This window comes from Homo sapiens, chromosome 11, assembly GCF_000001405.40.
Source record: "Homo sapiens chromosome 11, GRCh38.p14 Primary Assembly".
NCBI lineage: Eukaryota > Metazoa > Chordata > Mammalia > Primates > Hominidae > Homo > Homo sapiens.
Window position 1 is genome coordinate 114351779 of NC_000011.10, and position 71393 is coordinate 114423171.

General features: G+C 39.1%; 2 protein-coding genes and 2 long non-coding RNA genes across 9 annotated transcripts, besides 4 other annotated features; 2 read left to right on the forward strand and 2 right to left on the reverse strand.

Annotated features, from left to right (window-relative positions):
* Nucleotides 1–8856: 8856 nt before the first annotated feature.
* LOC101928940 (uncharacterized) lies at nt 8857–28261 on the reverse strand. The gene is made up of 3 exons (NR_120567.1): nt 28215–28261; nt 26962–27212; nt 8857–12389 (listed from the first exon to the last, which is right to left on the reverse strand). It is a non-coding gene; the product is annotated as an uncharacterized LOC101928940 (long non-coding RNA).
* LOC107984391 (uncharacterized) lies at nt 20969–29494 on the forward strand. The gene is made up of 3 exons (XR_001748393.1): nt 20969–23778; nt 24460–28576; nt 28665–29494. It is a non-coding gene; the product is annotated as an uncharacterized LOC107984391 (long non-coding RNA).
* Nucleotides 29495–39664: 10170 nt separating this feature from the next.
* C11orf71 (chromosome 11 open reading frame 71) lies at nt 39665–48733 on the reverse strand. 2 transcript variants are annotated; one of them, NM_019021.4, is made up of 2 exons: nt 48211–48733; nt 39665–39887 (listed from the first exon to the last, which is right to left on the reverse strand). In NM_019021.4, exons 1-2 carry the CDS (start codon nt 48551–48553, stop codon nt 39787–39789), a joined length of 444 nt encoding a protein of 147 aa, NP_061894.2. In that variant the 5' UTR covers nt 48554–48733; the 3' UTR covers nt 39665–39786. The 2 variants fall into 2 exon arrangements, with proteins under 2 accessions (NP_061894.2, NP_001258491.1); NM_001271562.2 differs by lacking the exon at nt 39665–39887 and having other exon boundaries at nt 46754–48733.
* Nucleotides 47975–48517: an enhancer, noted in NCBI's record as "NANOG-H3K27ac-H3K4me1 hESC enhancer chr11:114270475-114271017 (GRCh37/hg19 assembly coordinates)". NCBI's record gives its function as "activates a minimal SCP1, AML or CMV promoter by ChIP-STARR-seq in primed H9 embryonic stem cells {active_cell/tissue: H9 hESC(primed)}" and the evidence as "EXISTENCE:reporter gene assay evidence [ECO:0000049][PMID:30033119]".
* Nucleotides 47975–49060: a biological region, named in NCBI's record as "NANOG-H3K27ac-H3K4me1 hESC enhancers GRCh37_chr11:114270475-114271017 and GRCh37_chr11:114271018-114271560".
* Nucleotides 48231–48620: an enhancer, noted in NCBI's record as "active region_5544". NCBI's record gives its function as "activates an Ori minimal core promoter by ATAC-STARR-seq in GM12878 lymphoblastoid cells {active_cell/tissue: GM12878}" and the evidence as "EXISTENCE:reporter gene assay evidence [ECO:0000049][PMID:35858748]".
* Nucleotides 48518–49060: an enhancer, noted in NCBI's record as "NANOG-H3K27ac-H3K4me1 hESC enhancer chr11:114271018-114271560 (GRCh37/hg19 assembly coordinates)". NCBI's record gives its function as "activates a minimal SCP1, AML or CMV promoter by ChIP-STARR-seq in primed H9 embryonic stem cells {active_cell/tissue: H9 hESC(primed)}" and the evidence as "EXISTENCE:reporter gene assay evidence [ECO:0000049][PMID:30033119]".
* Nucleotides 48888–58829, forward strand: RBM7 (RNA binding motif protein 7). Of its 5 annotated transcripts, none has more exons than NM_001286045.2 (5): nt 48888–48989; nt 49920–50082; nt 51050–51137; nt 53928–54021; nt 55667–58829. In NM_001286045.2, exons 1-5 carry the CDS (start codon nt 48894–48896, stop codon nt 56027–56029), a joined length of 804 nt encoding a protein of 267 aa, NP_001272974.1. In that variant the 5' UTR covers nt 48888–48893; the 3' UTR covers nt 56030–58829. The 5 variants fall into 5 exon arrangements, with proteins under 5 accessions (NP_001272974.1, NP_057174.1, NP_001272975.1 ...); NM_016090.4 differs by having other exon boundaries at nt 53931–54021; NM_001286046.2 differs by having other exon boundaries at nt 51054–51137.
* The last annotated feature ends 12564 nt before the right edge of the window (nt 58830–71393 follow it).

A 71393-nucleotide genomic window follows, 5' to 3' on the forward strand; every position in this document is an offset into this window, starting at 1 on the left:
CCTTTTGCAGCCAGGCTCCAGGCCTCTTAACACCTTTTCCCAACTTTCTGCTACTCTAATCCTCTCAAAGCCAATGACTTTCCCGTTGTAGACCTCCTCAAGTAGAATCCCACTTGCCCATGTTCCCTTTGTATGCAACCCACACAAGGAGCCTCTGGTGGGCCGGGCATGGTGGCTCATGCCTGTAATCCCAGCACTTTGGGAGGCCAAGGTGGGCAGATCATGAGGTCAAGAGATCGAGACCATCCTGGCCCATATGGTGAAACCCTGTCTCTACTAAAAATACAAAAATTGGCTGGGCATGGTGGTGTGCACCTGTAATCCCAGCTACTCAAGAGGCTGAGGCAGGAGAATCGCTTGAACCCAGGAGAAGGAGGTTGCAGTGAGCCGAGATTGTGCCATTGCACTCCAGCCTGGCAACAGAGTGAGACTCTGTCTCAAAAAAAAAAAAAAAAAAAAAAAAAAAAGAAGAAGCCTCTGGTGTCGTCCCAGATTTACAGGAGATTGCAGTGCACATTTACCACACACCTCAGTCTAGAGCCATAGCTCCATGGAAGCATTGAAAGATGTAGGTGTTCTATAGAGGCTGCACTTGAAAAACAGGGCACACTGGGGCAAGTCAACTCTGGGAAAATAGCCACCTTAGTAAATAATTCGCAGAAGTGAGGACAGAGCCATTGCAAAGACACGCTCTGCTCCTTGGATCATCTGTGGAGGCTTCAGGATAATCTTAACTCCCAAAACATTTTAAGATAATTTAGAACAATTTCTTAGCCTCCTCCTCATATAGCTATAAATTATCAATATTTGTATGGGAGGGATGAAGAAATGCATTATTTCATGTTTGAGATGTGGCAAGCCCCTGTCTATGGATTGCATAGAACTTCTGAATTTCACCTGGTCTGAGGGTCCCACAGAGAACTTAATTAACTTGTCACTCAGCAGCTCACTCAGGGATGGGTCCAGGTAACTAGAGCCACCAGAGTGGGGCTGCTGTCCCAGCTACCATCTTGGAAAGTACCACCAGTCTGATTCAGATACAAGTGGATTCTGAGAGTTCTTGGGGATGAAGTTCACAACCCTGAACATATCAGCACCCATCTAATTAGCACTACAAGCCGGCCATCTCAGGCCTTCCCAGCAAAGTTAGAGATGTAGGCATTCACATGATGTTTTCTATATACCACAGAATGCCATCATATTAACTTATAGTAGTGGCTATACTTTTCTGGTGGCTGAAAGTGACTTATTTCCAGGAAACCTATGTATTGTATTGAGTATTTGGACATCCAGATCAGTAGTCAAAAGGCTGCTTTGTGGGCAAATAATCAGAGTTTACAGCTTAGATAGTCTTCAAGGATTTCATTTATCCTGTGAAAGCCTACTGAAGCCATCCCTACTATGTAGAAAAAAGAATGAGGAGAATGTTTGTGCTCACTAAATGTAGTGTTTCTCTCTCTCTCTCTCCCTCTCTCTCTTTCCCCCTGTACACCCCCATCTTTGGAATGTATTGGATTGGATAAATACTAACACATTGTTACTATTCATTTGCCTTTCCTATATGGTAGAATAATTCCAATAATAATGAAATATTAATTGATTGAAATTAATAATGCTTATGTTATTAATGGTTTCATTCCATTTATATTAATTTATTCATTCTTGTAGCAAGTATTAATGAACTTTTTCTATGTGTCAGGTACTATTCTAGGCACTGGGGATATGGTATGGAAAAAGTAAGAAAGATTTCTGCACCCTTGAGGGCTTACAACCTGTCTCCTATATTTTCCAGAATGCACGCTGTTCACTTTAATTGAATCTGGGTTTTTGCCAGCACATCACAGAATGAGGTTAGATATCATTCTTTGAGAATGACTATCCTGGGTTTGAGATCATCTATATATGGACCATGACCATGAAAATGAAATATAGCTTATTTTGGCAATGACCACTATTATCTCGCATTAATACAGCATTTTCTACTTAAAGAAACATTTCGCTTTGGCAGCAAACAGCAATCAATAAACAAGAGATTATCAGTAACATGTAGGCAAATGTGGCAGAATTCATATCAGGCTAGGTTTTGTTTTTGTTTTTGTTTTTCAGTGACACGTAAGAAGCACAGCACTTAAATGTAAGGGAATACTGGATTTTTAAATGTGATCCGATGGCATTTGGAAATTCTTCCCTGAAAATACATATTCTTGAAATAAACGTACACCTCCCATTGTATATGCATTTTATGAGCATGAATAAAAAGAAAATAATGATTCCATAATTTCATGCAAGACCCAGAATTTTTCTTCACTGTAAACAAGATGTGCACGTTAAACAAGCAGTACATGTTACCTGAGCACTATTCTGTTAACACGTGCGCTGTCTTTGTAATAATATCATATCTGCATCAGGATTGTGACTGATGCTGTTGGCTCCCTTCCCAACAACATTCCTTGCATCATTCCTTGCAAGCAGAATCTTATTTTCTTTGAGTGGTTTAAGGAGAAAGACCTCCTTCTGAACCCAGAAGATGAATCATGATTAGTCTATGACCTCATCTTCCTTGCCAGTGATTGGCAGGCATAAATATTTGATGTATTCTGGCCAATGAGGGATGAGGAGGAATCCTCCTGGGGGCTTATGGGAAGGGTTTTTTCACTCATAAAAAGAGACAAAGAGAAAGCAACTTTTTTCCTGCCTTTGAATATTATGGATTGAGGATGGGATGCTTGAAGTTGCTGTCTTGCAACTGTGAGGGGACAGACCTGACCTGAGAACAAAATCTAAAACCATACAGATGGTTTTAGATTTATAATAATAAAATAAGTTCATATTATTATATTGTGTGTGATATATATTATATTTATATAATAAAATTATATTACATATTTACATAATAAAACCCTTATAATTTAAGCCAGTGATCTCCAAAATGGAAGAAAGAAAACAATAGAAAATCAATTTCTTTCTATGTGTTAACACCTCATTTTTTAAAAGCATATTTAAAATACAAATTGAAATCAGTAGCTCCACTTCGTCTATTATTTGTCAGAAAGCTGTGTCTCCAGACAGAGCCAGGAGACAGGAGTGGGAGTTTCATAAGCATAATGCGACTTTTGACGTATTATAATTTACCTATGCCCAATTAAGTGGACTCAAAGATTATATTTTCTTAAATAATATAATTTTCAAAATTTAGACAGAGTATTTTTTAAAGGATGTTTGGAAATGTTTTCATTACTATGTATTTTGTTGCTAAAAGTATGTCATTGTGTCATCATGCGTAAGACCACAAATTTATCCGACTTTTCAAAAATCTTTCTAACAGAGTATTTCAGTGAGTTTTGAGCAAATTTATTAAAAATAAAAGCTAACCTTCCAATAATAATTTTCAAGATCAATGTTTTTCATTTGGGGAGTTGGTAATGTACTGACCAGTTTCACAATTTGGGGATGGGACTGACATACTCATTCTACCCTCCCTTCAACCCCTGGTCATCACTAATCTCTTTACTGTCTCCATAGTTTTGCCTCATCCGGAATGTCATGTAGTTGGAATCATACAGTATGTAGGCTTTTAAGATTGACTTTTTTCACTTAGCAATACGCATTTAAGCTTCTCTATGTTTTTTTGTGGCTTGGTGGTTCATTTCTTTTTAGCTCATTTCCTTTTTTTTTTTCCGAGACAATCTCACTCTGTCGCCCAGGCTGGAGTGCAGTGGTGCGATCCTGGCTGACGGCAAGCTCCGCCTCCCGGGTTCATGCCATTCTCCTGCCTCAGCCTCCCAAGTAACTGGGACTACAGGCGCCCGCCACCATACCTGGCTAGTTTTTTGTATTTTTAGTAGAGACGGGGTTTCACCATGTTAGCCAGGCTGGTCTCGATATCCTGACCTCGCAATCCACCCCTAGCTCATTTCTTTTTATCGTTGAATAATATTCCATTTATTCATTCACCTATTGAAATACATTTTGGTTACTTCCAAGATTTACTTCCAGCAATTATTAATAAAGCCGTCATAAACATTTTATGTGTTTTTATTACCATTTGGTAAAATACCATTCTTAAGAAATGACAGCCAGTTATGAACTTCTTTCATTTAGATCTATGAACATTTGCAAAGGATTTTTTCTATTCTGACAGCCACCAAAACCTAGTACAAAAACAAATTTAGACTCTCAGATGTTTAATTTTGAAATATTTTTCAAGTTTCAAAAATAATAAAGCAGAGTACCCCCGCTAAAAATGTCAGTAGTAAGTATAAAACCTGGAACTGTTTCTAAAGTTTATTTATATTTATTATATTGTTAAAATTGTATTTTTATATACATTTATAAAATGTATAAAATTGTATTTTTATGTATGTTTATAAAATGTACATAACATTGATACAGGTAATGTGTATACTTTATATATAAATGAATACATACTTTTATATAAATTGTTGAGTGCATTCTCAAACAATTTTTCTTTTACTGTTAGGTGTGCACAATCAAGAAAACATATAGGCCAGCCACAGTGGTGCCCAGCATTTTGAAAGACCAAGTGGGAGGATCACTTGAGGCCAGGAATTCAAAATCAGCCCTGGCAACATAGCAAGAACCCATCTCTACGAAACCATTTAAAAATAGCTGGGTATGGTGATGTGGGCCTGTAGTTCCAGCTATTGGGGAGACTGAGGTGGGAGGATCCCTTGAGCCCAGGAGTTCGAGGTTGCCGTAATCTATGATCGTATCACTGCACACTCCAGCCTGGGGGACAGAGGGAGTCCCTGTCTTGAAAAACAAACAAAAAACCACACATATATTTTAACTGAGTTTTCTATTACTTGTAGCCAAAATATCCTTCTTTAGTGCTTTACTTAGAAATGGCTTTCACATACACTTTTAAAAAATAATAGACTGTTTTTGATAATAGTTTTAGGTTTATAGGAAATTGAACAGAAAATATAGTTTCCATATACACTTCCCACCCAACCCCCATTTTCCTTTATTATTAATGTTTTGCATTAGTGTGGCACATTTGTTACAACTGATGAACCAGTATGAACTAAAACCTGAAATTTATTAGAATTAGAATTTACTCTTGTACATTCACGGGTTTTGACAAATGTGTCCACCCACCCTTACAGTACATCCTTACAGCACAGTTTCACTGCCTAAAAATCCTCTCTGCTCCATCTACTCATTTTACCCTCCCTTCAACCCCTGGCCATCACTAATCTTTTTGCTGTCTCCGTAGTTTTGCGTCTTCCAGAATGTCATATAGTTGGAATCATACAGTATGTAGCACTATAAGACTGTTCACTTAGCAATATGCATTGAAGTTTCTCCACGTCTTTTCATGGCTTGATAGTTCATTTCTTTTTATCATTGAACAATATTCCATTTATTCATTCACCTATTGAAAGACATCTTGGTTACTTCCAAGTTTTGGCAATTATTAATAAAGCTGCTATAAACATTTGTAAGCAGGTTTGTGTTTTCAACTCATTTGGGTTGAAATATTTTCTCTCAGTTTGAGGCTCATCTGTCATTCTCTTAACAGTGTCTTTCACAGAGCAAAACTTTTTAAGTTGAATGTGTTGGGAAAAAGCTGAATGTTGGGAGGGAAACTGAGGCAGGGCCTGCCTAATGTCCTCTGGAATGTGTCTCGACTTGCTGGCTCCTTGCTTCTAGCCCTCCTAGGCTCCTAGTCTCCTATTCCCATTATCTCAAGTAGCAGAACATGTTCCATATAAATGTTGAACCATCACAGCTGTAAATCATGTGCTTAATGCAATGTGCCCTTTTGACCTCCAAATTCTCACCACCTGTTTCTTTCTTGGATTACCAATAAATAGCGTGGGCTCCCAGAGCTTGGGGCCTTCGCAGCCTCTGTAAACTAGATGGTGTCCCACCTGTCTCTCTCGAACTGTCTTTTTCTCCATCCTTTGGCTCCGCCGGACTTTGTCACCCCCACGACCTGGTGTTGGGTCTGATCACCCCAACAGAATGAAGTTTCTCTTGCCAATATTTTCCTTCATTGATCATCCTTTGGTGTTGTATCTAAAAAGTCATCCCCAAAGCAGAGATCATCTAGATTTTACCTGTGATATCTCCTAGGGGTCTTATAGTTTTATATTTTACAGGTAAGCCTATGATCCATTTTGAGTCAATTTTTGTGAAAGATATAAGGCCTATGTCAGGATTCATATTTTTACATGTTGATGTACATGTGTTCCAGCACTATTTGTTAAGAAACAACTATCCTTTCTCCATTGAATTGCCTTTGCTCCTTTGCCAAAGATCAGTTAACTGTATTTGTATGGGTTTATTTCTGACCTCTCTCTTGTGTTCTATTGATCTATTTGCCTCTTCTTTTGCCAATACCACACTGTCTTGATAACTGTAGTTTTATAGTATGTCTTGAAGCTGGGTACTTTCAGTCCTCCAAGTTTGTTTCTCAATATTGTATTGGCTATTCTGTGAGGGTTTTGTTGTTGTTGTTGTTGTTTGTTTTGCCTTCCCCTATAAACTTTAATTGTCATTTTTATTTTTATTTATTTTTTTGACGGAATCTTGCTGTCTCACCCAAACTGGAGTGCAGTGGTGCAGTGGTGCGATCTCAGCTCACTGCAACCTCCTCCTCCCAGGTTCAAGCAGTTCTCCTGCCTCAGCCTCTGAGTAGCTGGGATTACAGGCACCTGTGACCTCGTCTGGCTAATTTTTGTATTTTTAGTAGAGATAGGGTTTTGCCATGTTGGCCAGGCTGATCTTGAACTCCTGACCTCAGGTGGTCCACCCACCTTGGCCTCCCAAACTGCTGGGATTACAGGCGTGAGCCACCACACATGGCCCCTATAAACTTTAGAATCAAGTTATAGATAACACGTATGCACTCTTTGAAATTCACAACTCTGACACAGTGGTATGGCAAAGGTCATTTAATTTACCCATTCAGGGTGAGCTGAGGCCCAAGGCAGTTAAGAACTTGTCCAATGTCATAAACAGACTCAAATTCAGGTCTCCACTGCCAAACCCCCAGCATTTTTCTCTCTACTGTATCTCCAGACAGAACAATGAAACATGTCCATGTACTGGCTCCAGCTGATTGCCTCATATACCTGGCCTGGATGCAAAACAGAACCCAGTATTTATCAGAAACACAGATCTACTGCACAGCAACCTGCCTGTAAAGCTACCAACAGTTCAGAGTGACTGGGAAACTGACAGCTTGTGGTGTTAAGAGGGCAGGGAATGAGGAAGTTGGCACCTCCACATGCCAGAAATGAGAGCGGTCAAGCTGTTAGGATGTGGCTCCCTGAACTGTCCTTCAAAAACCAAATGGCTCACTGGAACTATCATTAAGATACTAAGATACCAAGTAAATTATCTGTGCTAAAATACAGCTATTTCACAAGTACATCTCTAAAGCTGAGTGGGAAATTAGTCTCTTGTATCATGTATGACATGTGACACTTCTTCCCAAACTGACATCTAAAAAAATCTATTTTTCTATATATTTTTTTCTTGTTAGAGAAATAATACCAGTTTTAGGAAAAAAATTTAAAAATGCAGAAAACTATAAGAATAAAACCAAAATCATTTATTTGTATCACACTAAGGTAACCACCATTACAAATTTAGTGTTTTCCTTTTAGTTTTTGTTCTATGTTTATACCTAGTATCTGAGGATTGTTCTTTTTAATTAATTTTAATTAATTATTTCACTTGGCCCACTGTATTGGGATGTGTGTATGTCTGAATTTCTTGTTACAGTATCATAGGCATTTCCTATGACATTGCATATTTTCATGATGACTTTCAATGGTTGCATTATATTCTATCATATGGCTCAATAATTATTCATTTAATTATGTTAGAAAATTTGCTACTCAAAGCACAGTCTTGTACATGTCTTCATTTATATCTCTGATCTCAAAATTGTCCTTAAGTAAGGACAAGGATGCTTTTTGTCTTAGGAGGCAGCTCTCTTCAAAGATTTTGTTGTCAGTTTTGTCAAAATGTGTGTGTTTTTAACACATTAATGCCATATTTTTCCCACTGTCTTCACATCTGAAAACAATGTAAGACGCTTAACTTGTCTCTTTTCCATCAGTTTGTTTGTTTTTACCCTTCTGGTAGCTCTCAGCCAGATACAAATGTCTTTTTTTAAAGTTAAGATAGAGATGTGGGACAGTGACCTTTAAAATGGAGATCCTCAAATGAAAACTAAACCAAGTAACTGTCAAAAAAACAAAAAACAAAAAACAAAAAAAAACCCATACAGACTTGTCATTAATAAGGACCTGCCAGACAGAGCTTGCCAATGGTTTCAATGCTTCTGTGCATAAGAATTACTGAGATGGCCTGAAAAACTTTTTCTTCCAATTTCAATGAGTTGAATTTTCTCACTTTTGAAATGTGCAAATATAAACATAATAAAATGATAATGAAATGGGAAAAAATCCAACTTATTTTTCTCTTCTTCCCTCTTCTGAGAATATATAAGGCTGATGGCTGAACTCTTTCTTTTGCCATCTTAATTACCTTTTTCTGTCCAGTTTATCAAATCTGTGCAGTCATTTGCATTGAGTGATTGAAATCATCTAAGGCACTACACTAACTATATTTTTAAAGCAATGTTTAAACTGTATATATAAAGTGTCTTAAGGTGGAGTGGGTAATTGATTGACTACTGGTATAATTTTAGAGTCACCAAAGAGCACATCAACCTTAATATACTTTCCCACAACCCCAGTCACTTCCATATTATGTGACCTTTATTACAAGAAAGGAATACTATAGGCTAAAATTTCTTGTAGATACATGCAAAAATGCTCAGCAAAATATTAACAAATGAAGCCAGCAACATACATAAAGAATGACAAAATGGAGTGTATTCTAGGAATACAATAATAGTTTAGCATTTGAAATCAAAAAGTGTAATTCATTATATTAACAGAATAAAGAAGCAGTGCAATATGAACATCTCAGTAGTTGAAGGAAAAGCAATTAGCAAAATTCAATATCCACTTATGATAAAAAAAATCAGCAAACTGGAAATAGAAGGAAACTTCCTCAATCTGATGAAAGGCATCTATTAAAAAATCTATAGTTAACATTAAATTAGCTAAACTCTGAACATTCTCCCACTAAGATTGGGAATAGGGAAAGATGTCTGTTCTCATCATTTCTACTTAACATTATGCCAAAAGTCCTAACCAGTGCAAGAAGGCAAGAAGAAAGAAAGGACATAAAGATTGGAAAAGAAGAAGTAAAACATTATTTGAAGACCATATTATTTTTTATGTAGAAAGTTCTAAGAAATTGAAACAAAAATTAATAGAACTAAAACATAAGTTTAGCAAGATCTCAGGATATGAGGTCAACATGCAAAAATCAATTGTACAGTATTTCTATATACTAACAGCAAGCAATCGGAAACATTTTTATCCATTTGTAATAGTGTCAAAAATAAAATGCTCAGGAATAAATTTGACAAAAGACATGCAAAATATGTTGAAAACTACAAAACATGGGCTGGGTGTGGTGGCTCACACCTGTAATCCCAGCACTTTGGGAGGCTGAGGCAGGAGGATCGTTTGAACTCAGGAGTTGTAGACCAGCCTGGGCAACATGGTGAAACCCTGTGTCTTGCAAACATACAAAAAAAAAATCAGCCAGGCATGGTGGTGTGCACCTGTGGTCCCAGCTACTAGGGAGGCTGAGTTGGGAGGACCACTTGAGTCTGGGAGGTGGAGGTTACAGTGAGCTGAGATCACACCACTGCACCCCAGCCTGGGTGACAGGGTGAGACCCTGACAAAAAAAAAAAAAAGAAAAAACATTACTGAGTAAACATTTAAAAGACCTAAATAAATGCAGAGATATACCATTTTCATGGAACAGAAGGCTCAATATTGCTAAGATGTCAGTTCTTCCCCTGTTGATTTATGGAGCCAATGCAACCCCAGTGATAATACCTGTATCTATAAGGTATACCTCACACCTGTATAAGTATAGGTCAATTGATTTTTTTTTTTTTTTTAGATGGAGTCTTGCTCTGTTCCCCAGGCTGGAGTGCAGTGGTGCAATCTTGGCTCACTGCAACCTCCACCTCCTGTGTTCAAGAGATTCTCCCACCTCAGCCTCCCAGTAGCTGGGATTACAGGCATGTGCCACCACGCCCAGCTAATTTTCTGTATTGGTCAATTGATTTTAAACAAAGATGCCCAATAAATTCAATGAAAAAAGGGAAGTTTGTTCAACAAATGATGCTGGAACAATTGAACACACACATACAAATATATATTTGAGTATGTGAACATATATGTGTGTGTATATAAATATATATATATGTAAAGATAAAGCTTGGCCCCATCTTATACCCTACCTACAAAAAAATTAATTTGAGGTAAGTTATATACCCTAATATAAGAGCTAAAATGATTACACTTTTAGTAGAAAACAGAGTAATATTATAAGCTAAAAAAATCCTAAGCTCCCTAACTGAACAGACCCCCTCTTAGCCAAGGGGACTCCAGTGAAACCCACAAATCTGAGTTCTTTGTTATGATGAGAAGCGAAGTCAGTCACGCCTCATCATGGAGCGTAGGCACAAGTGACCAACATTAATGTTAAAATAGAAGTCATAAGACTGACAAAACAGGCTTTTTGTGGTAATAGAATACCAAATTACAAAAAAACCTAAGTCTATGCAAGGCCAGGGTTAAGTCACACACCATAAAATCCCGTTAATGTGTCTCTGTGTGTGTGTGTGTGTGTGTGTGTGTGTGTGTCTGTTTTAAGTAACCTGGTATAATGTGGCTTACCTTCCAACCAGACTCTAGTGTAGCATCACATGACAGATAGCAGACTGTGTATCTTAAGCTTTTTTTTTTTCTACTGACTTCAAGTATTTAGATAAAGCTTCACTGCTTCAAACCAATTGCTAACTAAAGAACACCTAAAACCCACCTATGACTTTAAGCCCCTACTTTGAGATGTCCCACCTTTTCAGGCCAAACCAATATATACATTCCATTGATTTATGATTTTACCTGCAATTTCTGTCTCCCTGAAATATATAAAGCCAAACTATAACCCGATTGCCTTGGGCTCACTTTTTCAGGACCTCTTGAGACTGTGTATCCCTGAGCTGCAGTCACTCATATTGGCTCAGAACAAACCCTCTTTAAAACGTTTTATAGAGTTTAAACTATATTCTGTTAATATCTTGTGAGATTATAAAAATACATATATATGGCCTCTGCCCTGGTTTCCTGGCACACCTCTCTGAAAACACTTGGAATCTCCAAAGTGAAGTTTTTTCAAGATATGCTAATAAAATGACTGATGGGTGGGGACTCCTGAAGAGATGGGGACTGATTGCCAGAGGAACCAATCACGTGATTAGGGGTTGGAACTTTCAGCACCACCCCCAGTCTCCAGGATGGAGGGGCTGAAGATTGAGTTAATCACCAATGGCCAATAATTTAATCAATCGTGTCTCTGTAGTGAAGTCATTATAAAACCCTAAAGGACAGGGTTCAGACAGCTTCTAGGTTGCTGAATACATGCAGGGAGGGTGGTGTACCACAACTCCTGGAGGAAAGAAAAAGCTGAAGAAAAAAGTTTTTAAAAATGGCATCCCAAGGTGGCTGCAGGCAGGATATACAGTTAATAACTGTGAACAATTAATATAAACTAGGCCTATGAACAAAAGCTGAAATCTCAGCCTGCAAGCCTAGAATATGTCAAATATTCCACTGACCTGTGTTGATGACAACCTTGCCTATAGATGAAGAATAAAGGCAAGATAAAATCAATCATCCCTCCCCAGACCCCGAGATGCCTACATACATGTTAATCTTTTACTCTATATACCTGAACCACATATTTGCTTTATCTTATTTATAACAACACTGAGCACCATTTAGAGTTGTAAGAATGTCACCTTTCCTTCTCGGCCACCTTCTCATTTTCTGTGAAAGAGAATGTATAAGTACTGTGCTTCGGGTAGTCCACTCCAGGACACATTCTTGGTTTGCCCTGAGACTCTGTTTCCAGGGTACAGTTAAGAAATTCTGACATTCTGGGATGGGCCATTTGGAGGTGTATTTGCATAAGGACCAATGTAAACTTGGGAGAAGTTATCTAGAGGACTTTTAGACAAATGGTCAGATCTTAAGGCTCCTCAATTAGGACTCTCAACCAAAAGGAAGATCATTGTCCACCTCTAGGAGAGCCCAAGATAGCAAAGAACTTACCCAGAGGTAAGAAGGCCCCAGGACACTGGTTGATTGGAGGGGGAGAAAGATGCTTTTGAATGTGACACTGTGTTGGTCCTTATAGACGTCCTCTGATCAGATCAAATGGAGTTGGTCTTAAGTTTCCTGATGGAGGGAGCTATAAAAAAATGAGAAAACAAAATCACATGTTAGTGAATCCTCGTAAGTGACAGCAACACTGCTGAGAGAGCCCTTCCCCATCTCAGGAGGTGTGATACTGACAAGGTGAAGCTCCAATGGCAATACCAAGGTCAATCCATGAGGCAGGCATAGTAACATTTTTAGGAAACTGAGCAAGCCAATAAGTTGCATTCTTTTCTTCCAACAAATTCCTGAATGAATTGAAAAAGAAGATACAGGGATGAGGTGGATGAAGAGGAAATGATTATTTTTATTACTATTGAAGTTGATGTAGAAGAATGTGAGTTTTATCTGGAGGCAGATGGAATTCCCAAGGCTAAACTCCAGAACTAGACAGACTTACCTACTCAGCCACAGGTAGTTCCAGACCCAAACCAGTTTTTATTATTCAATTTCCCCGGTTATCCTTGCATTGCTATGGTCTGAGAAAGCAAGAATTGTACCTTTTTTATTTTTTAATTATGGAAAGTATAACACATTACAAGAGTATAATAAACCTCAACGTAACTGTGAACCAAAAGGTTAAATAACGGGGCCTCCAAATAACCCACCCTAGAAGGTCAGAATTTCTTAACTGACTCTGCAGATGAGGCTTTCTCCTGTCGGAGTTGTAGATTTATAAGAAATGGATCTCTGAGGATCTCTCCTCAGCCAGAAGACTAGGTCAGAGAGGTTGGGTGACTATCAAGGATTCCCAACTAGGAAATAGCATAGGTTAAGTAGAATTGAGATACTCTAATTCCCAATCCAGAATTAAAAGTCTTATCTATAAAGATACGCTCTTAAGGAATTTTTTGTTTGAATGAAAGGAAAGAAACCCAATGCAAACTAGTTTAAACTCAAAATGGAATTTATTGGAAGGAGACTGAGGTAGTTCACAGAATCAGAAAAAATACTAGAAACAAGGATACACTGAAAATTTCAGGGAATAGAAGTGTGGACACAAATACCGTTAATACTCTGTCTCTCTTCTCATCTTTTTCTTTTCTTATAGATAGTTCCTCAGAAATTTCATACCAATAATAAAGTCCTTGGGATTACAGATGTGTTTTAAAACCAAATTAGCGCAAATTATGGTTATTCTTATAAATGCATTAGAATTATATTTATATTGAAGTGCACAGAATGTTTTTTCCTCTTTTGTCCTGGTATTACATTTAGAAAATTTACTATTAAAAAATTTTAAAAGGCGATACCTTGATACTTCATTGTTCATCTTTCCTGGGACAAGTTATCACACTTATCTCAGTCTGCCTTAACATTGGCTTATTTCAGTATCAGACTCCTCCACTAGATAGTCTCCTTTCCAGCTTTAGGTTTGCCACTCCCCTTGAGTATCACTGCATTTCATTTGCACCCTCACCAGTCAGGAAGATTAAGTTAAAATTCACTTTCTGTTGTTTATATTACAAAAACAATAAGTATTTTTTCACACACATCCTGTCCCACCAACCTACCACTCTTTGGTGTGTGGGATGTTAGGAAAGGCAGTCATGGGCAGTTCGTTGGACCCTTGCAAGCTGTGTAAGAATGTACATTGGGCCTGGCACACTTCCTTTCATGCTGATAAGGACCCTTTATGGCCTGTGCTGGGCTTATTGTCTTCTTTGGGAGGATTTCTCCCTATTCCGGGCTTGATGTGTACTTCAGTGTTCTGCTTAAAGTATATGGGTTATATGGCCCCTGGCCAACCACACTGCTATGGAGGAAACGGGTCCTTTACTTGCAGCACAAGAAGGGTGCATGCAGACCATCTCCCTGCGTCATCTGCAAGGTGAGACCTGCTGGCCATGGGGGACCCATGCTTACTATTAAGCCTGATCTTGTCTCTTCGCTATGTGAGTAAAGCCTTGTTCCCTCCAGTGCCTGTGACTTGATTCTTTGAGTCTTTCCCGGTGATCCCGATGCCTGCAAACCATGCAATGGGTTGACATCTGGGGCCTCTTCCTCCTGGTGGCAGGCATTGTTATGCTCTTTCCTATCCTCCCCACAGTGGGACTTTCCTAGAAAGAGTGACAGGGGTCACTTGCTCAGCAGAGGGGGATGTTGGGAGCATGTGGGATATGCCCTTCCTGCATATCACTTGAGAAACACTATCTGTAGAACATACTTATTTTAATTCCTTGCCATTCCTACCTTTTCATAGATGCCCAATACATGGTACTTGAAGTACATTGGCCTGTAATAAATACCACCTCAAAGATCCCGCTGGGCAACTCGGAGAGCCGCAGCCCCACTCCTAGAGCCATTTCTGCGGCATCTTCTCTGTGGAAGAGGAGGATGCTCCTTCACCTCAGCCCTGACCCCCCAGGGACAAAGGTGGCTTGCCTGAGGCAACCAGCCCACAATCTGATTACCGCAGCTTCCCCTGGAGATGGAGTCACTGACCCAAAAAGAACAAGGGCTGAGGTTCCCAAACCCTCACCTCAACTGCAGGTCTGATCTAGTAGCACATCCAGACATTTAGCTGGGCTAAGTATCTGTAGTTAAGACTGTAACAAAATCGATCAATGACCTGCAGTCCTTCCTTGCTTGTCCAGTAGATTAAAATGAGGTGGGGTGAAAACATATGATGGTATCAGGGAGCTGGCATTATTGGTAGTTCCAGACTGTCCTGTACTTGACATGCAAATGAAGAGGGAAGACGAATGCCTTAGGTTTTGTTCTATACACACAGCTATGGTTATGGCCATAAAGCCCTTGCTTTCTAACTCAAAGCTGTCTCCTTGTTCCTACAACAAATGCATGACTTACTCACTGAAACAAATCACAGAGTCCGTATATAAATGCATCGCTAGAGATTTCGACAAGAAGAAGACCCAAAAAAAGACTGTTTTTCCCTGCTCAGTGAAGATGTCAGTCAGCGCCCAAGCATTCCGGGAATGTGACGGAAATTGCATATACAGAAAAGTATGCTGTTAGTGTATTAGTAAGGGTGACCTATTCTTTTAGGCTATTCAGAGAAATAACTGTCATTTGCAGTGATTTTAGTCAACTGTTCTCTCTATCATTTTGTGTAATTAGGGACAGCCATTTTCTCAAGGGTAGCAAAACATGCAGAGATTCAGTTTTCCCCCCGCCCTGTAGAACAGCTCCATTTCTGTAAGCCTCAGAACGTTAATGGTCTTTGAGCAAAACAAGTCACTGAGGCAGCCGTGGCATCAACATGGAACATGAGGGTAACCAGGCAGAGAGGCACAGCTGACATGTGTAATCAGCTCCGTGGGCAGAGGAGGGATGAGTGACGGAGCTGTTTGCGGAATGTCCTACCTGTCCATCACTGGTGCCAAAATGCCCTCTTGGATATTCGGCCTCTTATTTTTCTCTCTGGAGATCAGAGCCCCTAAGGACATCAAAGCTTTATGTATTTTAACATGTCAGAGGAGAAAGTGATAAAATTTTCCTGCCACACAGGGTAAAGGGAATTTAAATATGTAATTGTTTTCAGAAGTTGCTTTGTTCTAGCACTACCCTTTTATCTACTGCTCTGAGAAATGACTTCATTTAGCCAAACTCTTCCCCTCCTGCCTCTACCACAGGCTTTTTCAAAGCATAAGCCACATGGCTTCGCTTCATTAGCGTCTTTGTTTGTATACCAGCATCATTGATGATATCAGTTATAGTTCTGGGAGTATGGTTTGTTCATACATTAACCATCATTAGGAACAAATAGCAAACAGCTTTTCTCAGGAGCAAAGCCCATTCCCTGAGCTGACACTTAGAGCCTAAGAAATGAAGCTCCATCTAGGTACTGTTTATGCCTGATTCTTAAGCTTTGTTTTACATTAGCTCTGGTGTAGTCTCCTGAGTTTAGACAACTAACCCCCTATGCCAGTGTAGAAAGAGCTGCTGTTGTTGTTTTATGAGATTCACAAACAGTGTCCTTGTCACTGACAGCACCTAGAAGTCCCAGAGTCTTCGTTTTTTATGCTTTTTAGCTGTTTCAGGTTGTCATTAAGTCATGGATGATCTTACCTGTGGCATCCAGAGACTAAGTGAAGTCTTGGCTCTCAACACTTCAATTTACACAGCTAAATACTTTAAAAAAGAAGAACATATATATTAAGAAACAATCCTTTGATTGTAGATTTGGTATCTAATAAGTGATAGGGTTTGGCAATAAAAATCAAACAATTGTATTACTAGCATTGGAAGAATATGATTAAGAACTCTTCCAGGCTGGGCATGGTGGCTCACGCCTGCAATCCCAGCACTTTGGGAGGCCAAGGTGTGTGGATCACCTGAGGTTAGGAGTTCGAGACCAGGCTGACCAACATGGTGAGACCCCCCCCGCCCCCCCCGCCACCCCACCGTCTCTACTAAAAATACAAAATTAGCCAGGCGTGGTGGCAGATGCCTGTAATCTCAGCTACTCAGGAGGCTTAGGCAGGAGAATCCCTTGAAACCGGGAGGCAGAGGTTGCAGTGAGCCGAGATGGTGCCATTGCACTCCAACCTCAGTGACAAGAGCTAAACTCCGTCTCAAAAAAATAAAAAAAAGAACACTTCCAATAGGAGTTACTTTCTCCAGTGCATTTCCTGTGACTTGATTTATCTGAGTGGTGAAAGACCTACTTCTGAAGAGTGGTAGATGATAGATACGGTGTAACTGAATCAAATCCTTCAGCTGATGCATTTTCCCAGTCATCTAAAATCCACAGTGCAAAGCAATCCATTGATTACTAAATTTTCAATACTTTTTACAACTAACTCTCATATTCGCTTTATGTTTGATTGATTTCTTGGGCCAAGGCTATTAATGAAACAAAAACGAGTCTAAAACAGTAGATTCCTTGAAACACACACAGACATGGCCAAAAACCTTGCTTCCTCTCTTTCCAGCATAACTTGATTATCTGTAAATGGTGACAGACACTTTATCTGTGATCTGAACTGTCCTATTATTAAGTGACCAAAAAGATTAGCCATATGTTTTTAGTCTGATGCCTCAGGTCAAATGTATTGTGGACAAAAGAGATAGGAACAAACCTTCCCTGTGCTAACAGACCATATCTGCTTGAATTCTTCCTTACCTGTGATGCAGGCAGAAAATTTCTGTACTGTGGCTGACAGTCTGCGGGTCAATGTGAGAGGGGGTCCTTAGGGAGGATGTTCCATGCCCCAGGGAGAAGCCTAGGACTGTGTAGAATTCTCTCTGCAGTTTACGTGTTGCTGGAATACCCCTGCTCCCCAAGGAGAAGCTGGTAGTTGGCAACGAGCAATGTTTGTGTACTTAGCCACAATGTCACAGACTTAACCTGTGGCAGGTATGATGTCTGCCAAAAACAGACAGGTCTGTCCTTGCAAAGCTTGATATTCTGAGGTTATATGACTCACTTTAGATATAATTTTGCAATTCAGCTAAGCTACCATGGATAATGAATGGTATAAACCAGGGGTTTAGCAAACTTTTTCTGTCAGCTCTGTGGGACATATAGTTTTTGTTGCAACTGCTCAGTTCTCTTATTATAGCACAGAAGCGCCTATCCACAATATGTAAAAGAATGAACACGGCTGTGTTGCAATTGATTTCATTTTGAGACAGGGTGCGACTCTGTCTCCCAGGCTGGAGTGCAGTGGTGCATTCTTGGCTCCCTGCAACTTCTGGCTCCCAAGCTCAAGCGATCCTCCCACCTCAGCCTCCCCAGTAGCTGGGACTACAGGTGTGCGCCACTATGCTCAGCTAATTTTTTTGTATTTTTTGTAGAGACAGAGTTTTGCCATGTTGCTTAGGCTGGTCTCCAACTCCTGAGCTCAAGCGATTCCCCCACCTCAGCCTCACAGAGTTTTGGGATTACAGGTGTAAGCCACCATGCCCGGCCACAATTAATTTTATTTACAAAAGCAGGCAGTGGGCTGGATTTGGCCTGTGGCCCATAGTCTGCCAACCCTTGCTCTAGAGAAGTTGCCTTCAATTCTTTTGATTTTGCATGCTATCAGTTTAAATAAAACAAAACACTCACATACATACAAACCCACAATGCCTTAAATATGAACCCCCAATACTGTATACTGTATATTTTTATTTATGTATAAATTATATACAAGTACGAATGTGCTAATATATTGTCTTCATAATAAAACATTTAAGAAAATTTTTTAAAATGAGATATAGATGCATAATGCTTTTGAATGTAAATTTAATTGTGACGACTTCATACTATCATTTCCTAAGAGCTGAAAGTACAATATATACTGAGGGCTAGGTTCACAGTTTATGTCAGAAGATTTAAATCCATAATTCCAATAGTTTTCTTGGTAATTGAAAAAAATTTGGCTAACTTTCTATTAGATCTAAATAGGTCCTTGTTTTTGTCTTGTGAAGTCACTGGCAAAAAACTGAAACCATTTTTTATTATAACAACATATTATTTGCTCTACACTAGAGACTGCCCTAAGAGTTTCAAAAATATTAGCTTATTTAATTATCATAACAGCCCTGTGTGATGGGTACTATTAGTAACCCCTTTTTAAACATTTGAAACCCGTAGCACACAGAGGTTAGGTAACTTGCCTGAAGTCACAGCTGCTAGGTGGCTGGCTCCAGAATCCTTGCTCTTATCTACTGAATTAAGCTGCCCAAGCAGGCATAGGGGAAGCATTAGCTCTTCCACTTTCTTGCCCTCCCTTACACTTTCACTATTAGAATTCAACTTCGGTCCACACTTTCAGGAATATCACTTGTCTATTTGGTGTATGGTGACTTTAAGTCAAACTGGATAATGTAGTCCAAAAATCCACTTAACCAGGCACATGTAAACCGCAATGTACATTGCAATATAATGAATGGAAGTGAATGAATGAGGGCTCCACTGTCAAACCCTCAACCTTATGGAATTCCCTCTTCCCCTTTAGGAAAACCAGAGAAACGTGTCCATCTGATAGATGGACTAACTGAGGGTGCCAGGGTCAATTTGAATATTAAAAATTATTTAGCCTTAAATTTTTCTTATATTTTTGAAATATAGAAATCCTAACATATTCTTTGAATCCCCTGGTCATCTTGGGTACCTCTTGAGATATTCCATCCACAATCATCTACAGGAGTGATCTTATGTCCCAATTATATTATACTGTGTCCCCAATAAAATGTTGACCTTGTGTACAGTAATAAACATAATAAAGACTAATCTACACCATGATTAGCATTACATTCAAATAATTGCAATGGTACAGTCAGATGTCATTGCACTAATCTTCAGCTATTATTAATCATTTTGTTAACTTAAAACCCTGCTCCTCTCTTCTGGACTTAGAAAATAATCTGCAAAGGGACTTGAGCACTGGGCAGCAGCTTGTTGTGAAATATCTCACCCAGCAGTATTCCTTCTACTTCCAATTTCTCAGTCTGTGGACTGGTGCTTAACACTCTCGACTGGTTCTCACACTTACCTGCATACCACAATCACCTGGAGGGCTTGTTATAACACAGATTACCCTGGACTGGAGTTTCTCATTGGGTAGATCTGGAATGGGCACCAAGAATTTGCATATCTAACGCGTTCACAGGTGATGGTGATGCTGCTGCTCCAGGTGCCACACTTTGAGAATCACTGCTCTAGATAACTATCTGGTCCAGCTCTCCCCAGGAAGGAGAAATTGGCTTTCAGTTGTCTATGTAAGTTTTCTATTCCAATAACCTTGTTTTCAGCCATCAATCTTGATCTCACATCAACCGCATATCCCAGGTGAACCACTTAGAGCTATTCCTGCTGTCAGCCCGTATTCCACGCCAATTCCGGCTCAGCCCTTGCTCAGCAACAACCCACTACCAGGCCTATCCTCAGCAGTAATTCCTGGCCTGTGGTGGAGCAGAAGCTGGCATAATCATGAGAAGAACTGTACAAGGTTGTATGCTTTTCCTTCTTTGCACTCTCTATTCTTATTCCGTTCAGTTTCATATGGTCACACCCATGTTTCAACTATCACCTCAAGGTACGACTCCTAAACTGTACATGTACAGCTCTTACCTCTCTCCTGAGCCCCAGACCTACACATCTCAGTTTCCCACTGGACATCTCTACATTGATGGGCCCTAAGCATCTGAAACTCAATATTATGGGTTGAACTGAGTTTCCCAAAAAGATATGTTGAAGCCCTAACCCCCACTACCTATGAATGTGTCCTTATTTGGAAATAGAGTTGTTGCAGATACAATTTACTTAAGATGAGGTCATACTGGAGTAGGGTGGGCCCTTAATCTAATCTGACTAGTGTCCTTATAAAAGAAGAGACACAGACATGTGGAGAAGAGGTCATGTGATGACAGAGGCGAAGATTGGAGTAATACGCTGGGCACGGTGGCTCACACCTGTAATCCTAGCATTTTGGGAGGCTGAGGCAGGCGGATCATGAGGTCAGGAGTTCAAGACCAGCCTGGCCAACATGGTGAAACCCCGTCTCTACTAAAGATACAAAAAATTAGCCGGGCACAGTGGCACATGCCTGTAATCCCAGCTACTGGGCAGGCTGAGGCAGGAGAATCGCTTGAACCTGGCAGGCAGAGGTTGCAATGAGCCAAGATTGTGCCACTGCACTCCAGCCTGGTGACAGAACGAGATTCCATCTAAAAAAAAAAAAAAATGGAGTAATAAAGCTAGAAGCCCAGGAACACCAAGGACTGCCAGCAAACAGCAGAAGGTAGAAGAGGCGAGGAAAGATTCTCCCCTACAGGTCTCAGAGGGAGTACAGCCCTGCTGCCTTTTTGATTTTAGACTTTAGCTTCCAGGACTACCAGACAATAAGTGTTGGTGGTTTTAATCTACCTAGTTTGTGTGATTTGTTATAGCATCCCTAGGAAATGAATATACTCATCATGTCCAAAACCGAACAGAACAACACCTTTCCTCACCAATAACCCTAACTTGTTTTTCTCCAAAGTTCTTTTTTCAAATAATAGCAACACAGTCTACAGTCCTCTCAACTATATAAACTAGAAACTTAGATTCATTTTATACTTTTTTTTACACTTCACATCTTATAAGCCACTAAATTTTGTTACCTCTATTCCCTATCCAACTTTCTCTTTAACATTGCAACAATTTCCAAGGCACCTCTTTCTTTTTTTCCTTCCTTGTATTTCCAGTAAATTCTTAGTATCTCCTACAGTATTCTATTTACAAGATTAAAATACTTACAGTAATAATAGCTACCCTTTTCTGAGAGTTTACTTTGTGCCTGGAGATGTGCTAAGCTCTTTCACAGATATTTGATCTTCACAATTTGAGGCGGTAACTACAATTATTATCTTCATTTTATGGATTAAAAAACTGGTGCCCACGTTCACAAAGCTATCAAATGTCAGAGTTGGGATTTGAAGTCTTACTCACTCTGTTATACTGTTTGTGGTACATCATGTCACCTCCACAAAGTACAAAGTACTGGCATGGCACTCAGGCCAAGCCTAAGCTATGTTTCCAGCCTGTTACCCTACACATTCCTCTACAACCCTCAGCTCCAGGCACATGAGACTGCCCATCAGTCCCTGAACATGTGATTCACTTTCGTGCCTTTATGGCTTAGGTTGTACGGTTCCCGCAATCTAGAAAGCCAACAAGTTTTCATTGCCTAAAAACCTTCAGATACTTCAGTGCCAAGCTTACCTATTATCTCTTTCACCAACACCCCAAATTAGAATTACCCGTTCCTTCCTCAGGGTTGCCTACTTAGAACTTAGGCCATTCCACCTTGCTTTATAGCTAGTCGTTTGCATGTTTATTTCTCCTACTGTCTTGCTGGCTTCTTAATTCAAGGGCTATGTCATTTAATTTTGTCATTTAGTTTCTTTCCGTCTTTTATAACAGTGCCTCAATCAATGTTTGTTGATTTGAATTGCTAATAACAGCAATAGTAATTACGATAATAATGTCAGCAAGCCTGTGCTAGGCATTCATACTCAACAATTTCAGTAAGATTTGAAAAATAAAGTTTTTTTTTTATTTAGAAACGTTGTATCAGTTTTTCTTTGTCCACAACTGAAAAGAAATTTCTTGATCTATTTACCTATTTTGATATCATACAAGAAGTTTCATTTGAAATGCCTATTCATTTCTATTCGATTTGATGTTTCTGTGAGATGTAGACATTTATTGTGTGGTAACATCCAAATCTGTTCATCATCCTTTAGAAATAAAACACTCATAAAGGGAAGGAGAGGGGAATCCACTTCTTTGCCTGCACCCCAGAACATATTTCCTTTACCCCTGGATCTTGAAGCAGGTCTTGTCCTTGTGAGGTTATGTCACAGCTAGTTTGGACCTAAGCTGGTACTCTGTTACATTTCATGAGAGGAGGTCAGGCTGAATTGAAGATAGTATGTTCACCTCACCACCCTTATGGTTCTGGCAGCTTAAACCTAGCCTTCATTTATTTTGGCGTCCCTGAGAACTGACATAGGATCAAATTCCACACTTTTGAGCAAATGGAAGGAACCCAAAGAAGAAAATAGAGAAGAAGCTAAATGAGCCTTGTGGGAAATCAAGCCAGAGTGGACATTCTGGCAAAGTGGCAGAATAACTTTCTGCTTAAATGAGAAACTATTTAGAAGTCAGTCATGTGCAAATAATTAAACAAAATGGTTATAAATGTGGGTGCCTTAATAAGGAACAGACTGAAGAACATGATTAGGAAATAATTAAAAGGAAAACAGTATTTTCCACAAAGCAGAGAAACGTGGTGAAAAATAAGATAATCACTCTGCCCCCTTGGGCTTTATTTTTTCCCAGCTGGAAAAATATCCCTATTTCTACCCATGATTTGAAATATCTAGAACATTGAATTTATTGACGGGAAATGTATTTACCATCTAATCAGACAAATCCTAAAAGGAAAAGAGTGCTGTACACATCAGAGGTACCCTAGAGACTCAGCTGTTCATAACTCTGCATGAATAGGGCGGAAAGTGCCATATTCCCATTAAAGAGCAACACAGTTGGTTAAAGAATGAACAAAAGGCAGCATTTCTTCATTAGTGTCATTGCAGGAAGCTGATGCTGTGAAAACTGGAGGCCATCAAATGGGTTATTGCAGCAATAAAACAGAATGAAAAAATGAAATGCTCCATTCTCTTGTCAATCCCATATCCTTATCTCTTTCTTTTTAATATACTAGGCACTACCCTGGTAAGCTAATGCATATTTGCGGTTTCGTTTTGTGTTTGGTAATTGTGCTATGGGCAATTATTCATTTGACAGAATTTGCTTTAAATGAAGGAAACTGGCAGGTTGGAAGAAGAAAAACCCAATGTTGCCTAATCACCAATTAAGGAAACTGCCAGAGGTAAGACTGGACCTGGGACTGGTATCAGTAAAAATGATATAATGATGCTGCACTTCAAAAGACATTTTGAAGAGACACTTAATGAAGGAGGTAAGAGAGGAGGATTACAGGGTGGCTAATATATATGACTGCCAAATTTAGACCATGAAGATAGACACAATGGGGTACAGCCATTTTTGCAAAGTTTTGGACATCTAAACAACAAACGTATCCAATTGTGCTGCAGTTGACAGAAAGGCTGATTATCTTCCTGTAAATGGAGAAAGTCGGCCTCATAATCAATTTGTTGAAAACTCCTTATTGTGAAGGGATGTCACCCTGGTAGGCACCAGGGATACCAAAATAAGTAAGCCATAGTCCTGGCCCACTCTCATGAATCTCCTAATCTAGCAAAGAAACAGGCAGGCACGAAGGCTAATTGTATGCAGCTACAAAGGACGAAGCAGGCTGTTCCTCTATATTTCCCAGTGAGTCTCTAATCAGCTGCCCATCAGTATCAGGGTGACCTTTCTTTCTCCCTCACTCTTCTTTCCTGTGGGATCCTTGATTTTGTTCAATTTCTCCAATTCCCCAACCCCAAGATTCAGCTCCATCTGGAGGAGCGGCATCAAATGGAATCTATCTTGGAATTGCTGAAGAGGCTTTAGTTCTCTATATTCACAAATTAATAAACACTTTCCCTCCTGCTAATATTGATTGCTTCTCATGGATTTACTTCAGTGAATTATTATATTAACCAAATCCTTGTCTCTTTACTCTGTCTTACCAAAGAGTCCCCTCCCAAGAAAGTGTGAAGGAGAAAAAGAGGAGAGAAGAAAGCTCTAGCTTGCCCTGGATAACATGCACCAAAATCGTGGTGTAAACAAAGTCATGTGAAATTACTGAGTACTTGGAGGGGGCATCACAAAAGATTCCATGGAAGAAGAGAGGCTGAGTGAGTGGGATGCTTCTGCACAACCCTGTGCTGTATACTGCCAAATTAAAACATGTAAGCTTTGACTTCTGTCCTAAAGAAGCTTTGAATCCAGCCAAGGAGAAAAAATAAACACACTTAAAATTTAAAAATAAAGACAACCTAGAGTTGAATGTGTAATACAAATACATTGAAATTTTTGGAACTGAAATTTATGTCCCTGTTTCTGTGCTAAATCAGACTAGGACTAGGCAAAAGTAACTTAGCTAATGGTTTCTGAAAAAAATTGTTTCTGGAAGTTAATGCTGTGAGCCAACTAAACTAGCTTACTTATCAAAAGACTGACAGCTTGCTTGGCAATACTCACTTTAAGAGCACCCTTTGTGCGGTCATCAGTCCAAAGCTCTCCTGTCATTAACTCTGCTCAATACAAACTAGTTCTCTGCCTTGAAAGACCTGCCTTAAGTCACCCAGCCCTGGCCCTAAAATACTAAGAATATCCTTCTCTCATTTTTCCTCTCTGAGAAGATACTGAGACTGTCAAGGCCTTTACTGCAGTGAATCTAATCAGCTTTGCTTGATCAAAAGACTTTTCTCACGATCTTTTTGGGAATTGGCAGAACAAATCAATAATTTTCCATAAAGACAGATGCCTGGGCTACCTGGTAATTTTTGTAGCCATACAATTTGTGCATAAATACTTCCTTTATTTCTCAATGTATCTGAAGATGGAGCCCAGGAAGAAAGCAATAGCCATGACTGAAAGGTTATGCATCAACAACACTAATAAGGTATTGGTATAAAGAAAAGCATTAATCTAGGAGGTGCCTGGAGACCCTTGGGGGTGGTACTTTTGTTTTCTGGTGGTACTGATGATGGGATGGACTAGGGCTGAGATTGGACACAGCTTTGGGTACGGTTTTATAACCTCATTTAATTTCCTGGGCTCTATTAGCCAAGATTCCTCCTGGAAAAAGAGTAAGTCATGTCAGTGCCCGGGATACACACTGAATTGTGACAAACTAGGGATGGATGGATGCTCCAGGAGAGCCAATTTGCAGAGAGGGCAGGGCACAGAAAATTCATCCGAAGGTGAGAGAACATGTGGAATGAGCGTCAGGGCCTAGGGTCAATGCATGGGCAGGTGTAGGCAGCCCTTGGTCCTGGGACTTACCAGGCCTGGTCATCCTAGCAGCACCCACACTCTGGGAAGTGTGTGGAACTCAGTGAGCCATCTCACTGGACTGGCAACCCCTCAGGGCCCAAGCAACCCTGCTGTGGGAGTCCCCTAAGGGCGTGAAACAGTAGAGGAAGTGTTTCTCTGTTCAACCCTTGACAGGTCAGGGAGCTTGGGGCACAGAGGACTATGAGCAATGAGGGTTGAGTATCTTTTCCTTGGAAGGAGCAGAGGCCCACAGAGGGAGTGCATGTTAGAGTAGCAGAGGCCCGAGAAGGCGGCCCTGAAACATGAACATGTGTCAGACAGCCCCTTCTCCCATACTCTCAGAAGGGCTTCGGGGCTGGGGTTTTAGAAGGAACTGGAATTACTTTTATGAGTCATCAAAGCCCAGAATTAATAAGATTTTGATTTGAATCTCAAGGAACCCCAAGCTTGAGTCCACAGGCTGCTGATGCTTGGAAATGTCTGAGTCACATCACGTAAAATCACTGGTTTCAGGATGATTTCCTGTAGGAGTCCTGGTAGGAGGGAGCTGGCTGGGATAGTCATTGTCATGCATGCCAATGCAGGAGAGGACAGAGCATAATTGCTTCAATCTGTGTCTCTTTTGCCTACTGAATTCCTACTCTCCGTAGACTGATTATAGTGGAGAAACAGTCAAGAGCCTAAGGAATTCTAAAATAATAGAAGCCGGTGGGAACTGGAATAGTCATAGAAAAACATTTGTGGCAGAGGTAGATGACCTGAGAAGGCTAGTAAAAAGAGTGAGAGAAGGGCTTTTACCAATATCTCTGCTTGATTCTGTATATCTGTACGCAGTCACTCTCCAAAGCCTAGGACCCCAGCAGGCAGTGCAGCCACCAGCTTGGAGTCTTTGTCCTTGGGAGGAGGGAAGGAAGGCAGAAGGAGTGACAATGCTGTCACTCTCCAGCACCCACAACTTTTGACTTCCTGGGTGGGTGTTAATAACACCCCAGCCTTTCCAGGGCAGCTCTAATTTCAAATGATCTGTCCCAACGTCTTGGAAGAATGGTAGCCATAAGAAAAGAACCGAGGAGCCATAACCAATGCCATTGCTCCAGTGCTGTCTCTTTGCTAGCTGCACTGTGGGTCCTTGATTGAGTCACTTCTCCTCTCTAACCCTGTTTCCTAGTCTGTAGAAAGAAAGACTAATACTGACCTTATGTAAGCGTGACATGCACTGCTGGCTTTCCTTTTTCCCTCCTTCCATAGTAACAGAAATGCAGCCAGGCACAGGGCTGACCAGCTGGGCCACCTTTCCCCATCTTCTGTGAAGAAGATGAGACTAAGTTCTCTCCAGAAGAATATGATGGAAATGGTGCCTTCCTTTTCCAGCCTGGCCTCTTAATACCAGACCAAGAGATATCATAAGCTTTCCTTTTTCCACTGGCTATGACCCAGGTGAGGCACCTACACAAAATTGGACAAAGAAAGAAGATGGTGAAGACTCTGTTCCCTGAATAATTGAAGGGAAGAGAGCTGCTTGCTAAGCTAGTTTATGAAATAAATAATTTTGCTTGAGCAATTGCATATTTCAAGTCCCTAAAGTTCAATCTTATCCTAATTGGGTATATCTCACAGAACTGTTGGAAGCCAAGGAGAAAAAAGGAGGAGGCAACCTCTTACAAACTGTAAAGTATTTTACAAATATATTATAGCTGCTATATAATTGAATGAACCACTAATGGAAGCAACAATTGTGAAAAACTAAAATTACCCCACTGTCTGGCTGAATTATCCAGCCTAATCTTACTACTCTGAGCAAATTAGGCAAGGATGGTAGGCACATTAGACACATTAGGTGTTTGATATCAAGCCTCTGTTCCTATTAAAACCCCTCCTTTCTGGGGAGTCTCACAAGGTAAGGACCATGGAGCCTAAGGGGCCACATCCCCCGCCCCTGCCTTGGCATGCAACCAGCCTAATATGAGGCTAGCAGGAGTTCATGTCCATTACGCTGCAGAGTGGCAGAGGCAACCTGGACCATGCCTGGGGCTTCCCCTGTGCTCCAGAACAGGAACCTTGACTGATGCCCCAGGCAGTTGTCAGCTCTCCACATCTAAGCTTACTCACAGACACAACCTAAGCAATTAAACAATATCTGTCTTGAAAATCTCCCAATTCCCTTCATTACAGCCTTTCACGAATCCTCTCAACATCCCTCAGAAAGTGGAAAGCAGGTGTAGCTTTCCTAACTTGACAGCAAGCAGATGTTTGGGAAAAGAATTAGGCAGCTCATGAGGGCACACAGGAACAGAGCTGAGCCGAGCGTGGTACAGCTGCCCTGGGCACCTGCATCTGACCAAGGCTGCTAAGCCCAATCTCTACCTAAAAATAGTGTCTTCCCTGCCTGCCAGGAGGCCAAAAATACTAGGCATTACACTGCTGGAGATAACAGAATCATTCCTTTACCTTTCCTAGGAATTATCTTTCTTAAGATGCAAAAAGCTTTGGAGAAGGGGTCTCACACAACCCTTAGGTAAGAATGAGGGGTTGAATGAGACCCTTCATTCTTACCTAAGTTAATGAGTCACAATGGAGGCGTGGAGCCCCTGGGAGGAGGGGCACGCAAAACACCCATTTATAAATGACAGAGCTGGGATAAGAACCCATTTCTCTCCCACAGTAAAGCCTAGACATGCCCTTTCCATGTTACCACACTTGGTCCCTAGAGCTGAAGAGGACACAAGTCAAGAGCATTAATTGGGTCCTCTTTCTGAAACTCCCTCCATTTATTGCAGTGGAACCTCCTGAGGAACAGATTTGTGCTTGAGGTGCTTTTCTGTTAAGTCAACTTTTGCTGTCTCCTCATCAGGATGTTCTGTCACTGAGCAGTGCAAATTATGAAATCTTCCTTAACAGCTCCGGCAACATGAGGCAGCTGAGGGACCAAAGGAGGCTGGACCCCTGGATGCAGTAAAACAGAAGCACGTTCTCATCTGAGCGTTCTGCTATTGCTATGCTCTCCAAAAAGAGGTATACACAACTTTATCTTTGATTTATGCTCCGGCCACCAACTCACATGCTTAGACAAAACAAGACACAGTCTCCGAGCGCTTTAGACCAGTTTTGAAAACAGAAATCTTTTCCTTTTCCCTCAACTTCCTATTTGACACACTTATGTCAGCTTCTGATCTTTCTTTAAATTCTCTCCACTGCCGAGGGCCTTGATTCTCTTAAAGATCAGTCTCTCCTCCCAGCTTACGAAGACTTGATCTTTCTTTGAGATAAGTGTCATTTACTTCTTTAGAGGGGAAAGGAAGATCTAAAAACTTGTTTCTAACTTATACCTTCCCTTTGTTCTATGTCAAGACTGAAATATCTTTACCAAAAGACCACACTAATTACACAGGCTGCTGCTTGCACTGTAGGCAGATGTCTTGAAGGAGTTTTTCTGCAGAGGTAGAACTTGAAATGAGCTCTTGAAACGAGCAGGCAGACCTGGATCTGGAGCTGAGCTTGGCTACTCACTAGCTGTGACAATATGGGTTAGTAACTTAGTGACTCAGTTTCCTGCTCTGAAAAATGGAGATAAAGACCCCTTTCTCACAGGCTTCTTGTAATAATTAAAGTATATCATACATGTTAAATACCTGGAGCTCCATAACTAGTTTCCCTCATTTTCCAACATCCTGTAGATAAAGAATTTGGGGTTGGGTGTGGTGGCTCACACCTGTAATCCCAACACTTTGGGAGGCTGAGGCAGATGGATCACCTGAGGTCCAGGGTTCAAGACCAGCCTGGCTAACATGGTGAAACCCTGTCTCTACTAAAAATACAAAAATTAGCCAGGCGTAGTTGCGTGCACCTGTAATCCCAGCTAGTCGGGAGGCTGAAGCAGGAGAATCACTTGAACTTAGGAGGCAGAAGTTGTAGTGAGCTGAGATGGCACCAGTGCACTCCAGCCTGAGTGACAGAGCAAGACTCTGTTTAAAAAAAAAAAAAAAAAAAAAAAAAGACTTTGGAGGGTGAGGTAGCATTGAGACAACACTGTGGTTTAGCTGCTTGAGATATGGTCCAGGACCGCTTCCATTGTCAAATATAAAGAAGCATTACAGAAGAGATTGCACACTCCCTGTCAGCTCTTGGCTCTCACACAGTGAGATGCTGTAGTCTTAGTGGGATCTCATCAAATAAAACAACAACACAGTGACAGCCTAGTTTAACTGATACTCTAACAAGTTACTCCCACAGTTATTCTAAAATCTTAAACTATAAAATGTCAAGCTGGAGAAGAAAATAGAATGTAACTATTTACTTGTTCTTTTTTGAATTTTTTTTTTAAAAACTTCTGAATAACTACATTTAAACTCTCTTAAATCAAAGCACACTTGAATTTTTATTTGGGTTCTTAAAGATAAACTATGTGTTTCCAAACAGTCCAACATTTGGCACGTTAAGTCACTTAATTTTGTTTGACTAAGGAAGGTATCCATATTAACAGATGGGATGAGGTATAAACAGAATTATGCGTGAAAGCCAGTGTGTGTCTTAGTCTTTATACCTTCAAAATATATAATACGATCATTGAAAGAGTAAGTTTGATTAAGTGATCTGTGGAGCAAAAATGGAAATCTTCATATGTACCGTATGCATAAGGTAATTCCTTTTGTTTTTTATTGCAAAATGGCCTTTGAATTTGATTCTTAGGGAAGGGCCTCTGTTTGGAGCAGGAGCTCTTACATGAACCCCCAGACTCCTTGAAATCATTTGCCAAATTTTGCATGCATATGACTATGTACATTTTTTTTTTATAGAGAGCTTATGTCTTTCAGTAGATTCTCTTTTTAGAAAAACTTCTATTTTTAGGTTTGGGGGTACATGAGCAGGTTTGTTACATAAGTAAACTTGTGTCACAGGGGTTTATTGTACTGAGTATTTTATTATACAGGTACTAAGCCTAGTACCCAATAGTTATTTTTTTCTGCTCCTTTCCCTCTTCCCACCCTCTACCCTCAACTAGGCCCCAGTGTCTATTGTCCCCTTCTTTGTGTTCATGAGTTGTTATCATTTAGCTCCCAGTTATTACCGAGAACATGCCATATTTGGTTTTCTGTTTCTGTGTTAGTTTGCTAAGGATAATAACCTTCAGCTCCATCCATATTCCCACAAAGACATGATCTTATTCTTTTTTATGGCTGCATAGTATTCCGTAGTATATATATACCACATTTTCTTGATCCAATTTGTCATTGATGGGCATTTAGCTTGATTCCATGTCTTTGCTAATGTGAATAGTGCTGCAATGAACAGACGCATGCATGTGTCTTCATGGTAGAATGGTTTATATTCCTTTGGGTATATACCCAGTAATGGAATTGCTGGGTTAAATGGTATTCCTGTTTCTAGCCCTTGGAGGAATCACCATACTTCTTTTCACAACAGTTGAACTAATTTACACTCCCACCAACAGTGTATAAGTGTTCCCTTTTATTTGCAACCTCACCAACATTTGTTATTTTTTGACTTTTTAATGATAGCCATTCTGAATGGTGTGAGATGGTATCTTATTGTGGTTTTGATTTGCTTTCCTGTAATGATTGGCGACATTGAGCTTTTTTTCATATGCTTGTCAGTTGCAGGTATGTCTTCTTTTGAAAAGTGTCTGTTCATGTTCTTTGCCCACTTTTTAATGGGGCTGTTTGTTTTTCTCTTGTAAATTTGTTTAAGTTCCTTATAGATTCTGGATATTAGATCTTTTTTAGATGCATATTTTGCAAGTATTTCTTCCCATTCTGTAGGTTGTCTGTTTACTCTGTTGATAGTTTCTTTTGCTGCGCAGCAGCTCTTAAGTTTAATTAGATTGCGTTTGTCAATTTTTCAGCAGATTTTCAAAGGGGTTCTTTACTCCAGAAAAGTTTAAAAGCCTGCAGTTTGAAGGAGATTGCATAATGCCAAGAGATTACCCAATCTTAACGTTTCTTATTATCATGTCTAGGCCAAGCCATCAAGTCCACCCTCTCCCTCTTGCTACCTTCTTCTTTCTTCCCTGCTGCAAGCCCAAGGAGATGGCAACTGAGACTCTGACTGTGCTTCTGCTCTATTTTTATCACAGAAGACATAGTTCACTAAACCTCTCCACCCCATCAGGCTAATTACCTCCTCCCAGAAAGACTTCTCCTCCTGATGCCATCAGAGGAAAACAATATGTGTCAACTAGAAGTGACCTGTTCTTCAATAGGCATTGAGCACTGGTTCACTTCTAGGAACTTTTCTACAATTAAATACTTTGCCTAAATTAATATTCACTACAACTCCATGAGTTGCCCTTTTTTTTTTTTTTTGAGATGGAGTCTTGCTCTGTTGCCCAGGCTGGAGTGCAGTGATACAACCTCAGCTCACTGCAACCTCCACCTCCCAGGTTCAAGCAATTCTCCTGCCTCAGCCTCCTGAGTAGCTGGGATTACAGGCACACACCACCACGCCTGGCTAATTTTTTGTATTTTTAGTAGAGACCGGGTTTCACCATGTTGGTCAGGCTGGTCTTGAACTCCTGACCTCATGATCCACCTGCCTCGGCCTCCCAAAGTGCTACGATTACAGGTGTGAGCCACGGTGCCTGGCCGAGTTGGCTTTTTTTATTATTATTTTAAAGAGGAAGTAACTGAGTCTAAAAATGATTAAGTAAATTGTCCAAGTTCACATGTCTGGTATATCCAAAAGGAAACCATTGAAGGATATTTAAGTTGGAGAGTGGTATAGTCAGTTTGCATTCTTAAAAGATTACTGATGCCTGTGTGGAAAATTAGTTGAAGGAGTATAAGAGTAGGATGAGAGAGAACACTTTACAAGCTATTGCAGGACTATAGACAAGAGATGATGGTGGCTTGGAGCAGAGAGGTAACAGTAGATGGAGTCAGAGTATAGATATGGTAGACTGGATTTGATATTGACTAAATGTCGTAAAGAGAAGGAGTGTAGTGTCAAAATGACTCTCAGGTATCTAGTATGAGCCATTGGCTTGACAGTGGTGGTAACCAGCCTCCAAGATGGCCCAAATGATCCTTATCTCCTGGTCTTTACACTCTTATGACTCACCTTCCACATTAAATTGTGGCTAGCCTGTGTGACTAAAAGAATACTGAGAAAGCGACAGTGTTTGCCTTCTGAGGCTGGGTTATGAAAGATATTGCAGCTTTCTCCTTGTTCTCTCTTGGATTGCCTGTTCTGGAGAGGAAGTCAGCCACCATGTTGTGAGGACAGCCAAGCAGCCCTCTGGAGCCCTATAAAAAGGTCCACATGGGGAAGAACTGAGGTCTCCTACCAACAGACTGCACCAGCTTACCAGATATATGAGTGAGCCATCTTGGAAGGGGATCCTTCATACCCATTTGAGCCATCAGATGGCTGCAGCCCTGGCCAACATCTTACTGCAACCTTGTGAGAGACTTTTAGCCAGACCACCTAGGTAAACTACTCCCAAATTTCTGACCCACAGAAACTGTAAGGTAATAAATGTTCGTTATTTTTTAAACCACCAGATTTTTGTAATTTGTTTCACAGCACCAGATAACTAATTCATTAGTACCAGGTTAGGGTTTTTGAATAAGGAGTGATAAGTTTGGCTTGGGCATGTTGAGTTTGAGATGCCATCTAAATGGAGACAGTAAGTAAACAGTTATGCATACAAATTATTATACACAATCTGAAGCTCAGGGAGATCTGGATTAGAGATTTGATCTGGGAGTCCTCAGCATATGGATGACATTTGAAATAAGAATGAATATGAAGAAACAGAAGAAAAGAGAGCATGGAAGGCTTCTGGGAGGAGGTAATAGCTGATCTAAATTTTTATGTATGATTAGGGGTTAGCCTGGAAAAGGAGCTGAAGATATAAACAGGAGAAATCCTAGGAAGTTAGGATATAAATAAACTACTTGTTTTGATTTGATTTGAGGCTATGTGCATTTCTAAGAATCCCCTAGCTAAATGATAAAGTTCTCAGTCCATCATGTACCTCCTCCAAAGGCTATCCTTGATATTGTGTTAAAAGGATAAATGAAATTACTACATAAAAATAAGCATAAATATTTGTGCTTAATAAAGAATATATATGCAGCAAAAAATTTATTTTTGCAGATAGAAAAATTAGAATTAGCAATAACAAAGTAATTGGTAACAATGTTCTATACCTCCTCAAGCCCTCTTTCATAAGCCAAGTGGTTGGAGAAATAGGTATTTTCACTCAGCTGCCTCTTTCATTTCTCTTTATGTGTCCTGGTTGCTACATAGAACCTATATTATAAATAAAACTGTAATATTTATATATTGAATGATGTATTAAAAAGTGGCATCGAGAATACCTGGAAAGATTTCAGAGATGAGTTAGATTCTAAGAGTCAAATAAGAACTACAGAGCTAGCAATCAGGAAAAAACGATAGATATTTAAAGTTACTCTGCCATTTGATTAGCCCAAATGGCAAGTGTCTATGTTCACAATTCCTGCGTTCAATGTTCAATAGAAAAAAAGGAATGTGTTTTCTTCTCTGTCACAGTCAGGTGAGAAAGGATTAACTCAGCTACCTGACTTTTGAAATTTAATGGATGTATTTATGGAGGGATATTAGAGGTGACTGATCTTGATTCAAAAATGTTAAATTTCCTAAACCTGGACTATGTTTTCAAAAATTCAAGATGCATTTAACAAAGCAAGGAAAAATAAATTCAGGCTGCTAGCTTGGCAGCTGGTCTGGATACAGTATTTTGCTCTGTTTACTCTGTCAGGAAGCCAGTTCCATTTGATTAAATTCTGAAATTAGAATGCATGCACTCTGGAAGATACTAAGCAGCTTCATGCTTTTACCCGTATGGAAAACGTGATTAAGGAAATGAACTCAATGGCTGTAGCATCAGAAGAGATCAATGCAACAGCTGTATTCAACTGGGCTCAATGGGCTAGACCTTTACTTTATTAAAATGGATGGCTTTAGCATAGAAACTGTGTCCACATCACAAAACTGCCATATTGCTCTGAACTCAGGCCTAGAAAGGAGCCAAGTGGAACTGCCATCAAATATTATGGCAGCAGTGGAAATGAAGATCTGCTCTCACACCACAAAGCTAAAATTTAGCCAAAATGAGAGATAATTAAAGAATTTATATGCAGTATTTCCACACCAACATATTAGATTGTTTCCAAAACTGCTGGAATGTCATCATTTGGCAAGTTTGCCAGAATTCCCCCACAAAAATCTTGAAATTTCCTGTGGCGTGGCAACATCTTTTGCTTTGCCTGAAATGAAGTAGCCTATAAATATTAATTTATATGTAAAATATTGTCAGAGGCCAGCTACACCCAGATAACCCAGCAACAAAGACCTCACTGTGTCCATTTACCCAGTTAACAGCAAGAAAGTTGGGATTTTATTGGAAAATACTTACATTGTTGACCTATGATTGCCAAGTCTTCACTTTGGCCATATAGGCTTGTTAATAAGTTGAAAAATGAAATGGAATTGAGGTATTATTGTATCTGTGAAGTGCAGAGGATGTAAAGGAAGTATGACCTAAGAGATGTTGAACTGGAGGATGGTCGAGAAAGGACTTTCTAGAAACAGAAGTGCATTAATATAGACACTGTGCTCGAGGAGCTGATCCTCAAGCTTCAGATGTTAAGGAGCTCTTTGTAAGGGCCTCCAAATATGATGAGGTTCTTTGGAACTGTCTCATACTAACCAAACTGACAAGAAGTTGGTACATAAAGCAGAATGCCAATAACCATGTGCTATGGTTTGAATGTCCCCTCCAAAACTGAAGTTGAAATTTAATTGCAAATGTGATAATATTAGGAAGTAGGACCTTTAAGAAGTGATTAGGTCATAAGGGCTCTGTAGGAGTTTGGCACGTTTTTCTTTGTCTCAGCCCTTCCTTGCTCTTCTGCCATGGGATAACACATTGCACAGCATGAAGGCCTTCACCAGATGTTGGCATCATGCTCTTGGATTTCCCAGCCTCCATAACTGTTAACCAAATAAATGTATATTCTTTACAAATTACTCAGTCTGTGGCATTCTGTTATAGCAGCAGAAAATGGACTAAGACACCTTGGGGCTTGGAATGCTCAGATGAACTGAGTACACTCTCTCCCTGAAGACATGCTAGATCGATGTTTGCTTTTACAGCTTGGAGCAAGGGCAAAACAACAACAACAACAACAACAACAACAACCGATGGGTTTCACTTGGCAGTTTTATCTGGCCAGGCATGAGATGTTAGTGTTCTCACATTGGGGCACACACTTCCCTACAGGAGAAACCCTGGCAAATACTTGCTTATAAGATTGTCTCTTTATAAATACCATGTAGACTACCCTTTTTGCAATAAAATATTTTTGTTTATTTTCCAATTTTATTGAAATATATAATTTATATACAGAGCCAGGTGTGGTGGCTCACACCTGTAACCCCAGCTACTCAGGAGGTTGAGGTGGAAGGATCACTTGAGCCCGGGAGTTTGAGGTTACAATGAGCTATGATCACACCACTGCACTACAGCCTGGGCAATAGAGCGAGACCACATCTCTAAGTAAATAAGTAAATAATTTATATACAATAAATCCATCCATTCAAAATGTACGGCTTGATAAGTTTTGACTGTTATATATACCCATGTAATAATCATTACAATCAAACATAGAATATTTTCATCACCTTCCAAACAATTTCTGTGTCCTCTCTTCCCAATCAATTATCATCCTCAAGCAAGCCCCAATAAGCTTTTACCAATATACATTAGATTTATCTTTTCTAGAGTTTCATCTACGTAGAATCATATGTATATAGTCTTTTGTGTCTGGCTGCTTTCACTCAGCATGCTCTTGAGATTTATTGATGTTGTGTGTATATCAGTAAATAATTCCTTTTTATTGCTGAGTAGTACTTCATGGCATAAATATACTACAACTGTTTACCCACAATAGCCTTAGACAGTACTTTCAGAGTAAGTTTATAAGGTGCCCTCCTATTAGAGCCAATTATGAAATGGAACTTAATATAAGATGCAGTTAATTTTTGTTTTTTTTTTTATAGCCAGGGTCTCACTCTGTTGCCCAGGCTAGAGTGCAGGGGTGGGATCATAGCTCACTGTAACCTTGAACTCCTAGGCTCAAGCAAACCTCCTGCCTCAGCCTCCTGAGTAGCTGGGACTACAGGTACACACCACCACATACTAATTTTTTATTTTTTGTAGATACAGGATCTCACTAGGTTGCCTAGGCTGGTCTCAAAGTCCTGGCCTCAAGCGATCCTCCTGCTTCAGCCTCCCAAACCCCTGAGATTATGAGCGTGAGCCTGTGCCTGGCTAGGGTCTATTTTTAGTAGCCACATATAAAGAGGATTTAGTGACATCATCCTAAGACCTCATATATGATTTTACACATGTATATTTTGCACAATGATCAGAATGATGACCTCCCAAATCATATTATATACAGGCTCACACACATAACTTAGTTTTACAAATATATTTTAAAATGATTTAAAACAAGCATTGAAAAAAGGGCTTCCCAGAATTAAACAACGAAAAAACAAAAACATGATCTGCACATTTTAAATAAGGTTTTATATCTAGGTATTTTATAGATGTAAATAAACACACGTTAAACTAAAGAATGCCACCTTCTCCAGTTAATAAAGAGACTACTTGTGCTCAACAAATTCATTGAGTCCAGGGACCATAATCTAACCCACTATTGTATCAATATGAACCATCTTTGTTGTTTTTTTTTTTTTTTTCAAGACGGAGTTTTGCTCTTGTTGCCCAGGCTGGAGTGCAATGGCACGATCTCAGCTCACTGCAACCTCTGCCTCCTGGGTTCAAGTGATTCTCCTGCCTCAGCCTCCTAATAGCTGGGATAATTATAGGTGCCCGCCACCACACCTGGCTAATTTTTTGTATTTTTAGTAGAGACGGGGTTTCACCATGGTGACCAGGCTGGTCTTGAATTCCTGACTTCAGGTGATCCACCTGCCTCGGCCTCCCAAAGTGCTGGGATTACAGGCGTGAGCCACCATGCCCCGCCCAGAAAATACTTCTAAAACTTTAAATTATCTGTAAAATATTTAAATAAAGATATTACTATTTCTCTTTATTTCTTTTTTTTTTTTAATTAAAAAAATTTTTTTTGTAGAGATGGAAGTCTTCCTATGTTAACCAGCTGGTCTCCAACTGCTGGACTCAAGCAATTCTCCTGCCTTGGCCTCCTAAAGCACTGAGATCACCGGTGTGTGCCACAGCACCCAGCCTCTCTTTCTTTTCTTTTCTTTTTTTGAGACAGAGTCTCACTCTGTTGCCCAGGCTGGAGTGCAGTGGCACGATCTTGGTTCATTGCAACCTCCATCCCCTGGGTTCCAGTAATTCTTCTGCCTCAGCTTCCCAAGTAGCTGGGGTTACAGGCATAAGCCACCATGCTTGGCTAATGTTTGTATTTTTAGTAAAGACAGGGTTTCACAATGTTGGCCAGGCTGGTCTCAAACTTCTGACCTCAGGTGATCCACCCACCTTGGCCTCCCAAAGTGCTGGGATTACAGGCGTGAGCCACCACACCTGGCCTACAATCTTTGTTTTGATAGAGTTTAACAATCTTTGTTTGACAGTGTTTAAGAAAAATGATTCAGCAGAGCTAATGCATTTGTTCTTTGGCCTAGGCTGTAGCCCCTATACATAATTTATTATTATTTTGAAATGACCTACTGGGAGGACAATGCAAGAATTGATTGATTTATGTTAAGTAGTTAATAATAGTCTAAACTTAATATGATTAAGAGATACAGAGGCCAGGCATGGTGGCTCACGCCTGTAATCCCAGAACTTTGGGAGGCTGAGGTGGACGAACACCTGAGGTCAGGAGTTGGAGACCAGCCTGGCCCACATGGTGAAACCCTGTCTCTACTAAAAATACAAAAATAAGCTGGGTGTGGTGGCTCATGCCTGTAATCCCAGCTACTCGGGAAGCTGAGGCAGGAGAATTACTTGAACCCAGGAGGCGGAGGCTGCAATGAACCAAGATTGTGCCACTTGCACTCCAGCCTGGGCAACAGAGCGAGACTCTGTCTCAAAAAAAAAAAAAAAAAAAAAAGAGAAAAGAAATAAAGAGAGGCTGGGCACTGTGGCTCATGCCTGTAATCCCAGCGCTTTGGGAGGCCAAGGCAGGAGAATTGCTTGAGGCCAGGAGTTGGAGACCAGCTGGTTAACATAGTAAGACCCCATCTCTACAAAAAAAATTTTTTAATTAAAAAAAAGAAATAAAGAGAAATTGTAATAGCTTTATTTAAATATTTTACAGATAATTTAAAGTTTTAAGAGTATTTTCTGGGTGGGGTGCTGTGGCTCACGCCTGTAATCCCAGCACTTTGGGAGGCCGAGGTGGGTGGGCTACCTGAGGTCAGGAGACCAGCCTGGTCCAACATGGTGGAACCCCGTCTCTACTAAAAATACAAAAAAATTAGCCAGGTGTGGTGGCAGGCGTCTGTAATCCCAGCTACTAGGGAGGCTGAGGCAGGAGAATCGCTTGAACCTGGGAGGCAGAGGTTGCAGGGAGCCGAGATCGTGCCATTGCACTCCAGCCTGGGCTACAAGTGTGAGACTCTGTCTCAAAAAAATAAAATAAATAAAATAAATAAAAAATTCTGACTGGGCATGGTAGCTCATACCTGTAATACCAGCGCTTTGCGAGGCTGAGGTCAGAGGATCACTTGTAGTCAGGAGTTCAAGACCAGCCTGGGCAACATAGAAAGACCCCATCTCTACAAAAAGTAAAAATAAAATAAATATGTTTCCTGATTAAAATTTGCAATTATGCATTCGGAAAAATATAATGAGCAAAGTACAAATCACAAAAAAATGCCATCACTTAGAAATAACATTTTGGCAATTCTAGTTTTTTAATGCATATTTCATTCATATAGGTAAGATCATATAATACATACAATTTCATATCCAATTTTTATCTTAAATAATATAAATGTAATTATATCACAAATCAGTTCATATTACTAAAATTTCAAAAATATTTGAATGGCTGCATGTTGAACACCATCTTAAATCAGGGGTTGCAGACTCAGATAGCTTCAGGGTCCAGGTAGTAACTAAAATACACAAAATGGATGAGTATAAGATGGCAGGGAGTGGTGGTAACCAAAAATGCATGTCCCAGCAAAAGGGATTCAAATTTATTTTATTTCTAAACATGTGCTGACAAAATTCAGTGGGGACAATAAGCAAGTCACAAAAGAATATGTGCAATATAATATATTATGTTGTTTTAAAACATGTAAAACAATTAGATATTACACTTAGGGATACATCAGGGATAGACACGTAGTTAAAGCTGTTTTTTTTTTTTTTAAAATAAAGCATGGGAATGCAAAACACCAAATTCAGCACAACGATTATGTTTGGCAGGAATAAGTGATGTGGGCAGATTATCAAGCTGAGTTAAACCAAGGGTGTTTAACATGTGGAGCAATATTTTACTTGAATGGTAAGTATACAGGTATTGGTTGCATTTTACTTACACTGTTTTGTACATATTAAATATTGTGGCCAGGCACAGTGGCTCATGCCTGTAATCCCAACACTTTGGGAAGCTGAGACTGGCAGATCACTCGAGCCCAGGAATTCAAGACTAGCCTGGGAAACATGGCGAAACCCCATCTCTACAAAAAAATTAGCTAAGGGCTGGGTGCTGTGGCTTATGCCTGTAATCGCAACACTTTGGGAGGCCGAGGCGAGTGGATCACTGGAGGTTAGGACTTCGAGACCAGTCTGGCCAACATGGTGAAATCCCGTCTCTACTAAAAATACGGAAATTAGCCAGGCTTGGTGATGGGCATCTGTAATCCCAGCTACTGAGGAGGCTGAGGCAGGAGAATCACTGGAACCCGGGAGATGGAGGTTGCAGGGAGCTGAGATCATGCCACTACACTCCAGCCTAGGTGATAGAATGAGACAAAAAAAAAAAAAAAAAAAAAGAAGAAGAAGAAGAAGAAAAAAGAAAAAACATTAGCTGGGTATGGTGGTGTGTGCCTGTAATCCCAGCTACTGGGGAGGCTGAGGTGGCAGAATTGCCTGAGCCCAAAAAGCCAAGGTTACAGTGAGCCATGATCACCGCACTGCACCCCAGAGCCTGAGCAATAGAGTAAGATCCTGTCTCAAAAAAAAAAAAACAAAAAAAAATTGTACAATGCATCTTTTTCAGGAAAAAAAAAAAAATCCTGTTAGCCACAGAAAACCCCGTGCCAGATCTGCCCACTGGCCACTCTAGCATGATAAGTGGTATTGCATAGTCAACAAGTGAATACTCCCTCCACCACTACATAGTTCTGTGCCTTTAGGCAGTTACTAAAATTCTCTGCAAACTAAGGCCTGAAGGCTAAATCTAGCCCTCTGCTAGTTTTGTACAGTCCTCCAGCTAAGAATGGTTAGTACATTTAGAAATGGTTGGAAAGTAAAGTGGTACCTTTAACCTGTTACTGAACTGTGAACGGGTTCAGCAATTAGCTTTTGCTGCAGACTTATGTTTCTCAAACCTAAAATTATAAGGCAAAACAGCTCTTACATGCCACACTTATAGGGTGGTAAAGTCATTTCAACAACAACTTAACATTGTTTGAACACCAGCATCTCAAGCTGCTTTATGCCTTCCTATCTGTTAAAAGTTAAAACAAGAAGCAAGATCTCCACACCCACACATACTTGCAGTAGATAAATTTTACAAGCTCAAGGTAGAGTTCTAACAGTGTCTTTTAGACCTGGACATAAGTGCAAAGAATATGTTCACAATTCAAAGTCCATTTAACTCTGCAATTGAGGAGCTTCTACTTCAATCGGAAGCAATTAATTTGCAATGTAATGACAGGCTAAAAGGCAAATATCAAGAGAAAAATGTAATAGAATTTTATAAATGCCTTCCCAATGATGAATATGTTCAATTAAAATCATATGCCTGTGGATTCATATCAGTATTTGTCAGTACCTATCTGTATGAAAAGACATTTTGAAGATGAAATACACAAAATCTCATTAAAAATCAGCATTTATAGATGAGCATTCGCTATTGATTTTGATGATAAAGAACACTTAATTTTGTACTTCAGTTAAGTGAAATGGTATCCCTCCAAAAAAAGAATTCCATCTTTTCCTTGAAAGCATTAGCACTACAAAAAATTGTATTCAATTAATATACTTTGAATTTCATTTGAACAAACTTTGTGAAAGTTTGTTTTCTCTCTTGTTATGTAAGTATTTACATAAGAGCTTCGATTTTTACCTGTTGGACCACAAAGTCTAAAATATTTACTACCTAGGTCTTCAGAAAATGTTTGCCAATCCCTGTCATAGCATGATTGTGAGGATTAAATAAAAGAATCCTTGTGAAAGTGGTTAGCAGCAAACTAGAATATAACTTTTTTTCTTTTTGAGACAGAGTCTCGCTCTGTCGCCCAGGCTGGAGTGCAGTGGTGCGATCTAGGCTCCCTGCAAGCTCCGCCTCCCGGGTTCACGCCATTCTCCTGCCTCAGCCTCCCAAGTAGCTGGGACTACAGGCGCCCATCACCACTCCGGCTAATTTTTTTTGTATTTTTGGTAGAGACGGGGTTTCGTTTCTTTTCTTTTCTTTTCTTTTCTTTTCTTTTCTTTTCTTTTCTTTTCTTTCTTTTCTTTTCTTTTCTTTTCTTTTCTTTTCTTTTCTTTTCTTTTCTTTTCTTTTCTCTTATTTTCTTTTCTTTTCTTTTTGAGACGGAGTCGCACTCTGTTGCCCAGGCTGGAGTGCAGTGGCACGATCTTGGCTCACTGCAACTTCTGCCTCCCAGGTTCAAGCGATTCTCCTGCCTCAGACTCCCAAGTAGCTGGGATTACAGGCACCTGCCACCACGCCTGGCTAATTTTTGTATTTTTAGTAGAGATGGGGTTTCACCATGTTGGCCAGGCTGGTCTCAAACTCTTGACCTCAGGTGATCCACCCACGTTGGCCTCCCAAAGTGCTGGGATTACAGGCGTGAGCCACTGCGCCCAGCGAGACGGGATTTCACCGTGTTAGCCGGGATGGTCTCCATCTCCTGACCTTGTGATCCGGACTCCTCGGCCTCCCAAAGTGCTGGTATTACAAGTGTGAGCCACCACGCCCAGCCAGGTATTGACTTTTTTTAATCCATCATCTATTTTGGGCATAGGTTTCCAGGGTTTTTTAAAATTATAAACAGAAAAATGTTATATGCATTAAATATTTATGTTCATAAATATTTGTCCACATCTTGGATTAGGAGCTAACTTTAGGTTGTATTCCTAGCGGCAGGTTGATTTCAAACTGAAGTAATCCTTTAAGAAAAATTTATCTTACCTTGTTACTCTTATTTGCCCAGGCAACTAGATAATTGCAGACAAAAGAGACTACAATTTATGCCCTTGCCTTCCTGACATGTTGTATTTTTGGATTTTGATTCCAAGGAGACATAGCCTATCCGTGAAGGTTATTCATTCATTCAACACGCATTCATTAAATATCTACTCTTTGGGCACAGGATAAATTTAGACATGTTGCCTACCCTCAGGGAGCTTCTACAGAGGAGAGATAAGACATAGATTACACCTCTATCCCTGGAATTAGCTGTGAAGTCTCACCCAAATACTTGAACACAGAGTGAGGAGGTGCCCTCTGCCTTCCCAGCTCTGTCAGTCAATATAGTTCATTTTTTGCTTAACCTGGTTAAAATAAGTGTGTTCTTTGAATGTAAGGAGCCATTTACTAATCTAGATGGATAAAAGTTTAACCAACAGAAAATGAGGACAAGCAATTTGGTTAAGGGCGTTGCCACAGATGCAGAGAACAGCAACCACCTGGGGGAATTAAGGAGGAAAGGCTGGCAATGCAGCTTGGTCACATTATGGAAAGTCTGAAATGTTTTTGGAGTGTGCAATGTATGAGAGTTGCACTGCTTCAGTGACTCTCAGGTCTTTGGGAAGTTGAAGGCAATATTTTCTTCCTCTGATTTAGAAGTGCATTTTGAAGTAGGGCAGCCTTCAGATATTCTAGTGAAATAAGGAGCCAAGTAAACTGTTACTTTAAAAAGAAAATACATCATTAGCATTGTTAAGAAACACTTGCACTCACCTGTATTCATCAGTGGATGTTCCTAATGTCTGTCATGAGTAATAATGCCAATTTTGATCCTCAGTGCCTAGGGAATCTGCAGCTGCATGCTTGCCTCCCTTCTCCCACCCACTTGCCAAAGACATTGATAGGTATGGGTCATCATGTGCAGTCAAGATAGGGTTGAACCTTATCAAACCAGGAGTGAGAAAACCAGCCCATCTGCCTAATTAGTAACATTGTTTGTTTAGAAAGAGTCTCCCTCTGTTGGCCAGGCTGGAGTGCAGTGGTGTGATCGTAGCTCACTACATTCCTCCAACTCCTGGGCTCAAGGGATTCTCCCACCTTAGCCTACAGCCTGGTACTACAGGCCCGACCAATCGTGCCCCACTCCTAAAATTCTGGAAGCTTACCAAAGTCTGACACACTATATAAAAATCCATTTCTAGTACCTGAAAAATTGGATCCATTAGGGAGCCAGTGGAGCTTTTTAAGTAAGGCATTTCTAATTACGTTTCTGTAGAAGAGAGGCTCCCCAGGAAGGCAGTAGTATGCAAAGATTTTAAATTTATGGACAAATAAATTTGTGAAACACAAGTTGAAACATCATCAAACAGGTGTCTTTTTCTGAACCTTTAACATGCCCTTACACATTATGACTCCCTAAGAAGGCAATAAAGCATGTGCTTGTCAAATTTATTGGCCTCATGCCTTTTTTTCAAAGGTGTATCTTGTATTTCTAGTGAAAGTTCTGTAGAATATACTTTGGGAAACACTAAAGTATTAGTTATGTGATCAGAGATGTGCTTTAGGAATATTAATTTGGAGGCTACACACATTTAGGATGAAGTAGAGAGACAGAGGCAAAGAAAACAGGCTACATGTCCAGGTAAATATAGTCCAGGTGATGAGTGATTACAAAAAGATAACATAAATATATTTTGAATTTCAATTGGGCAGGACTTTGCAACTGAATGGAAATAGGCAATGAGGAAAGGACACAGGTGGTACTGAGTCAAAGGTATTCAAACATACATTTTGTTGGCTAGAAAAATTGGTAAACTCTTCATAGAAATTAAGAAAACAAAAGCTGCACCTTAGTGGGATCTGGATAAACTTACCAAGGGAATGAAAGACATACAATTAATTCTGCTGGAAAGAAAGTTGAACCTTACTCTTTCCTCCTATTGGACTTTTCACCCTCCTTTCTTCTTCTTTTCTACCTTCCAAGTCAGCCCTCTTAAAGTTACCTTTATCACCAGATTGGCTACTGAGGGAAGCAATCTCATTGGTCTTTTTTTCCAATCTCCCAAATGGATATTAAAACAACACAAAACAAAAATAACACAACTCTTCTTTTTCAGAGTTCTTAAAACTGCTTTTTAGGAGTTTTAGTGCTGATGAATAGAGGAAGTAAATATCTTATTAGGGCCCCATTTCAACACATGCTAGCCAGTTGCTTAGTATGATATAAGAAGTAGAGGCAGTAAAAACAAACTGAAAGTTACAATGGCTTTTTAAAAACTTACAGAAGTATAATTGTTTGGGACAATTCTTAGAAATCATCTATTTTAGAATGACAACATGCTATGTTTAATCATTGATACTATATAAAAATTCATTTTGTGCACTAATATATGGATGTTTAATAATATGGTCTGCTCTTGGGAAACTTAGTTGTCCCTGCTTTAGATAATTTAATTAAAAAGGGGTTTATGTTGGTTTGTGCTTCTACAATACAGTCTTTGTGACTCGAGGGTCACATTGTAACTTGAATGCTACTGCAGATGTTAAGAACAAGAATTTAGATATCCATTGACTCAGATTTAAAATAATGGAGCATTTATGTGAACAAGGTTCTCTCTTGCCAAACAAAACACAAACCACACCATTTTCTTGTTTACTGCACATACACTATTATTCAACCAAAGCCCTATTCTTGATGACCCCATTCCAGAACAAACAGAAATGAAGTCACTCCCACTTGGTCCTCCCTTGCTCTTGAGCACTTTTGTGTACTTTTGTTCCTTCATTTGACAAATCTCATCCTCTTTTCCCTCATAAGCTAAAAAATATGCTTCCAATGCATATTTAGTGCTGAATCATTTTGTAGGTGATAATTACATGAGCCAACTGGTCTGCCTGTCACCTTGGCATAATTGATGGCACCCTCTTCCACTCCCAAGTGCCCTCATTTGCTGATATGGTCACCCAATATGTCATACCTAATTTTTCTCTCCTCATCCCCCAACTCCCCATTTCAACTTTAACCGAGTTTATTTTTTAAAGCATAGGATTATATACTAAATGGGAAAAAATGAAGAAGTCATCTAGTCATATTTCGCACTATGAGGATTCCTTTGACAAAATCCTTCACAAGATTCAGCCTCTCTGAACTTTCTGGCAGCTAATTCATTACCTTTTGAGGTGGTATTTTCCACTACTAGGCATCTCTAAGTTTTAAGAAAGGCTTCTTTATCTTCAGCTTTAATTTTATTCTTCTTCCCCAGTCTAACACTCTGTTTATAGTTTGGAATTCCTTTCTCAACCACGGGTTTTTGTAATGCCCAGATTAAGCCATCCATTGTATATTACAAACTAACTTCTTTTTAGTTATCTGAAAAAAAATTAGTTATATATTATCCTTGGGAAAATTGAGAAAATAGTTACTCAAGTCATTTTTTTTGCATTCAGATGAGGAACCTCATTTGAAAGGCTGCAGGGCTCTATCATTTACTAGCTATATGACCTTGGAAAGTTTATCTCCTTCACGCTGTTTTTCAGTAACAAAATGAAAGTAGAGTACCCCTCTTATGGGCTGCTGTGAGAATCAAATAACATATAAAGTTCCTTAGGAACACATACTTTTATCATGTTCACCACTTTATTCTAAGTGCTTACCGCAGGCAGTAGCAGGTACAGAGTAAGTTCTCAATAAATATCTCTATAAACAATAGAAGTCCTAGCACACTGACTTGCACATAGCACTCAATAAAAGGTAGCTATTACTATTCTTTCAATCATTCTTCCTATGATCTGGTTTCTAGAATTCTCACTATATTAATCACCCTCTTATGGAAGCTATCTTGTTTACTCAACATTCTTCTTAACACGTAGTTATAACAATTCAATACTATGTGGTGTATGGAGATTTTGCTTTATTTGAAGATAATTATTTTAAGGAAGTCTAAACAGACAAGCGTCTGCTGGGAAAAAGCTAGTCTACCTGCTTATATAAAGAGCTGGCACTTACAAAACCCATTAACTTTCTCAAAATACCACCCTTTAAACATTGGGAAATGTATGGTTAAGAGAACAAAAATAACAGCAAATAAGGAGTGATCAGCCAGGTAAGAGAAGAACCAGGATAGTGCAGTATTATGATGAAAAAAAAAAAAAAAAAGTCACTGCAACCAGTACTTATGTTTATTACTGTACCTAATAAACAGCCCAGCGTGGTGATTCCTATTCACTTAGTAGCCTCCCCATCTAGAATATACTCCGTGATCTTTCTTGATGGCCAGACTGTGTAAAATTCATACAGTGTTTACTACAGGGATCCCCAAATATTGTTAGTTGAATGAACAAACACACATTTCAAGGAGGGCACTACAGTGAGTAGATGAACAGTTTTCTGATAGGAGATTGTACAAGTAATGTTTTCACCAGTGTATTTTAGGACAGCAGATTCAGATTAATGCGCTGGGACTGAATGCAAATAGTAAAATTACAAATATAAAGTAAAAATTTGGAACCTTTGCCAAAGAAAGGAATAATAAATTGATTTAATAATTTGAAAGAACTGTAAGGTTTAGGTTTTGTTCTTATTTTTAGTGCGACTGAGATTGGAGTCTGTTTGTAGACATATCTGAAAAAAGTGAAGGGGGAGATGGAAGATGGTAAATGCCAAGGAAAAGATGGAAGGATAAATCAGTGTAATAAAAAGGAGCACTTCTTTTTCGCCAACAGAAGTAAAGGTAAAGGTTAAGTGTCTGAGTTAACGAATGGATTGTTGACCTCTGGGGAGGGTGCTCCCATCAGCTCAGCTTTGTGACGACCTAAGAATATCCCTTCCACACCTTTCCTGATCCAATCGTTCTGGCTGCATAAAACCACCTAAATCAATCAACTGTTACACTTCCCTTAGTGCTAGGACATATTCATATAACTCCCACGTATTAAATGAAAATACATCCATCTAAAAATAAAACAACACGATTGCTGCTACACCAAGAAAGGATTTTAAAAAGGCCTGTTCACAAGCTAAGTGAGGGCCAGAGGAAAGGTGTTCGTTTAAACTGAAATTCGAGCTGCGATAACACCTCCTAATGCAATCAAACGCTGTTGCAGCACACTTCTTAGGAGATCGGGTTCAACGGCAGGGATTGGGTAAGGTGAGAATCTGGCTTGGCGGCTCCGGCCCCGGCCATCTGGTTCCCTTGGGCTCCGGCCGCCACCATCCACTCGACGGCTCTCGGCCCGAACGCTTGGTCGCACCGCCTGCCGAGGTCCTAGATGAATCGCTTCAGGCCTGGAAACGAGGAAGCCGTCTCCGGAGACCATCGCCAACGCTGACGCCCGCGGTCTGAGGTCGCCATGGGAAGAGCGGTAGGCCACCCTGCTCCTCTGATCACCGGAGGACAGGGACACATTGTTCAGGGCCATATTCAAACACTGCCCGCAGTACTTGCGTTACGTCCCTTTGTGAAGGCAGGCCCTTCGCGGCTCCCCAGATCAGTCCAGCCTGTGTCGGACCCGATGACTAAGCACACAGGAACCCATAACTGAGCCTGCGGAAGAGCCAGAAGCCGCCTTGCCTTTAACGAGGGGTATCCTGGCGAGCATGCGCAGACCGTCCGCGCACGTCGTCGCCCGCTGAGAGCAAGCGCAACGGGCGTTTTCGTTTGTGACGCCAGGGAGCGTGAGGACGTGGGGCTTCCGTGAATGCGCAGTGGGTGCGTCGGCCACGACCTTTTGGCCAGGTTAGGGAGGGGGCGACGCTGAGATGGGGGCGGCGGCGGCGGAAGCGGATCGCACTCTCTTTGTGGGCAACCTTGAAACGAAAGTGACCGAGGAGCTCCTTTTCGAGCTTTTCCACCAGGTAAGCGGCTGGGTTCGGCCCTTTGCCTTTCGTTTTCCGTCTCGCCTAGGGCCTGGCCAGCGGCCACCCCGTTTTCTTTTCGTAGCCGTCAGGGGACCCGACGGGTGGCTGTTTGGGGGTGAAAGGCGGGTCTGGGTTGCGAAACGCTCGCTGGGTGTCGCTTTCCTGGAAGATCTTGGTTCGTTTAGGCCGAAAGTGACGACTAAAGGTGGTGGAGGGATCCTCGATCAGGTTTCCCGTGGTAGAGATCCAGGGGTCCTTGGGAACACAGTGTGTGTGTAGGGTCTTCGTTGAGCAGTGCTTTTTCTTATCCTTCCTGTTGTCATCTTCCCCTTAGGATAATTTGTCTTTGGTTTATCTGACTGGGAACTTAATATTTTAATTTATTTGTGTCTGTTTTCCCCTAAAGTTTGCTTATCAAATTGCAGCATTATTAAAATATGTAAAATAAAATGGTTAAGTACTCCGTAGAAAAACAGCATTTTAGTGTTGCTGTATTAAAAAGTGTGAAAAATTCTGAGTATCCTATTCCCCCCATCCCTATCCCCTAATAACTGGTATTGTTTGATTAATCAATACAAAAGTCCGTTTTTAGTTAAAGAAAATCATTCTCTTGTTCTTGATAAATGTTCATTTTCATGGAGTGGCAAAATAATGGCGATTGGTCACTATGTTAAGCCATACAGTGCTGTGAATTGCAAAAGTGATTGTGTTTCCAGTTCCTTATGGGCCCCCTTCCCCAAATAAATCTAATGTTCAGTCATAACTAGGATGTTTACTGTAGCCAAAATGGAAATCCGTGCATCATTTTCAAAAGAAGTTTCTGATTACGTTTCTGTTGTTTTTAAACTTTGTCATATCTTATTTGTAAAATTTGAGTATTTTCCCTTAGTTGCTTTATTTAAATTCTAAACACCTTTTTGTTTGTAGGCTGGGCCAGTAATAAAGGTGAAAATTCCAAAAGATAAGGATGGTAAACCAAAGCAGTTTGCGTTTGTGAATTTCAAACATGAAGTGTCTGTTCCTTATGCAATGAATCTACTTAATGGAATCAAACTTTATGGAAGGCCTATCAAAATTCAATTTAGATCAGGTAACTGCCCAATGAGGTTCGGGGGGCATTGTTTCCTGCTGTTTTTAAATTTATTATTCAGTTTTAAAGAACCTCTTATTTGTAGATGAAACTTCTTTCTTAAGCATTGTGAATAGTAAACTTTATATAGCAAACTTTATATATCCCTGAAAACGGGTAACATTGACACATGGATTTTGAAATTAGAATTTCAAAACTGAGCTTAAAGTTTCATTTTGGGTTAGTGAAAAAACATAAACTGTATCACTAAGAGAGCTGGGCTTGGGTACTCTGAAAAGAGCTAGGTTTATTTTCTGAAAATACTTCTCCTGGCTGCTTTGTAATTACTTTTATATATTTTGGTTCTTGATCATGTGAGGATGAAACTGTCCATGTATCCAGTGTTACAATTTAGGGTGGAGATCAGAAAATTATGGTCAGATTGGATATTTATGGAGTGCTTTGTTTTGCTTATCTGATATTATACACTTATAATTTTCACCCCGATGAAGCCGTAAAGCGGTCTACAGCAGCTTGAGATTCTTTTTTTTTTTTTTTTTTTTTTTTTTTTTTTTTTTTTTTGAGATGGAGTCTTGCCCTGTTGCCTAGGCTGGAGTGCAGTGGTGCAATTTCAGCTCACTGCAACCTCTGCCTCCCAGGTTCAAGTGATTCTCCTGCCTTAGCCTCCTGAGTAGCTGGGATTACAGGTGCACGCCACCACGCCTGGCTAATTCTTTGTATTTTTAGTAGAGGTGGGGTTTCACCATGTTGGTCAGGCTGGTCTCGAACTCCTGGCCTCGAGAGATGTGCCCACGTCAGCCTCCCAAAGTGCTGGGATTACAGGCGTCAGCCACCGCGCCCGGCCAGTAGTTTGAGATTTTTCTCTTTTAGATTGTGTTTACCTTTTTGGAGTGATTTCAAGTGGGGAAGACAAAATTTCAAATTAGATTTTCTATCAAGAATAATTTTTCAAATTGTTTCATTTTAGGAAGTAGTCATGCCCCACAAGATGTCAGTTTGTCATATCCCCAACATCATGTTGGAAATTCAAGCCCTACCTCCACATCTCCTAGCAGGTAATATTTCTCACTTATTGTTAAGATCATTTATCAGGAATTCTTATAGGGAATAGCCTCAAAACACATGAGTAAATAGTCTCCTTCATTATTCTCTTATCTCTTCATTCTGCCGTTATTACTTGCCTTTTGGGGTTGTTGTTATGTATCTATTCTAAGGGGTATAGAATGTGTCTATTCTATAGACAAACACATTGTATATAGTCCCCTTAGAATAGATACGTATATAACTATTTGTTGATTTGTAGCGACATAACCATACCCACATATGTGTACAGTACATGTATACACTTGAAACAAAATTTCTCAAAACATTATTTACCCTCACTACTTGGATTACTATTTCATTTAAAACATTTTAAAATTTATTTTACAGTCATTAATTGGTTGTTACTTACAGTTGAAAAATACCAGTTAGTCAACAGTCTATTGGACTAAGAATTCCTAGAATTGGATTCTAGGTCTGCATCTATCAATTGTGTAATCTTGAGCTAGTCTCCTTTCTTTAGTCCCGTCTTCCCATGTGTAAGGAAAATAAGTTGAATTAAATGATTTGTAAAATCTCTTCAGGTACTGAGTATTAGAAAATATCATATTTACTTAAATGATTTTATTTGCTTTGGGGAGGTTCATATTTTACCAGGGACAATTTTTCCCGGTATATCCATAAAGCTATTTAACAGTCATTTAAGAAAGATTTAATAAATACCTGCCATATGTCAGGTTCTTCACCATATCTTTTACATATATGATTTCATTTATTCCTCACAGCAGTTTTATGAGGGTAGGGATTATTTTTATCTCTACCTCTTATATGAAGGGAAATGAAAAATGGAGGTTAACTTGCTCAGGTTCAGTGGGCTGGGATTCAAACCCAGGCAGTGTAGTGTGATTGAGCCCAGCCACTATGATGTATTATCTAGAGGAGCTTAAAGTCTAAATGAAGACACATATTATATATATTTTTGTGAATACCTGTTCAATTACTGTAATAAGTTCTCTAAAGAAAGAGTACAAAGGGCTTTGAGAAAATTTTAAGAGAAGGAGATGATATAGATGAATGTGGAACTGAAAGAAGCCAGTGTACCTAGATCATAATGAATGAAAATGGAGAGCAGTAGGGGATTTTGGTAGATAGGCTGGAGAGGGTCTTTTAAACTATAATCAGGATTTTGAGATTTTACCCTAAAATGGAGTAGGAAGGCAGTGAAATGTTTTAGGTAGGGTACTGATAGGAACAAGTTTATATTTTAAGAGTTGTTTGGTTGCAGTGGGAGAATGGATTGGAGGGGGCAAGAGTGAAAATAGAGCAGTGAGGAAGCTTTTGGTAGCAAGGCATTGATGTTGGAAGCTATTGATGGATGAGGTTGATAGTTTAGATTAAGGTGGTGCCATGAGCTGGAGAGAAGTGGATGGATATGAAGAGATACTAGAAAGTGGAATAGTGAGCCAGCAATAGTGCAAAAAGTGTACCCTCCCGGTGTTCTTTCTTGCCAGCTGAAATTAATTAACAGTGTTTAAACATTTCTTGGTAAAGTTGGCATTTAAAGCACTTCCAGCCCCTTTAATGGAGTCTTCAAAGGCATCCTAGGTAGAGGAAAATAAAAAGTTTTCCCTCTTAGAATTTCTTGGGGAGAAAAAACCAGGTGCAGTGACCCATTCGTATAGTCCCAGCTACTTGGAAGGCTGTGGTGGGAGGACCACTTGAGGCCTTGAGTTTGGGACTAGCCTAGGCAACATAACAAGGCACTCTCTCTATTTAAAGAATTTCTTTGAAAAAAAAAAAGTACAAGTAAATACTTTGGTTTTAATCAAAGGCTAGAGAGTTTATAATTTTTATACTATAAACTAAATTGTACTGCCCCCCTCAGCATACAGATAATATAACCTGATTTGAAAAAACGCAAAATTAAAAGATCCAAAGTGTAAGACCAGCCAATTGGCTATTTGATTCTAAAGACATTTAAAAATAATTTAAAACATTTTTAAAGTGAGCTTTTCTGTAGAGCAAGTTATCCCTTTAATAAATAGGGAATAAGGTATAAATCCTCAAAAGTAATATCCTATGTATGTTACAGAACTCTTAATTCCTTACCTCCCAAAACCTCTTTCTCTTTTTTGTCTCGGGAAATATCTACCTAATTGCTCAAGCCAAGTCTAGATTTGATCCTTTGTTTCTTCCCTCATTCCACATATCCAGTCGATCAAATTCTTTTCATTTTAGTTTTCAATCTAGGTCTTTGCATTAGCTCAGGGACTGACAAATTATTTCTAGAAAGGACCATATAGTTAATATTTTAGACTTTGCAGAAGATACTGTTTCTGTCTCTGCCATTGTAGCACTAAAGTAGCCATAGATAATACAAAAACAATGGTGTGGCTATGTTCCAGTAACACTTTGTTTAGGGAAAACTGAATTTGGCAGTTTGGCCCACTGGCTATACTTGCTCACCCCTGCACTAGTCCTTCAGCTGGGAAGTTTTTGCCTCTAGGTAACCTTGGTGTTCAGTTCTAACTACAAATGTCACCTTTTTAGAAAGGCAGTCGCTCACCAGCTAAAAGATAGGGGAACCTCCTATCTGTTTCACTTCCACTTGATCTTTAATCATACGTTTTATCACTTAAAATCATGAGAAAATATCCTGTTGTCTGTATTCTTATTCTGGCTGCATGAGAGCAGATACCTTTCCTGTCTTGTTCATTCCGACCTTTGAGAAATGTGTTCTGCTCATGGTTGTTAGTTAGTAAATATTTATTGAATGAATGGTTACATGTTGGTTTTCTTTTTAGCAGGTACGAAAGGACTATGGATAACATGACTTCATCAGCACAGATAATTCAGAGATCTTTCTCTTCTCCAGAAAATTTTCAGAGACAAGCAGTGGTAGGTTGACTATTTTTCAACTTGAATTGCCAAAAAAAAATCATCCTTAGTTAAAATGTTCGCATTGTATCAAATAACTGGTTTTTAATTAACTTTGTTAAGTTGGAGGTTTTGTTCCTTTAGTCCTCAAGGCGTAAGTGAACTTTTTAGATAACTTTTTCTCAAATTTTTGTTAGACTAGCATGATTTGTAGATTGAGCACTCATTTTAGTTTTCACTGGGCTGAAATATATACTTAAAAGACTGAAGATAAATAGAAGTAAAACTGCTTTTACATTTGTTTTTCTTTTCAACCATCATTTACTCATTGTCTGATGCTCCTGTACCCTATCCTGAGTGACTTATCATAAACTTGGGTCTTCTAGACCAGTTCCATTTTAAACTTAACCTTTTCTTTTTTTGGTGGTGGTAACATCATCATGAGACTAGGCTTAAAATCTTAGCTATCTTTCACTGTTTCATCTTTGTCATCATTTGTTCAAGTAGGAAGCTGTTGGTAACTATTTGGTGCCTAAATCATGATCTTGACTTGTAGTCCCCAGGCTTTTGTATTTCATAGGTCTGCAAAATGAAATATAGAAGTCAAAATAAATTTGAGAGACCAGTATAAAGGATGTTAACTTTTATGTACATATTGCCTATTTTTCTAATTGTACCGTAGACTATTAAAATAAAAATGATCATATACTAATATTTATCCACAGGCAGAATTTGGGAACCACCGGTCTAGTCAATTATGCCCCCATTTTCCCCTCACTAGTTCATCTTGCACACCATTTCAGAATTAATATTACAATTCTGTTTTGCTTATCTTCCTTGCACATTGACTTTCCATTGTTTGTAAGATGAAGTCAGATTCCTCTAGCCCAATTATTAGGGATTCTTATTGTCTGATTCCAGTAAACCCTGTAGCCTTACCTTTAATTGTTCACTGCTTATTAAGATCTGAAGGCCGGGTGCGGTGGCTAACGCCTGTAACCCCAGCACTTTGGGAGGCTGAGGTGGGTGGATCACGAGGTCAGGAGTTCGAGACCAGCCTGGCCAAGATGGTGAAACCCCGTCTCTACTAAAAATACAAAAATTAGCCGGGCGTGGTGGCACAGGCCTGTAGTCCCAGCTACTTGGGAGGCTGAGGCAGGAGAATCGCTTGAACCCGGGAGGTGGAGCTTGCAGTGAGCCGAGATCTGTAACCTGTCTCAAAGAATTACTTGGTATTCTATGAACCTGTTCTGTGTTTCCCTGTTATTTTTGTTTGTGCAATTTCCTTTTCTTGGCATATCTCTCCCTTAAAATATGAAAATATTCCATCCATTGTTTTAATACCCAGATCATATGCCACCTTCATGAAACCTTTCCTAATGATACTGATCTCCTGATTCTTTGTTTTTTACACAGTGATTTTGCATTATAGTCATTTTGTGTGACTTATTCTGAGTTGCATTCTTGAGGACAAAGAGTAGTATTTATGTATATATATGTATCTTGTAGGTATACATTGGAATGATTGAAGCTATTGTACTGCTTTAGTTGTGGATCCATCTAGGCAAGAGTGACTTTATTTTCTTTCATTTTCTGTTAACTGACCAAATACATATTAGCTTTGATATCTAGAAGTATTAACATTTCCACTTTTCCTATTCCTCAGATGAACAGTGCTTTGAGACAAATGTCATATGGTGGAAAATTTGGTTCTTCACCTCTGGATCAATCAGGATTTTCACCATCAGTTCAATCACACAGTCATAGTTTCAATCAGTCTTCAAGCTCCCAGTGGCGCCAAGGTACACCATCATCACAGCGTAAAGTCAGAATGAATTCTTATCCCTACCTAGCAGATAGACATTATAGCCGGGAACAGCGTTACACTGATCATGGGTCTGACCATCATTACAGAGGAAAGAGAGATGATTTCTTCTATGAAGACAGGAATCATGATGACTGGAGCCATGACTATGATAACAGAAGAGACAGTAGTAGAGATGGAAAATGGCGCTCATCTCGACACTAACACATGTTAAAAGGACATTGTTTTTATAGGGTCATTTTAGGCCCTTTGACTAAGTTGATATGGAAATATTTTGTTGAAAAACTGTACAGAGCAGCTTTACAAGTTGTCACATTTCTTTATAAATTTTTTTAAAGCTACAGTTTAATACAAAATGAATTGCGGTTTTATTACATTAATAACCTTTCACCTCAGGGTTTTATGAAGAGGAAAGGGTTTTATGCAAAAGAAAGTGCTACAATTCCTAATCATTTTAGACACTTTAGGAGGGGGTGAAGTTGTATGATAAAGCAGATATTTTAATTATTTGTTATCTTTTTGTATTGCAAGAAATTTCTTGCTAGTGAATCAAGAAAACATCCAGGTTGACAGTCTAAAATGGCTACTGGTATTTTAGTTAATTCAAAAATGAAACTTTTCAGTGATTCACTTTACTAACATTCTATTTGAGAAGGCTTATTGGTAAAGTTTGGGGATAAAGGCATTGCTTAACTTCTTATATAATTTAGGTATAAATTCTGTGACATGCTCTTGAGCTTTACCCTAGTTGAACATACATGTGTAGATTTACACATACTGTTTCATTCTAAAATTTAGAAATTGTTCATTAAATCCCATTTGAGGTATAAGTCACTCAGGAAGTTAAAATATCTCTACACGTATATTTTTACATTAAAAATACAGTGTTAGCATAAATCCCCTTTTCAGGAAGAACAAAAATGTCAGTGCATAGTTAGATAAAATGGTAAAATGTTTTACTGAAAGCATACTTTTTTGGAAAATAGATTCATGAAGCCTTTAAGTGCTGCTTCTGTCAGTCAAACGTTAAAAACTTTAACATTTTCAAAGTGCCCAGACTGTGTACAAAGACACATGTAATGGAGATTGTACAGGTTGTTTTTTTGTTTGAACCTTTGAAAGAGTTTAATCTTAACGTTTTCTAATTTTAAAATTTTAAAATCTTGTTTAACAAAAGCTTGTATTAAGATACTGTTTTCATTTCATTACAGAATTGTTTATAAAAGTTCATTTGTTGAAAAATAAGGATCCTTTTTAATACCACAGCATTTGTACTGTTCCTTTTTAATATACTGAAAATATAAAAGGAAGGGTGTGTGTTATTTTTTTTTTTTTATGTCACTGACTTCAGAGACATTGTACACAAAGAATTAACATACTTTTATTCACTGATTGCCTGCTGTTTAGAATATCAGTTCTTTAATTTTGAGCATCCTGAAATACATCTTTTGTACATATAGAGCATGATGTTTCACAATCAGATTTTCAGTGACCCCTCGATTATAGCTTGGAGTACTTTAGTTACCCTCAGTGGTCTCTAGGAGTTAAAGTACACTTAGATTTCCTGTTTATAAATGAATTCAGTTTTTCTGTTTCTAAGTAAATGTAGCTATTCAACTACTCACTATAGAATTAAGATAAACAATTTGTTTGCTTAAGCATTTTCACAGAATTTGTTTCCAATGAGATTATTATTTTTGGGTATCTTATCCATATGAAAACTTAGTAGGTTTGTAGATGTTAACGAAGATTAATACTGCATGTTTGTTTTTGTTTTTTTTTTGAGACAGAGTCTTGCTACGACACCCAGGCTAGAGTGCAATGGCGGGATCTCAGGTCACTGCAACCTCCATATCCCGGGTTCAAGTGATTCTCCTGCCTTAGCCTCCCGAGTAGCTGGGATTACAGGCACCCACCACCACGCCTGGCTAGTTTTTGTATTTTTAGTAGAGATGGGGTTTCACCACATTGGCCAGGCTGGTCTCAAACTCCTGACCTCAAGTGATCCACCTACCTTGGCCTACCGAGGTGCTGGAATTACAGGTGTGAGCCACCGCGCCTGGCCTAATACTGCTTTATTACAACGTTATCTGTGGGTCGGATCCTTTTATATTGGTTAACAGATGACCCTGACTCAGAATAATCTTTTTCAATGGCTTTTTGAGGGAAGCTTGTGAAGTTCTGGTGAATCTTCTTTTTCACTTCACTTTCAGTGAGCTGAAAGTAACCAAACTAAATACATGTATTGTGTAAAGGGACAGGACAAGACAGCCTTAAAAAATTGAATATAGTTGGTGAGACAACTCAGAAGTACAGGTTTGAGCATCCCTTATTCAAAATGCTTGAGAAGTGTTTTGGGTTCTGGAATATTTGCATTAATGCTTGCCAGTTGAGCATCCCAGGTCCGGAAATCCACAGTGCTCCAATGAGCCTTTCCCCTGAGTGTCACATCTGTATTGGCACTCAAAAAGTTTCATATTTTGGAGCATTTCAGATTTCAGATTTGGGATGCTTCATCTATATTGACAGCTGCAAGAACAGAAAGGAAGAAGAGATTATTTTTGTGGGAGAACAGTTTCTCCCATAGTGTTTCCTGTGGAATGCTAGTGTCTCATAAAGTCTTCTAAAAAAAAGAAAAAAAAAATCAAATGTTTGGAAGCCATTTTGTGTTACTGTGTGACTTTCTTTTACTCAAAAACAGCACCATAAAATTTCTGACAAGTACTATAGGTAAAGAAATCCCTTTATACTTAACCTAGTATTTTCTACCTTTCCCCATCTAAAATAAAATTTTTATACCACTTTCTAATTATGTTGTGTGTGCCCACTTTCCCCATACCTACTGCTACCATCTTAGAGTAGGCAATTTTCTCAAGAGGATTATTCCAAGAACACCCTAATGTTTTCCTGCTTCCAGTCTTCTTTCCTCAAATTTATTCCACACTCTTAAGAATTGAAGATGTAAATCTGTCACTCGCCTGAATAAAGCTTCAGTGGCCTCTGACTTAAGTACAAAATTCTCAACTTAATATGACCCCTATTTGGCATGTGCTACTTCAGTCTCCTCTGATGACTTCCCCACTTTAGTTCTCATAGTAACTGCCCTTCACTGCTCAATCTATGCATTACTTCCTCTAGAAAGCCTTTCCAGAGCTCTGAAATCCAGATTCAGTGCCAAGTTATGTATTCCCCAAATATCTTTTTCTTTTATCATAGCCTTTAGACTGTATTATAATTTTCTTTTTACTTGTCTGTCTCTGTAGACAGCTCTATGAAGACAGACCTTATCTTATTCATCACTGCATTCCCAGGATCCAGTGCCTGGCATATATTTAACAGTGAAACTTTTTGATGAAAGGAAGAACGTCTGTTAATTGAATAAGGAAAAGGAGGATTCAACACATAAAACTTTGAATAGGCTCTCTAAACCTAAAACATTGCATCCTGAGAATTACATGTCACAGTACATGTATTCTAGAATTCTATTTGTTCATTTTGTCAAACTTCAAAAAGTTTTGGATCTGTATTCATGAATAATGTGTGACTTTGTTTTTATTTTATTTTAATTTATTTATGGCAGAGCCTCACTCTGTCACCCAGGCTGGAGTAGAGTGGCACAATCTCAGCTCACTGCTACCTCCGCCTCCTGGGTTCCAGTGATTCTCTCACCTCAGCCTCCCGAGTAGCTGGAATTACAGGCACCCACCACCACGCCTGGCTAATTTTTGTATTTGTAATAGAGACGGGTTTTCCCCATGTTGGCCATGCTGGTCTTGAACTCCCAACCTCAGGTGATCTGCCTGACTCGGCCTCCCAAAGTGCTGGGATTACAGGCATGAGTCACTGTACCAGCCTGATTTTGTTTTTTAATTGTATTATCTTAGTTTGGTTTAGGAGTATGGTTCTGCTAGCCTTATAAAATAAATTGGCAAGCTTATCATCTTCTATGCCCCCCCCCAAATTTGAATAATAAAGGAATTAGCCGTTTCTGCAAGATGTGTTGAACTCATTTATACAACTATCTGGGTTTGCTTTGGAAATAGCTCTTTGATTGCTTTATCAATTTCCTTTAGAGTTATCTTTTCAGGTTTGCTACTTTCTCAGGAAACAATTTGGATAATTTATACTTTTCAAGAAAATCAACCATTCCCTTTTTCTGAATATATTGCTATAGAGTTGTACATAGTATTTCTTATAATTTTTGTAAAACTCCTAATATTGTCAATAGTGCAGTTTTAGTTTCTGACGATATATTTTACCTTCCCTCTCATCCTCAGATGAGACTGGCTGTGCTGTTTTGGCATACATCTTACATTTATATATGTTATAAGCCCCACACTACCTTGTTTTTGTTAGGCAGATTCTTAAATAATAGAAAATTATATATAATACTTAAGAAAAAATAGGAAAAAAAATCTTACTATTTACCCCCATAGTTACCATTTCTGGAGCTCCTCATTCCTTTGTGTTAGATCCATTTATCTATCTGGTATTATTATTCTGCTTGAAAGACTTCCTGTGGTATTTCCCATAGGGCAGCTTTGCAGGTGATGAAATCTTTTAGCTTTTGTATATCTAAAAAAGTCTCTTTCAGCATTTTGAAATATATTTTGAAGAATATTTTGAAATATATATTTAAATAAATTCTAGGTATAGAATTCTAAATTGATGAGGTTCTTTTCTTTCAATTCATAAAAATAGTTGGTCCATTGTTCTCTTGATTATTTCCCATAAGGAAATCTTACACATAATGTGTCATTTTTCTCTAGCTGGTTTTGAGCAATTGATTACTATGTGCCTTGACATAGTTTTCTTCATGTTTCTTGTGCTTGGGGTGCATTGAGCTGCATGAATCTGGAGTTTTCACCTGATTTGAAAACAACTTTAGACATTTGAATTTTTTAATACCAATTTTCCTCTCCTTTGGAAACTCCAATGCATTTATATGAGGCTGCGTGATTTTGTTATATAGCTCTCTGGTAAGTATAAAATGTTATTTTATTTATCTTTTGAAATTTCATTTATTTATAGACAACGTCTCACTCTGTCACCCAGGCTGAGTGCAGTGGTGCGATCACAGCTCACTGCAGCTTCAACTTCCTGGGCTCAAGTGATCCTCCCACCTCAGCCTCCCCAGTAGCTGGGACTACAGGCACATACCACCACGCCTGGCTAATTTTTTATTTTTAGTAGTGTAGAGATGGGGTCTTGCTATGTCACCCAGGCTGGTTTTGAACTCCTGGACTCGCATAAGCAATGTGATCCACCTCAGCCTCCCAGTGTTGGGATTACAAGCGTGAGCCACCACAACTGGCCTATTTATCTTTTTCTTAGAGACAGGATCTCCCTCTGTTGCTAGGCTGAAGTGCAGTGGCACAATCATAGCTCACTGCGGCCTCAAACACCTGGGCTTAAGTGATCCTGCTGCCTCAGCCTCCCCGGTCGCTAGGACTACAGGAACACACCATCATTCCTGGCTAATTTTTTCTAAAAAAAATTTGTTGCCTGGCTGGTCACTAACTCCTGGCCTGAAGTGATTCTCTTGCCTCAGCCTCCCAGAGAGCTGGGATTGTGGGCATGAGCCATCTTGCCCAGCCTAGTACAAAGTTTCTAAAATTACTTTTTCTCTTTTTGTTCATTGTGAATAGTTTCTAATGCTATGACTTCATCTTTACTAATCTTTTCTTTTGCAATGTCCAATTAGCGATTTTCAATATAATCTTCATTTTAATCATTGTAGTATTCCTCATAACTTTTTTGGGAGGATCTTTTCAATGTCTTTTTTCTTTTTTTAAATTTCAAGTTATTTACCTGATCATGGATCTTTTTTTATATCTTTGTTGTCTCTACCTACATTTTGAACATTTAAAATATACTTTATAGTAATTTTTAATGTCCTCATCTGCTAATTCTAGTATCTTTGTTGGTTCGGGGTTGGTGTCCCACCCTCCTCATTAGTAGATGTGTTTTTGTGCTCTTTATATGCTTTATAATTTTAATTGTATGCTGGGCATTCTGAATTTTACCCATAAAGTAAAATTATTATAGTATTTGTATTTCTATAAATAATCGTGAGTTTTGTTCTGGGACACAGTTAAGTTACTTATAAACAATAGTGTCCCTTCAGGACTTGCTTTTAAGGTTTGTTAGGTGGCATTTGACAAGTATTTAGTCTTGGGTTAATTCACCCCATTAGTGAGGCAAGACTCTTGAATACTCTAATAGGTAGATGCCTCATGAGTTATGAAATGTCCCATTCTGGCTAGTGGGAACAGACACTGATTGTGGTCATATGTGAGTGCTGAGAAGTATTCCCTCTCATTCTTTTGGGACATCCTTTCTCCATCTTTAGGTAGTTTCTTCAAACCTGTATACTGATCAGCTGTCTCATGAATACGGGAGAAAACCTGCAGGTCTCCGAGAGTTCTCTCCCTGTGCAACTTATCGCTTTTCAGTGCTGTGTACCGGCCATTCCAGCTGCCTTTGTTTCGCTGGACTCTCAGCTGTGTCTTCTGAACTCAGTGAGTTTGCCAGGCTCTGCCTGCCCTGTCCCCCAACCCCACACAATGCAGCCTAAACGTTCCCTCAAGGTAGCACGCAAGGTAATCATGCGACTCACTTCATTTGTTTTCTGTTCCTCTGGGATCACTGTCCTTTGTTCCTGATATCCGTGGTCTTGTTTTACGTATTTTGCCTTTGTATTGGGTGGTTCAGGCAGGAGGGTAAATCTAATCCCTATTACTCCATCTTGGCCAGAAGTTGAAGTTAACCTATGGATTTTGATTTGTAATGCACTCACTCTTCTTCATTTTTAATAGTCTGTATTTTTAGTTTTGATTTTTCTCTTTTAACTTTAGATATTCAGAGGAGTCTTTATTTCTAAATGACCTTTTTTCTCCATTCTTCTGTTGTGATTTCTAATTTCATGGCTTTGTAGACAGAGAATGTAACCTATGTAATAAAAACCCATAAAGAGACAAACCAGATTGCTAACAGGTTGATAACAGGATTTTTCTAGGTTGCCTGGCAATGAGTTAGCTAGGCTGAACCGCTGCTCAAGCACACCTCTCCAGAAGATGCCAAGAGAGTCTAGACCCACATCCAACCTCCCTGGCTGAGTCTGTCATGCACTGTGTGACTCCGGCATGGCCTCACATTAGTTGCATGGTATTTGCTTCATGATTTCTTTTCCCAACTTCTATAATGGTTTCATGGATGTTTGAAAAAGATTTGTTTTCTCTGTGTCAAAATTTTATCTTTACAAAATGCTCTCTTACCTGATAAGATTTGTAAATGCAAAAGTCAGACTGAGGGGTCATTTAAAAAATAAAACATTTCTATGCATTTTATTTTAATGTAATACACAAAAATATACATTCAGTTGTCAGTCTTTTGATGCAGGGCCAGGACCTTTTTTTAGTCTTTTAAAAAAAATCTTGAGTACACTGATTGGAGTTCAGTCTGCTTTCTTGTATAAATCACTACCAGACTACATTGCCTATGATTTCTAATTTGGGTTTCTTTATGGTGCAAGGCAAATGTAGAGAAACTGGTGGAGTATTCAAGTTTTCCAAGATTCTCTCTCAAATCATTTTACAGTTGTCTTATGCATACTTATCTGACAACAAATTTCAAAACGATCCATCTTTATTGAATCTTTACAAAGTATTCAACTAGTTTTCTAGAAAGAACTACTATTTTTTACCTTCATATTTTATTAGTTTGTATAATATTTAAAAATAAATTATTAATAAGATCTGACATTAGAAGGTCTGGAATAACTTGACTGGTGAGAGAAAAAGTGGGTGAATATACGAAAGTGGCTTACTCCTCTAGCCTTCGCATGTCAAGGGCATTGGCATTTGTTATAGAAAGAATACAGAACATCAGTTAATCCAATGAATCAGGTATGTGGCATTAAAAGAGCTTCTAATATGATACATAAGGCTTGTTAATTATATTTTTCAAATTCTTGATATTTTTTCTCTTCTTAATCTCTTAATTCTGAGAGAGATGATTTTACTTCCTCATTTTTCTCTGAGTATGTCTGTCAGTTTTTGCCTTGTGTAACTCCAAGCTATGCTAGTTGCAAAAAGAATGATAACATTTCTTCATCATGTACTATAAACTTTATCAATGTAAATACCCTTGGCCCATTTTCATTCTTTTAACTTTTAATTCTATTTTGTTTTATATTACTATCATCATTTCTTTATTTTAATTAATATTTGTCTAATATGTCTTTGTCTATTGGTTAATTTTTAGTACTTCTCTGCCATTTGAATTCAGGAGAGTCTCTTATGTTCTGATGTATTCCTGCTATGCTTTCTTGTATGTGTATATTTGTGATATTGATCACCTTTCTTTGTTCTTTTTCTTTCATCTACTGCAGCATTTCATAACTCTGAGTGCAAACTGTAACCACCTTTCAAAAAGAAAATAGTGCCTAAACTTTACCCCAAAATCTCAGAGGAAGAGAGTGATACCAGTATTTTTTTTAAAGACTAATATTCTGTTAGGGTTGAGAACTCTAGTATCATACTATTTTTATTCCCATGGTGCTTCCCCTTAAATTCTCAGCAATCACAAACTTGTCATTTTCTATCAATGGACAGACTGAAACAGTTGTATCAGTCAAGGTCAAAATCAGAGAAGCAGAACAAAGAGTGATCTAGAATAAGAGTCTGATTCTAGGGATTCAAACATTATGCCACTGGGATTGCTGGTGGAGTAATCTGCTGGCCTGCATGTGGTGCTGGGCCTGAAGTCACCGTGGGTCAGCCAGACTAGCAGTTGGGAAGGAAAGGTGAACAAGAACAAAAGCAGGAACCAACCACAAACTTCTAGAAAAAGATGGAGCTTACATCTGTCTTTCATTACTCCACCTTATGTGACTTGGATGGCCTGAGGCCTGCAGGAGTAGCTGGCACCTCTAGCTATAGGGCTGCACATATCTTTGGCCCAGAACACAGAGAAGTTTGAGGAGATGTGTCAGCAGCTGGAGGAGCTGCTGGTTGGGTGCTGCCACATGCCAACAAGGTGAGCCAACAAGGTGAGCCAGGGGATCAGCAACAATGTGCATGAGGTTCCACAGTGCCTGGCATCCTGCATTAATCTTCCAGAGGGTAAAAATTATGGCTGCTACTTCCCTGTGACTTCCAAATCTCAAGCAAATTTCTCTTGTGGTCAACTGCATTGCAATTCTGACACTAACTGCTTGGAGTTAGGCCAAATTTCACAGGCTAAGGGCTCAGTCCTCTATGAGACTGCTCTCAATTCAGACATCAGCCACATGCTCAGGGATTCCCAGGCCACCCACACTTCTGGCCAACTGGCTACAAATTCAACAGTTTCCACTACTTTCTTAGGTTTAATAACTTGCTAGAAAGACTCACAGAACTTTGGAAAAAGCTATACTTAAGATTACAGATTTATTAAAGCAAAAGAAAACACATCAAAACCAGCCAAAAGGGGAGATGCATAGAGTGAGACCCAGGCGGGTCCTGAAGGTGAAACTTCTGTGTTCACTCCCTGTCACTGTGTATTATCAGCCTGGAACCTTATCCAAGCTTTAATAGCCAGAGTTTTTACTGGAGTTTCATTACATACGCATCATTGAATCCTTGGCCATGTGATTGAACTCAGTCTCTGGTCCCCTCCAATCCCAATCAATATCAGACTGATACCACATGGCATAAAGCCCCAACCCTATAATCATGTGGTTGACTTTTCTAGCATGGCCTGGCCTCATCCTGAAATATCTAGGGACCCTGTAGAGGTCATCTTTGTAGCATAAATGATCAGGGCTCACCAGGAATAATAAAGACACTCCTGTCACTTGGGAAATTCCAAGAATATAGAGGTTGTCTCCCAGGAACCAGGAACAGAGGCCAGTCAAATCCTGGCCTTTGTTGGCACTGGTGTACAACACCAACTCTAAATGGAAACTAGACAGAGAAAGGAATTCCGGGAACCATAGTTCCACCTCAGCTAAGTAGACACAGTACAAAGCCACTACAACAGTATTTATTATATCTGTCTCCCCTACACTCCACCAAGAAAATACCTTCAGCAAACTCTATTAGTCCATTCTCATGCTGCTATGAAGAGATACGTGAGACCTAAGACTGGGTAATTTATAAAGGAAAGAGGTTTAATTGATTCACAGTTTAGCATAGCTGGGGAGGCCTCAGGAAACTTACAATCATGGTAGAAGGGGAAGCAAATACATTCTTCTTCACAAGGCAGCAGGAGAGAGAAGAATGAGAGCTGAGCAAAGGGAGAAGCTTATAAAACCATCAGATCATGTGAGAACTCACTATCACAAGAACACTAGCATGGGGATAACCACCCCCATGATTCAGTTACCTCCCACCAGGTCCCTCCCACGACACATGGGAATTATGGGAACTACAATTCAAGGTGAGATCAGCTAAGCCATATCACATACCTTCACATTCCTTGCTGCTTCTCTTCTGCCTCTCACATAAAGACCACTTCTACTGCAGTGCTTTAACACAATCACTTAGATTTTAGGTTCACATTGTCATTAATATTTTAAAACATTATCCCATCTCATCTAAAAAAGTTGAACTCATAGAAGTAGAGAGTAGAATGGTGGTTATCAGAGGCTAGTGGGGTAGACAGGGAAAGGGGAGGCATTGATCAAAGGGTACAAAGTTTTAGTTAGACTGGAGGAATACATTCTGGTGTACTATCACATAGCATGGTGATCACAGTTAATAATAATGTATTATGTATTTCAAAATAGCTAAAAGAGGAATTTTAAATGTTCCGAAGATCAAATTCTAAACTATTATGTTTATTTTAATTATGTGTGGCAGCATTGAACATAGACAAAACTGCTTTAGTGGCTTGATTTATGAAATTCTTATGTTTTATGCTTAAAATAAGAAATTGTTTAGTTTTTATTATTCTGGTAATTTTCTGTCTATCAATGATAATAGCAAAGATGCCAAGGGCATAACTACTTCTGCAACAATTACAGTTATATGTAGTTTATATTCTCAGTAAATGAAAAGCCAAATTGAACAGAATCATTGTTATATTTATCTTAATATTGACTTTTGAAATACAAAGCTCTATTGATATACCATTTTAAAATTATTTGTGTTGCTTTTACAATTTATTTCTTAGAATAGATAATACATTTGTGTGGTTCAAAAATCAAAACAATATTAAAAGGTGTATATTGCGAAGTATTCCACTCAATCCTGTTCCTGTCAGCTCATTCCCTACCAGTTCCCAGTAAGGAATCATTTTCTTAGTTTGTGTCTTTCTACTGTTTCTTTATCAAATATATTTTCATGTTCTCTATTTTTTTTCACATGGTGCTTTTTGCACTTAATATAACCCAGAGGTCTTGAGTTGTGATTATTTGAATGCAATTTTTATGGATCTGATAAGAACATTTTTCAGGAAATTTGCAGATTACCATTTTATGTGTCTTATTGCTTTCCTTTATTTTGGCATCAGGGTACAATATACTTTCTTTTCTAAAAAAAAATAATAATGTTTCCTTAAATAAACATTAATATTTCTTTGCCTAAGAAATAAGAGAGTGACCCAGTTCCTAGCAGTGAAGGTAAAAATTCATTTGTTTTAATTATCTATTGCTTTTTAACAAGCCACCCTAAATCTCACTGGCTAAAAAAACAATCATTTGGCCAGATTCAACAGGGATGGCTCTTCTCTGCTCCACTTAGCATCACTGAGGTGACTTAATGGGGGCTGAAAGATCCACTTTCAAGGTGGCTTACTCACATGGCTATCAACTTGGGGCTGGCTATTGTCTGGGTGCTCAGAAAGGGCTGTGAGATGGGTGCTTTGGTTCCTCTCCATGTGGGCCTCCTTGGGCTTCCTCACAGCATGGTGTCTGGGTTCCAAGAGTGAGCATCCCTAGACAGCCAGCTGGAAATACAGGGTATTTTATGATCTAGCCTGAGAAGTCCCTTCTCATGTACTTTATTGGTCAAAGCAGTCACAATCATCTATTTTCAAGGTGAGCAGGCACAAAGCCTACTATTCAGAGGAATTTCAAAGTCAGATTGTAAGAGAAGAGTGTGAGACAGTAGCTATTGTTTTGATCATCTTTTAAAAATTCAATCTGCTGGCTGGGCGCAGTGGCCCACGCCTGTAATCCCAGCACTTTGGGAGGCCGAGGCGGGTGGTCCACCTGAGCTCAGGAGTTCAAGACCAGCCTGACCAACATGGAGAAACCCCATCTCTACTAAAAATACAAAATTAGCCGGGCATGGTGGTGCATGCCTATAGTTCCAGCTACTCGGGAGGCTGAGGCAGGAGAATTGCTTGAACCCGGGAGGCAGAGGTTGTGGTGAGCCAAGATCATGCCATTGCACTCCAGCCTGGGCAACAAGAGTGAAACTCCGTCTCAAAAAAAAAAAAAAAAAAAATTCAATCTGCCACACCATTGTTCCAGGACCTGGATTCTGCAAAAAAGGAAATCACCAAAACTAGTTGCTATTGTTTTCTTCGAGCAATTTTATTTTTAATTTTTCCCATTTAGATGCTTAATACATTTAGACTTTATTTTGGTATAAATTGTGAAGGCAGGAGCCATTTAAGATTTTTTTCCAAATAACTACCCAATTGCTAATAAAATTTATTATTAATCCATCTCTTCCCCAGGCTACTTTTGGGGAATGTTTGTCCACTCCAAAACTCATGTTAAAATGTAATTGTCAACATAACGGGATTGGGAGGTGGGGTCTTAAGAGGTGATTAGGTCATCAGGGCTCCACTCTCATGGGTGTGTTTAATGCCTTAATAAAAGAGCTTTTAAAAGTGGGCTCTCTCTCTTGGCTCTTTTACCTTCTGCAATGTGAGAATACAGCCTTTTTCTCTTCTGGAGGATGAAGCAAGTAAGGTGCCATCTTGGAAGAAGAAAATGGCATCACCAGAAACTGAACCTGTAGGCACCTTAATCTCAGACTTCCCAGCCTCTAGAATTGGGAGTCAATATATTTTTGTTTGTTATAAATTACCCAATCTCAAGTATTCTATTATAAATAGGAGCACAAATGGACTAAGACATCCCACTTATATGAAGTGGTGTCATTACCATATTCTAAACTCCCCCATTGTATTAGGTCTATTTCTGGACTTTATGTGTAAATATTTGACTGTTTATTGCCTAGAACCTAATTATTGGAGGACTTACCCCACACCCATGCCATATGCCATCACTCTTCTTTTTCAGAATTTTGCTAATTATTACATGTTTATTTTTCTTTTCTTTTTCTTTTTTTTTTTTTGAGACTGAGTCTTGCTCTATCACCCAGGCTGGAGTGCAGTGGCATGGTCTCGGCCCACAGCAACCTCCGCCTCCCGGATTCAAGCAATTCTCCAGCCTCAGCCTCCTGAGTAGCTGGGATTACAGGCATGTGCCACCATGCCCAGCTAATTTTTTTGTATTTTTAATAGAGGCAGGGTTTCACCATGTTGACCAGGCTAGTCTCGAACTCCTGACCTCAAGTGATCTGCTTGCCTCGGCCTCCCAAACTGCTGGGATTATAGGTGTGAGCCACTGTGCTTGGCCCTATTTTTCTATATAAACTTTATAATCAGTTTGTCTAGTTTTTAAAGTCTATTGGTATTTTAATCAAAGTGATAACTATTTTAAAATTTCTTTTATTATTAATGAGATTGGATATTTTTGCTTCTATGTACCAATTATATTCCTTCATGAATTCTGTGTTCCTATCCTTTGTCCATTTCCTTTTTAGAATTTTACATTCCTCTTATTGATCCTCAAAAGCTCTTCGTATTTAAGAATACCAGAACATTGTTTGAAATGTTTCTTGTAAATATTTTCCCTGGTTAATTTTGTTTCCAATGCTTTTTGAAGTCTTAAAATAAATAGTAAATGTCCATGTTGTGTGTGCATGGAGGTAGAGGGGTGAAAGTTAACCTTGTTTTCTTGTGTGGTTTCATTTGCTCTTTTATTTATTCTTAATTTTTGTGGGTACATAGTAAGAGTATATACTTATGGGTGTATATATTTATATACATGAGATATTTGATACAGGTGTGCAATGCATTATAATTACATCAGGGTAAGTATGCATCACATCAAAGATTTATCCTTTGTGTTACAAACAATTCAGTTATACTCTTTTTAGTTATTTTAAAATGTATAATTAAATTATTTTTGACTACAGTCACCCTATTTTGCTAGCAAATACTAAATCTTAGTTATTCTTTCTTTTCTGGGAGCCTTTTTGTTGTTGTCATTTTCGGCTCTCTACAAAAGGAGGAAGAGAGAGTTTTTATTACAGCTTTGATCTCATTACTTGGTATTGGTCTGTTCAGCTTTTGGATTTCTTTATGGTTCAATCTTGGCAGATTGTATGTGTCTAGGAATTTAACCATTTCATCTAGATTTTCCAATTTATTGGCTTCTGCTTTCTTATAGTAGCCACTAATGATCCTTTGAGTTTCTGTGGTATCAGTTGCAATGTCCTTTTTCATCTCTGATTTTATCTATTTGAGTCTTCTCTCCTTTTTTATTAGTTGGTCTCGCTAATGGTTTGTCAATTTGTTTATATATTGAAAAAACAACTTTTTGTTTCATTGATCTTTTGTTTTTTTTTAATTTCCATTTCATTTATTTCTGCTCTGATTTTTATTATATTCTTCTCTTACTTTGAGGTTTGGTTTGCTCTTGCTTTTCTAGCTCTGTAAAATGCATTGTTAGGCTGTTTATTTGAGTGTTTTTTTTCCTTTTTGATTTAGGCCTGTGTAGCTATAGACTTCCCTGTTGATATTGCTTTCACTGTATTGCATAGGTCTTTGGTTTGTTGTGTTTCTATTATCATTTGTTTCAATAAATTTTTCAATTTCCTTTTTAATGCCTTCTTTGACCCACTGGCTGTTCAAGAGCATATTATTTAATTTCTATGTGTTTGCATAGTTTCCAAAATTCCTCTTTTATTAATTTCTAGTTTTATTCCATTGTGGTCAGAGAAGATGCTTTATATAATTTCATTTTTTTGAAAGTTCTAAGACTTGTTTTGTGGCCTAACATATGGTCTATGCTTGAGAATGATCCATGTACTAAGGTGAATAATGTGTATTCTGCAGCTGTTAGATGAAATGTTCTGTAAATCTCTATTAGATCCATTTGGACTACAGTGGACATTAAATCCGATGTTTCTTTATTTTCTGTCTAGATGATCTGTGCAATGCTGAAAGTAGGGTGTTGAAGTCTCCAGCTATTATTGTATTGGAGTCTATCTCTTTCTTTTGCCCTAATAATATTTGCTTTATATATCTGGGTGCTCAGTGTTAGGTGTATATATATTTACAATTGTTATATCTTCTTGCTGAATTAACCTCTTTATTATTATATAGTGACCTTCTTTGTTGCTTCTCATTTTTGTCTTGAAATCTATTTTGTCTAAGTATAGCCACTCCTGCTCTTTTTTGGTTTCCACTAGCATTAAATATCATTTTTTCCCCTTTATTTTCAATCTGTGTGTCTTTGTAGGTGAAGTGTGTGTCTTGTAGGCAACAGATCATTGGGTCT

Coding starts and splice junctions, on each gene's coding strand:
- C11orf71 (NM_019021.4), bottom strand. CDS start 48,553: ATGGCCCTGAACAATGTGTCCCTGTCCTCCGGTGATCAGAGGAGCAGG. Junction 39,888..48,210: donor GCGTTTGATTGCATTAGGAG/GTGTTATCGCAG, acceptor TGTGTATTTTAG/TTACTACCTGGACCCTGAAG.
- RBM7 (NM_001286045.2), top strand. CDS start 48,894: ATGGGGGCGGCGGCGGCGGAAGCGGATCGCACTCTCTTTGTGGGCAAC. Junction 48,990..49,919: donor TTTTCGAGCTTTTCCACCAG/GTAAGCGGCTGG, acceptor TTTTGTTTGTAG/GCTGGGCCAGTAATAAAGGT. Junction 50,083..51,049: donor CAAAATTCAATTTAGATCAG/GTAACTGCCCAA, acceptor GTTTCATTTTAG/GAAGTAGTCATGCCCCACAA.